This window comes from Balaenoptera physalus (genome assembly GCF_965194825.1).
Source record: "Balaenoptera physalus genome assembly, chromosome: 17".
Classification (NCBI taxonomy): domain Eukaryota; kingdom Metazoa; phylum Chordata; class Mammalia; order Artiodactyla; family Balaenopteridae; genus Balaenoptera; species Balaenoptera physalus.
The window spans coordinates 64,275,974-64,348,062 of record NC_138895.1 but is presented as its reverse complement, the minus strand read 5'-3'; the positions used below and the strand labels follow the sequence as shown (position 1 = coordinate 64,348,062).

Genomic DNA, 72,089 nt, shown 5'->3' with positions numbered 1-72,089 from the left:
TCAACTTCTGTTTATTTAGTGCCTGCTATGCACCTGATATAGTTGGTGCTGGGAACACAGTGATGAACAACAGAAAGGCTTTAAAACACCCTTATGGAGCTTTTATTTCAATTTCAATCAGATATCATGCAAGAAAGTAAATAATTATGATGGTGCCTAGAGCCATGAGCAAGAAGATGTGCTCAACAGTAACTACTTAGGGGTGGGAGGAGGGACACCACTTTACCTAGTGTGAGCTTAGCTGTGAAGAAGCAAATCATGGAAAAGAGTGAGGGGAAGAATATTCTAAGCTTAAAAAAAAAAAAAAAAAAAAAAAAAGCAGTAATTCCAAAGATGCCCTGAGGAGAAGTGTTGTCTACACTGAAGGAACTCAAAGGAAACCAGTGTGGCTAGAACATGGTGAGCATGGCAGAGAGTGGTGTAAGATGAGGTTATTGCAGCAGACACTAATTGTCTCCCAAAACTGGAGCCATTACATTTCCTGATTTCAAACTATATTATAAAGCTACAGTATTCAGAACAGTATGGTATTGGTATAAAAACAGCTATATAGACCAATGGAACAGAATAGAGAGCCCATAGACCCACACATACATGGGCAACTGATCTTTAATAAAGGTGCCAAGAACACACAATGGAGAAAGGATAGTTTCTTCAACAAATGGTGTTAGGAAAATAAGGCCCCTATCTTTCACCATACACAAAAATCAACTCAAAATGGATTAAAGACTTAAACATAAGACCTGAAAATGTGAAACTACTACAAGAAAACAGAGAAAAAGTTTCATGACATTGGTCTTGGCAATGATTTTATGGGTATGACATCAAAAACACAGATAACAAAAGTAAATGTGGTCAACTGGGACTACATCAAGCTACAGAGCTTCTGCACAGCAAAGGTAACAATCAGTAAAGTGAAAAGGCACCTGACGGAATGAGAAAATGTTTTCAAACCATATATCTCATAAGGAGTTAATTTCCAAAATATATAAAAAACTACAACTCAAAAAATAATGATCAAATGAAAAAAATGGGCAAAAGACTTGAATAGACATTTTTCAAAAGGAGACATACAAATGGCCTAGACATATACAGTGAAGTATATGAAAAAGTGCTCGACATCATTAACCATCAGAGAAGTGCAAATCAGAAACACAATGAGATATCACCTCTCACTGTTAGGATGGCAATTATCAAAATAACAAAAGATCAGTGTTGGCGAGGGTGTGGAAAAAAGGAAACCCTTATACACTGTTGGAAGGAATGTGAGTTGGTACAGTCACTTTTGAAAAAAGTATAGAGGTCCTCAAAAAATTAAAAATAGAACCACCAGTTGATCCAGCAATGCCACTCCTGGATATATATCCAAAAAAACTGAAATCAGGATCTTGAAGAGTTATCTGTACTCTCATGTTCATTGCAGCATTATTCACAATAGCCAAGACATGGAAACAACCTAAGTGTCTATCAACAAATGAATGGATAAAGAAAGTGTGATGTATACGTAATGGAAATATTTTTTAGCCTTAAAAAAGAAGGAAATCCTATCATTTGTGACAACACGGATGAACTGGAAGACATTATGTTAAGTGAAACAAGCCAACACAGAAAAATGCCTACTACATGATCCCATTTGTATCTAAAATAGAAACTCATAGAAGCAAAGAATAGAACGGGGGCAGGAGGAGTTTGGAAATGGGGAGTTGTTTACAGTTATACAAGATGGAAAATTGAAGAAATCTGCTGTTCTATAACATGGTGCCCATAGTTAACAATACAGTGTTGTGCACTTAAAAACTTGTTGAAGGTAAATCTTATGTTAAGTGCTATTGTCACACACACACACACACACACACACACACACACACACACAAAACCAGAAAAGTAAGAGGTCACAAGAAGTCTTTTGGTGGTGATAAATATGTTTATTACCTTGATTTTGGTAATGTTATCATGGGTGTATGCTTATGTCTGAACTCAGTAATATGTATACATTAAATATATGCAATTTTTTGTATATTTAAGTTTATGCCAATAAAGCTATAAAAAAAAGAAAAGAAAATTTTTAAAATTAAAAGTAAATGAAATAAACAATTACATTTAATAGCACATTTCAGGTTTTTAACAAAAGATTAATACTACAATTACATTAATAATATATGTATGTTTAATTCCAGTTTAGAAAAAAAAAAGTAAAATAAAAATCTTAGATTAGATTTTCACACTACTACAAATATTTTTTTTCTCCAAACTGTTCTGCATTCTCGTTTCCAAAGCAAACTCTGAGAAAATTACCCATAATGTACATTGGGTCAACACTAGTATATCATGCTACATTAGGTGCCAATGAGTAAACTGACACCATCTGGACCGAAACACGTTGTCTTTGCTTGCTGTCAAAAGAGCAAAGACAGCAGAAGTCATATTTAGTGTGCTGAAAACTTCTAAGTATCAATCCACAGAAGGCTTCTGAGGTTGAAAAAGCCAAATCCTAATAGTCACAAATAGCTGAGAGTCCTGGAACGGGCCAGGAAGCTTGATGGAAGAAATGGACGGAGAACACATCGTGCAGTCTTAGGAGACATCACTTTCCTACCCTATAGGAAAGAAGTGGAAAAGCTGCATTTGTCCTCAACCCCTGGCACAGACAGCCTCCAAGTGGGATTTGTGAGAGAAGGGGCAAAGTGGAGGCCTGAATGTCCATAGTTATGATAGGGGGGCGGGGCGTCTAGAGCTTGCTTTGGGATTACTGCCAAGCTGTAATGACTCCAGGCCCCAGTGGGCTTAATCCAGTGTGTAGCAGCTTCTGTTTCCCAATCTTGGTTTGAAATGGTTTTAAACATGTTTTATTGAATTTGTAATAAATAAATAACCTCTTTGGTGTTTATTTTATACGTGAAGAGCGTTCCACTATATCAGAAATCTCTGACTTCCAAGAAGGTAACTTCTGAGTCATCAAAATCATGTATCCCTCTGAGCAATTGGTCAAACACGCATTAACTTCCCCATGAGACTCTCATGGCCTGTGCTCTAGCATGAACATTTTTGAGAGTGTCTGAGTTTTGTACAGTGGGCAGGTACATACACCAAATCATAGACAATTTTTAGAATCACAGAATGGAGCACACATTAAACATTGCTTCTCCAAGTAGCCCATTTTAATTTTATTATTTTTTTAGCAATCAGTAAAAATTTACTAATTATATTACATATTTTTACACCATTAGGAACACATTGTATGTGCAATTTCATGTCATATTTTCAATTTCCTTAGTATTATAACATATATTTTCCTGTGTAATTTTTAAAATTGAAGTATAGTTAATTTACAATATTATGTTAGTTTCAGGAGTACAACATAGTATTCAATATTTTTATAGATTATACTTCATTCAAAGTTATTATAAAATATTGACTATGTTCCCTGTGTTGTACAATCTATTCTTATAGCTTATTTACTTACTTATTCATTTATTTATTTATAATTAATTAATTAATTAATTTTTGCTGTGTTGGGTCTTCGTTTCTGCGCGAGGGCTTTCTCTAGTTGCGGCAAGCGGGGGCCACTCTTCATTGTGGTGCACTGGCCTCTCATTATTGCGGCCTCTCTTGTTGCGGAGCACAGGCTCCAGATGCGCAGGCTCAGTAGTTGTGGCTCCCGGGCCCAGTTGCTCCGCAGCATGTGGGATCTTCCCAGACCAGGGCTCGAACCCGTGTCCCCTGCATTGGCAGGCAGATTCTCAACCACTGCGCCACCAGGGAAGCCCGCTTATTCATTTATTTTATTGAAATATAATTGATATACAATATTATATGTTAGAGGTGTACAATACAGTGATTCACATTTTTTAACGGTTATACTCCATTTATAGTTATTATAAAATGTTGGCTCTATGTCCTGTGCTGTACAATATATTCTTGTAGATTACTTTATTTTATTTATTTATTTATTTTTGGCTGCGTTGCGTCTTCGTTGCTGCGTGTGGGCTTTCTCTAGCTATGGCGAGTGGGGGCTACTCTTCGTTGCGGTGTGCGGGCTTCTCATTGTGGTGGCTTCTCTTTTGCAGAGCACGGGCTCTAGACGCATGGGCTTCAGTAGTTGCGACATGCAGGCTCAGTAGTTGTGGCACACAGGCTTGGTTGTTCTGCGGCATGTGGGATCTTCCTTGGTTGTTCTGCGGACCAGGGATTGAACCCGTGTCCCCTGCATTGGCAGGAGGACTCTTAACCACTGCACCACCAGGGAAGTCGCTGTAGCTTATTTTACACAGTACATGATAGTTTGTACCTCTTCAACCCCTACTCCTATATTGCCCCTCCCCCTTCTCTCTCCCCACTGGTAACCACTAGTTTGTTCTCTATATCTGTGTCTCTTTCTGTTTTGTTATCGTCATTTGTTTCATTTTTTTAGTTTCCACATATAAATGATAACAAAGTATTTGTCTCTGTCTGACTTACTTCACTAAGCATAATACCCTCCAGGTCCATCCATGTTGTTGCAAATGGCAAAATTTCATTCTTTTTTATGGCTGAGTAATATTCCATTGTATATATGTACCACATCTTCCTTTATCCATTCATCTGTTGATGGACAATTAGGTTGCTTCCATATCTTGGCTATTGTAAATAATGTCAATATGGACTTTGGGGGGCATGTATCTTTTTGAATTAGTGTTTTCATTTTCTTTGGGTTTACACCCAGGAATGGAATTGTTGGATCATATTCCAAGCAGCCCAATTTTGAAAGTGGTAGGAATTAAAAGTAATTTTAGTTATTGGTACCCACATTCCTCTCTCGTTTTACATTCAACATAGTAGAAAACTACAGGGTTTTGATGATCAGCTACCCCACTGACAATTATATTTTCTATCTTGTTTATAGCTCCTTCTCCAAATTTCTATACACTTGTATATATCAATATTGCCACAATAATGCTGTACAGAAAACTTAGTAACTCGAAACAAGCCTTACTATTTCTCACAAGTTTATGGATCATCTGGGAATTTCTCCCTGGGCTTGGCTGATGGTGGTTGGCCTCACCCTGAGTCTGCAGTTACCTGGTAGGTTGTCTGGGGACCTCTGATCTAGAATGGCCTCTCTAACGTGATCAGTGCTTCACTGAGATAACCAGGTTGGCTGTTCTGCTCCGTGTGTCTCATCCTCTAAAATAATAGCCTGGGGAAAGGAGGAAGAAAGAGAGCAGAAATCCACAAGACCTTTTAAGGCCTAAACTTGGAACTAGCATTTCTACATTTCTAGGACATTCTGTTGACTAAATCAAGTCACAGGGTCAGTCCAATTTCAAGGACTGGGGGAAGAGACTCCGCCTCTTCACAGAAGAGTTGGAACAGATTCATTGCAAAGGGCATGGTTATCATAAACCATTGATAGGTGCTACAGTTGGTAATGTTATCCTTTTGTATACTGGAAGTCTTTACAACCATCTTTTATTTAGAGATTGAAACATTTTAGTTTATTTTGACTTTCAGAGTGACTTTTCAGAATGGGACTTAACAAATCCCTAAGGCTCACACTTTATTAGATCCCAGAGTGGGGCATCCTGATTGTGCTAAGCAAGATTCAGATAAGCACAATAGATCAGACTGCCAGAGCCCTTAAGAGAGAGAACTTCCCAACCAAACCAACAGCTTCTAGCCTCCAAGTACTACTGTGCTTGAACAAGAGTGCTCATAACAGTACAACCTGACTTAAAAGTTATCTGTAAGCTTAAGTACAAATCAGCATGACGGTGGGACCCTTGTCCAGAGAAGGTTAGCAGGGAAGCCCCACAGGTTGATAAGGTAAAGCTGACCCTAACCTGAGTCTCACATCTGGTATTCAGCACTTGAGCCAGTCACTTTACCATCACACTCATGCCCAACTGAGCAGATTAAAACTTCAAACAAGCCATCCAAGATGGAGAATTCTCTGTGTGACTCTCTATCTTGAAATTCCATAAGAAACACCCTTACTAGTGACTCCTTTGCTTAGGAGCCTAAAGTGCTGTTTGGATCTACCCTGTCACCAAGAGGACAGTCCTCCATTTGAAAGCTACAAGTCGGGAGTTGACAGGAGGGGAGGGTAACAACCACATGTAAAGAAGGCCACCATGCCTCTTTCTCTGTTCTCTGCTGGCCCCAGTAGCCTTGGGGCAAAGTTGTCTAGTGCTAACAAATGATAATTTTAAAAATCAACCCCCATATAGGAGCCTATATATTGATATTTGTACAGAAGGATATATCATATGTGTGTTTATATACTTATGAAATTGCAGTATCCATAAGAAATTCACCAAGATCTTGCTTCCTGCTGACTGTTATTTGGTGGAGTTAAGCTTTTTGGAAATTTAAAAAGCAAAGTAATTTGCAAAATAGATAGCAAGGGCTTCCATGTTATTCTCAAGTATAACTTTCAATTTACAAGTCTTTCATCTGTCCTCACTTTTTATCTGCCCTTCTTCCTTTCAACGTTATTTGAACCACAGCATTTCCATCAGCATGAAGATTCTGAGGAATTGCCTGAAGGCTTCCCTAAGGAGTACAGAACCATCTATTCAGATATTTTAGGGTACTTTTAACTGTAGGACAATGGTCTCTGGACACCTGCCATATGTCGTATCAATCGGTGAAATCCAATCAGCTCAGGATTTACCTGAAATAATAATAATCATAGAACATAGTAATAGTAGTAGTAGTGGTGGTAGTAGTAGTAGTAATAATAGTAGTAAGGGTAATAGTAATAGTAATAGTAGTAATAACATTCACCACCATCTTGATCCCTTTATACACATTGTCTCACTAAATGCTTTTGACAAGCCGTAAGATAGCTCTTTTAAAAGCCGAAGAAACTGGCTCTGATTTTTCAAAACCATGCAGCGAACACATGGCAGAGGCAGGATCGAACCCAGGTTCATCTCACACTCTTAACTCCTTCTCTGTGTTGTTCCTAGAGAGACAAAAATCATGCTAATTTGCATTTGCACAAGTGCTAGGCTGACATACTGGACCAAGATTATTGGCGGCTTTACCTAAAGATGCTCAAGCTGTGGCTCATAGGGAACAGAAAGGACACAAGGGCAGGCCGAACACGGATAAAGGAGAACCACACACCTGGCAGGAAGCCCCATAATGGAGCAGAGATCACGCCTGGGCAGAAAGACACATTGGAGTGTGTGGAAACTTGAGACAGGCTGACTCTGAGCGGAAAGCATTTTCACAGCTACTAGGGCAAAGGAGCAGAACAAAGTGACAGGTGACATGCCACAGCAGCCATGGCTGCTTATCGGGAATGTGGCGTAGCTAGGTCAGGTGCCACACTCTTAGCCTTGGGCGCTATCAGCGCTCAGATAATTGTAAGTCACAACACCCCCAAAGTGTCAACTTCTAATTGAGATCATGCATATTAGACATGCATTCATAGCTGTGATTGTTGTTCACTAGGCCAGGTGGCTGTGTAGAACAAAGCATAATCAACCCTTTTATTATTTTTCATTAAATACTTTTTGCATACTTTATGTTAGATTCAATATATTTCCACCACTGGCTTCTGTCTTTGAAGACTATAGAATCTACTAGGGAGTTAGACACATAAACAACTACTGGGATCTATAAAGCATGTTAGATGTATTGTAGTTGAATTTTTTAGAACCACGTTCTTGAGTTATGGTTGACATACAAATAGCTGTACATATTTAATGGATACGACCTGATGAGTTGGGAGATAATTGTACACCCATGAAACTGTCACCACAATTTATGTAGTAAAGCTATCTGTAACCTCAAAAACTTTCTCCAAAGACTTGTAATAACAGGCCCATATTGATAAACTGGGAACCATATTTATTATTGCATAACACCAACCATAGCCAAATAGCATTTATTTATTCATTTATTCAGCCAATACATATTTCTCAAATCTCTATTAAATGTCAGATACTATGTTCGTCACTGGTGTGTACTTACAGTCAACATAGGGTGGCAGGAAACAGACATTTTAAAAGTCTATGTTTAATTATAGATGTGGTTAGTGCTACAAAGGAGAAGTTCAGGATGCTATGGGAATGTAGTGCAGGGGATCTATACCAGGCCTAATTGTGTGTCATTTAAATCAAGACTTGGATGAGAATTTAGCCCTTTTTTATAAGAAAGAAGGTAGGAATCTTCCAGGCAAAGGAATAGAATATGCAAAGTCCCTGAAGGAGAAAGTTGGGATGAGTAGAAATATGGCTGGAGAGAGGGAAAGAAAAGAGGTGCCAGTTGAGGCCGAAGATATGGGTCATGGAAGACATTGGCAACCATAGTTTATTCTATGATTGACATAGGACTTTATTCTAAGGACACTTTATTTATTTATTTAAATTTTATTTATTTATTTATTTATTTATTTATTTATGGCTGTGTTGGGTCTTAGTTCCTGTGAGAGGGCTTTCTCCAGTTGTGGCAAGCGGGGGCCACTCTTCATCGCGGTGCGCGGGCCTCTCCTATCGCGGCCTCTCTTGTTGTGGAGCACAGGCTCCAGACGTGCAGGCTCAGTAATTGTGGCTCACGGGCCCAGTTGCTCCGCGGCATGTGGGATCTTCCCAGACCAGGGCTCGAACCCGTGCCCCCTGCATTGGCAGGCAGATTCTCAACCACTGCGCCACCAGGGAAGCCCTAAAGACGCTTTATATACTCTACAGGTGGAAATCTGATCTTCCCTCTTTTATACCTGGGGAAGCTCAGCCTTAGAAAATTTCAGAGAGAACTTGGATTCACACCAAGGCAGTCTAGCTCTAGAGCCCAGCTGAATTGTTACCTGACACGGCCTCTAATGATTAGCTTTGTGTTTCAGAGGGGAGTGAATTGGTAAGTGTGGTCCATACATCAGTCATATCAGTGGGATACATGAGTGAACAGAGTGAACAGGAGTAGACTAAGATTTCAAGAAGAAATCACTGGTCATCCATCTGCCTTGGGTACATACAGCTGCAGGAGGCGTTTTGACAAATGCAGCCATCACTAGCACAAGTACTTTCCGCACCTATTAGACATTTTGCACTTAAGAGGCTCTGCAAAAATGGGAGGTAGAGTCCATATTTCAGCAACTTCCATTAAACTGTCATATACCTTCCCTGCATTCCCTGCCTTATAGCAGACCTTGGATTAATAAGATCTTTTTCACTCAGTAAGAGTTTTCCCCTCTCACCTGCGCAAACATCCTGCATTCTACTCCTATCACAGTCTAATAATTTTAATGTGAGATGCACAAGGTCAAACCCAGATCTTGGGCCCTTGGGTGATTGTGAATCATTTAGCAACTATACCCAATCTTTAATGAAGGCTAGAAAATATTGAGAGTATTGAGCTTTTCTTTTCCCCAAAATGAACTGTGCAATAGAGCAGTGATAATCACTCTCACAGGCAAATGTGCCTTTTCTGAAATTCTAGGTAAAACTCTGTCCCACCCAATCCCTGAGTATGAGAAACAAGGGGAATATAATAGTAGAAAAAGCTAATCATTTAATTTTGTTTTGTGTATTTTTGTATACGGAAAGTTGACAGACTATAGATGTAGAACTCTATGGATGTAAGTGTATTATAATTTAGCACTTCAAACTATTGAGAGTGACTGGTTTTCAAAGTTTATTTTTAAATAAGTAATATATTCACACAAACACAATTTCCCACCCATCTCACTGAAACATTATATGTATATATTTATATCCAAATACATATATGTATATACATATGTACATAAACAAAATTCTAGTTCCTCATTCTTTAAGTAGAAAAATTGAGGCATATTCAAGATCAGCTGGTTTCTTAGGACATTCAGTGTTCTCAGGACATTGCATGTGTGAGTTGCATTTATAATTCTATAGCTAATGAACCTTATAATCTTTTGAGTATTATTCGACAGCTGAGAAAATTTTCTCTGAAGCTATGTGGTCATCATCATCGCCATTATGATTAGTATAACTGCCATTCTCAAATGAGGCAAAATTCACTACTCCTCAGGGTAGTGGGTCCAAGAGACAGAATGCAAAAAAAAAAAAAAATAGCATCACTTGACTTTCTTCACTTCTAGTCTGCTCACTTCAGCCCCCATCTCGTCACCTCACCGAGAAATTTTGCTCCTTTGGTGACAAATGAGGGAATTGAAGGCCCCCTCTTGACCCTCAAGTCATTTTTCATGTTATTCATGTAGCCATAATGAGCTGGGGCGGGGGGAGGGTTATAAAGTAAAGTTTTAGAGCCTGTGTTTTGGAATGTCACAAACCTGGGTTTGCATCTTAGTTCTATTACATGTTAGGTTTGGGAAGGTCACTCATACAGTTTGGGCTGTTTCCCATCTGTAACGTGGAGGTTATCATACATACATCATGAAATTTGGTTGAGGGTCAAATAAGAAAATGTATTTAATTTCTCAGCCCAGTACCTGACACCTTGCCAGGCCCTATTAATGTCATTATCGATATTATATCAACAATATATCACTATTATGATTATCCTTTATAATGAGGAAAAGGTTGGACCCTGTTCTCTCCTTCCAGTTGTCAATTCAGTATCTTCTGTCCCCTGTCCAAGACTTTTGAAGGGATATGCCAAGTTTGGGCTGTTACTGCTATTTTGATTATTTAATATTCACTGAGCACGGAGATGGTGCAGCATTTGTGGGGCACACGGGGAGGTAGGGGCAGCCTCTCCTGCTCTGGGTTGAGCTGGGAGCATGAAGCTGGCTGGATGTGTGGTTGAGGGTAGCACAGCCAAAAAAGACCATCTGGACCAGTGCAGTCAGGGCTCTCAGGAAACCTGTAGGGGCTCCGACTAAGCCAAGTTATTTGGCTTCTAATCAACTTAACATTAACATTCCCCCAGCCCTCCTGTCTAAGATGCTAATTCCTCCTAAAGAGGTACGTGATATATAGAAGCGCACATCAATCAGGATGCTGATTTTTCTTCTGCCTCATCTCACTCCTGTCAGCTGGATTGATCCACTGGAAAACAGAGACTTTTCCTTTATAATAAAGCAAAACCCTAATTTGAATAAACACCACTGCCAAACTCTCACTTTAAGAGACGCGTTTGGCGGTTTATGGCTTTGTCACTCCAATAATACTTCTCCTGGAACAGATGCCAGATTCCTTTTCTTGTTAGGAAAGTGGTCAAGCTTTTTTGAACCAATCGTACCTTCTAGAACCACCTAGCCCTCAACTTCCAACACTTCTAAAAATTGTCTGAAGGCCAAGGGTGTCCTGAATTCCAACATAACTGTAGTACAGGGCTTCCCTGGTGGTGCAGTGGTTGAGAATCTGCCTGCCAATGCAGGGGACATGGGTTCGAGCCCTGGTCTGGGAAGATCCCACATGCCGCGGAGCAACTAGGCCCGTGAGCCACAACTACTGAGCCTGCGCGTCTGGAGCCTGTGCTCCGCAACAAGAGAGGCCGCGACAGTGAGAGACCCGCGCACCGCGATGAAGAGTGGCCCCCGCTCGCCTCAACTGGAGAAAGCCCTCGCACGGAAACGAAGACCCAACACAGCCATAAATAAATAAATAAATAAATAAATAAATAAATTTAAAAAAAATAAAAATAAAAAATAAAAGTGAGTCATGCATTTAAAAAAAACAAAAACAGTAGTACAGAAGCTGTCTCCTCTATCATGTTTATCATGTGATAAGATTCTATTCTAAGTCACAAAATGCATCCTGTAATTGCTTTCTTTACTTCATTACCTGCTTCAGCCAGGTAAACGGCATTCAGAGAAGTCTAATTGTGCCAACATGCTCACAAAAAGTTAAGCAGGACCTTCATATTAAAACCCTGTATTATAAAGTTGGCCTACAGTGCTGGGGCAGGGGCCGGGGGACTTGAGATCACTCTGCCTTATTTTCCATTGAATTACCTTGAGTTCCCAAGATACAGTGCCAGGCGTATAAAGCTGCTCGGTCAGTGTTTGCTGAAATGAGAACAACAGTTACTACCAGAAGAATTATTTCTCAGCCTCCATGGATTTGTATTTGCAGCCCCTCAGTCAAGTAGTCTTACAGGAAGATCTCAATAAGCGATTCTCCACAACTCAGACAAGCAAAAAGTGTGTATGTGAGTGTGTGTGTTTTTGGTAGTTGAAGGTTGGGGAGGGGAGGCAGCTATACTCTTGTGGACACAGGTAAATCTATTGTATAATTTCTACAATAGAGTGCCATGCAGTAACCACTGCAGTTAGTAATAATAATAATAATAATATCTGCTGATTATATGATGGTTTACAGTTCATAAAGTGCTTTCGCCTATGCTATCCCATTTGGTCTCTGTAACAACTGAAGGGAGATTCTTATTCCCATTTTACTTGTGGAGAGACAGAACTCCAGAGTTCGCTGTGAGTAATTTACAAGGACAGAACTGGCTCTGTTGACAGCTGTCCTGTTACACTTCCTATTACCTGTTCTCATCTGCTGTCTACACTCCACTTCCTTAAGGGCTTGATCAGAGATCATGAGCTGCTCCTATGTTTCAGAAGTTGACATATTCCATTATTATTCATTCGACAAGCTATCCCACGATTACTTAGATGCTAAGCACAATGACAGTTTCTAGGGGAGGATACAAAGCTAAATAAGATAAAGATCACTGCTTTTGAGGGGCTCAAAATCTAACTGGGAAAGTCAACATTTAAATATTTAAATATTTATGTAAATAAATATTTTTTGTGGAATGTGATAAGTTCCTACAAAGTGTTGAATAAACAAGGAAGATGGAGGAACTAACTTCTGAACTGAAGGAGGAAGGCAGAGAAACTTCAGAGTCAATCTTTGGCAAGACTTTGGAGGATGAATAGGAGAGTTTTTGTTGTGGCTTTCTTCCAGTTTTATTAAGGTGTAATTGACATACAATATTTTATAAGTTTAAGGTGTATAACATAATGATTTGATACATGTATAGGTTGCAAAATTATTACCACAATAAGTTTAGTTAACATCAATCACTCCACATAGTCACATTTTCTTGTAATGAGAACTTTTAAGATCTACTCTTTTAGCAGATTTCAAATATACAATACAGTATTGTTAACTATAGTCACCCTACTATACATTACATCCCCAGAACTTATTTGTCTTATAACTGGAAATTTGTAGACTATGAGATTTTTGGGGAGGAGGAAAAGGGAAGAGAGGGCAGCTCAGGAAGGGAAATGAGCCAAAGCATAGAGCCGTGACCTGTGAAGGCCTGCTTGTGAACAGTTGAGACTCTCAGTATAGGATACTTGTGGGCAGTGATCCTAGATGAAACTGGAAGGTGAAATCAGGCCAGATGACCTCAACTGCGCAGTCTAGCTTTTAACCCTGTGTATGATGTATATGTTCAGAATGTAATTGTTTAAAAGGCAACAAGGTTTGTAAATAATAAACTTTAAAATACCTTCTCTGGAGAAAGGCCAAGATTGTCCCAGATCAGGTATGGATAAGATATGGGCCTTGAAGTCAATGGTGGGGATTGTCTTGGTACCATGGCTTTTCCTTGGTGGCTGCATGAAGGAAAGGGACAGCTCCTACAGACCCAGAGGAGGAATTCATGCCTTAAAAGCCAAAACAAAACAAAACAAAGAGAAAAAGAAAACCAACTTTGGGTTTATTTTATCATAATCTTGTTTAAATGTTGGTGAAGGCAGATAGGAGAAAAGCTCCCATGGAGAGATGCGTCCCAGGAGCGTGGAGTTTTACTAATCATCTAGTCATCGCGTCTCCCCCCACCACCTGGTGATTCTCCTCACACTGATCATGGGGTGTGTTTCCCTGAGTGTAGTGTTTCCCTTTCTCTGTGTGTGTGTGTGTGTGTGTGTTTAAAAATGAAGCACTTCTTTACAAAGGATTTTTTGATACTTGGTAAATCTTTGATGAATTTGTCTAAAAATGTATTTTGCAAAAACACAAAACGCAGAGCTACAGAACTGTAGCAGACCAAGTTTCTGGTGTAGTTCCCCCTTCCATCCAGTGGAGATCTTTCCATTTACTAAAATTCCAGCTTTTTTCCTTGACAGCCCAGCCCAGCATGTCCCTCTTTCCCTGGCCTTGCTCATATGCTCAGGCATACTGACTTCTTTTCTTCAAACATGCCAAGTTCTTCCTGCCTCGGGCCTTTGCACGTGCTGCCCTCCCCTTTCCTCCACCACTTTGCATGGCTGGCTCCTTCCTAACATTCGGGCTCAACCCAGATGCCATCTACTCATAAAGGACCTACATGATCACCCTGTATAGATAACTGCCCCCCTCTATCCCACACCAGTCATTACCACATCATCTGCTTTCATTTTCTTCTTACTACTTACCCCTATCTGAAAAATGTCTTATCTAGGTCTTTGTTTATATCTTTATTGTCCATATCCCCTACTAGAATGTGAGTATCATCATCAGTCCTGGATCCCCATGTCTGTCACAGAGCCTGGCACGTATTAACCATTAAAATCTCATTTAATAAACTAGTGGATGAAAAAGCAAAGGCAGTTTTAGGTGACTTAAATTCTGCCCTACATTGGCATTAGTATTTAAAATACCCCAATTTCTATTTGACTTTGCTAAGAATGGAGGGAAACAGCCGTCTTTTATTACACTTGCATCACATTATTTTGATGTCCTCCATCCAGGATATGTGTAACTTATGAATCAGTTTTACTCGATTATCCTCAACCTCTTACCCTTCTCTCTACCATATCCCATTCTCCACCGCATAGCTCCACTTTCCCAGTTTATTCTATTTCTGTGCACAATGGGAAGGTAATTTACACTTATCTTATTATCTGGGCTGGTGCCCTAGCAAAACAGGCACTGTGCTAAGCATTTTAGATGCATTATCTCAATGCAATTTGCTTTAAATACCTTCCAAATATTGTCAGGTCCTATAAATTTGCATTATAACTCCTTTTGAGGTTATATCCAAAAAAGTTATTGCCCAAACCAATGTCAAGCTTTTTCCCTATGTTTTCTTCAAGTAGTTTTACAATTTCCGGTCTTACCTCTAAGTCTGTAATCCATTTTGAGTTGATTTTTGTACACACTTTGAGATAAAGGTACAGTTTTATTTTGCTGCATGTGAACCTGCAGTTTTCCCAATATCATTAAAGAGACTATCCTTTCCAAATTGTGTGTTCAACGAAGATCAGTTGACCATAAATGCATGGATTTATTTCGGGGGTCTCTATTCTATTGCATTGGTCAAATGTCTGTTTTTATGCCAGTACCATACTGTTGATTCCTGTTGCTTTGTGATATATTTTGAAATCAGGAAGTGTAATGCCTACAGCTTTGTTTTGCTCAAGATTAGTTCGGCTCTTTAGGCTCTTCTGTGGTTCCATATGAATTTTAGGATTGCTTTTTCTATTTCTGTGATAAATTGCAATGGAATTTTGATAGTAGTTACATTGAATCTGTAGATAACTTTGGGTAGTATAGAGATTTTAACAGTGTTAATTCTTCCAATATACGAACACATGATATCTTTCCATTTGTGTCTTCTTCAGTTTCTTTCATCAGTGTCTTATGGTTTTCAATGTACAGATTTTTTCACCTGCTTGGTTAAATTTGTTCCTAAGTGTTTCATTATTATTTATTCCAGCACTAACATTCCAAGCCTATCTAACCCTCAAGTCATTGCCCAATAATTGCTATTGTACAGTGAGAGACACTGATATCTCAGTAATTGGAGAAGGAAGTGAAGTGAAATACTTCACCAAGTTTTAGAACTGTCAGTAAATTTTTCATTAGGAAATATGACTTATTTCATGATTTGATTGCACCTGAGCAATATCTTTATAAAATACATTTTTTAAGGGAGAAGCAATGCAGGTGTGTTTACTTCTCAGAGTTGATGCCTAGCATATGAGTATTAGGATTTTTTCAGCACCGCCAGGGTTTAGTTATTCAGTCATTTCTTAATCTTTGATATAAATAAAAGTCTTCTAGACTAATATAAATGTATCTGACCAATATCGTACTCCCATACACTGTGCCTGACATGTATTTGATCAATAAATATTAGTAAAATCAGTTGAAAAAATGAATTACATGAATTAATGAAAAGTTTCAGGGTAGGGAATTAGAAGTTTTCTTTAAAAATCTATATACTGCAGTATATATTGTACAAATATTTATACCCAGGTAAAACATTCTCCATAGTTGGGGTATAAGTGGTAAAGTCTAGGGTGTTTAAAAGCTATCAAAATAATATTAATTATGAGAAGAAGAAGAAGGAGAAGGAAAATAATTGCATATTCTCATCAGCTATGTTTGATCATAGTGCCTCCTTCAGAATTTTGTCTTTAGTCAGCATTAAAGATGATCTCATCTAAGATCCTGAAAAACCTTCTCCATGGTTTTCTGTTTATAAAGGATTGGAGATTGAATAGAAAAAGAATCTGCTTCTTATTTACAAATTCAGGGCTTACTGAGCCAGGGAAATCTGAACTGTCCTTTCCTCATCCAGATTCATACAAGGTGCTGAACTCTATGAGAAAGTGGAAACCAGAAAAGGAGGCTTCATCTTTCTGGGCTATTAATTACTCATAGAAGGTATTGCTCTAATGAAACGTCAACAAAGAGTACTCATATTTTTCTGGTTGTGGCTTCTGCCATGTCAGAGACACATTTGGAGTGGAGAATGGGACAGTAAAAGAAATTCTTGTTGATAAATCCCATGTACAGGCCAAAGAAAATCCCCTATTCACCTCTGTAAAAAAAATAGGGGAGGGGATGGAAAAGAAACAGGGTATTAGTTTATGAAGTTCCTGCTGAATCCCATTTGAAGAATTCGGTTCAACTTCAAAGAAGACCCCAAGGTCACATCTGAAGCTGATTCCATTGTACAGGTTAACTCACCATGGTTTACAATATCTTCAGTGCAGCTGGCACCCTTTCTTCTTCTGTAGTACCCCAAAACACTCCTAGACTCTACAGGTCTAGGGAAATAGCATGTGACGGTGCCATTGGACTGTGTACATCAACCACGTGGTTTTAATGGCTGCAAATAGGACAATTATGTTTTCAGCAAATGGGTACCCCTTTGAAGAAAGGAAATATAGGGCAATTATATTGATACATTATCTCCTGGGGCTTGCTTGACATACCTGAAAAGGGTGCAATTCAGTTTGACATCTCTCATCACTTCCTGGCCTTTATGGTTGAAGAAGCACAAGTGTGTTTGATTTTTTACAACTGTCAAGGGCTACCATAGCCTCTGACCACCATCCTCTTCCCCCACTGGGGTTTCATAGCAATGACCAGGGTGATTTCAGAAGTGCCTCTGATTCTTAGGTCACCTTTGATCTCTCTTAGACCAATCTGCTCCTCAAATGGGTTCTTCCCTCCAATAAAAGACTGAGAATGGATGTGTGTATTCTCAATACAGTCCTGATTGGTGTCATGAGAAACATTTTCTGTCATGATTTTAGTGATCAAAAGACGATGACTTAACCCAAATTGTCTTTTTCCTCATTTTGTTTTAAACATATATTAACATTTTAAAATAGAATTTAAACAGATGCCCAGTAACAGAATGACAAACATGAAGTGTGAAATCTGAAAGTTAGGAAACTTAACCACATATGGTCACCGTTTTTTTCTTAACATCCGTCTGCGCTGGACTATTAGGTGGTTTCATCACTTTCAGGCCAAGCAGGACTTGTAAAACTGGGGAGGTGGGTATTCAAAGACAACATTTGCTTGGTGCCTTTAATGATTTCTGTAATTAGTCATTTAAGCAGATTGCCCTGTGATCCCAAACAGGGAGTACAGGGAGATGAGCTGAGAAAATCATTTCCTTAAGGTACTTGAAAGCTAATTGCAGAAAATGAGGTCTGTCTCTTTGCGGGGTTCTCTGGCTCCCATTTCATTGGGTGGGGATGGCGCAGGAGAGCAACGTTCTCCAAGAATCTATAAAATGTATATGCCCAGGAGCACTTTTTTTTTTTTTTTTTGACACCAGAGTGCTAAAGGCCTTTGTTGGCTTGCAAAATTTAACAGGTAAGTAAATGATCCGAATATGGCAATGACAATTTAGAGACCAGCAGAAGGAAATGCACCTGGTTAGAGCAAGTCTCAACTCCATGAGAGAAAGAGACACCAAGAAACCAAGGAAGTGATGTTTCATAGGAACAGGGTACAAGGTCTAGGGGGTCTATGACTCTGCCTTCATTGAACTGGACAGTTAGACTTTGCTAACAAACACACTTTGAGTGACTCATTCAGCTTTTACTTCAAAGATAAAAGTAGAAGTTTTCAAAGCATGTCAGAAAGGGACGTAACTATTTTAATGAATCCAGGACTCCCTTACTAGGTAACACTCTCTCAGACAAGCCTTCATCTCAGCAGGCCTCAGTCGCTCCCTGTGAGAGAAAGCCCTGTTTAATTCTCACCAGTAATTGGGCCATTCTCTTGTGGGAGTGTGTTGATGACTCAAAACCTTTTAAAAGTTGGTATGATATAGGAGATACGGGGATATATGTATATGTATAGCTGATTCACTTTGTTATAAAACAAACTAACACACCATTGTAAAGCAATTATACTCCAATAAAGATGTTAAAAGAAAAATCTCTGTGCACACATGCACACATACTCACTTTGTACATAACAATAAATAACTGTTAAGATTTACTGAGTGCTAACTACCTGCTATGCACAAATGCAACTTCCTTAAGTGTCCTCATTTACTAAATTCTCATGCCTCTGAATAGGGAAGTTTTGCTGATCAGGAAACAGAGACAGAGCATTTAAGTAACTAGCTTGAGGTCACAGAGCTAATAAAGGGAAGAACTAAGATTCAAACTCAGGCAGTTGACAGAACTGCTGTTCAAAGGACAAGCATTCTTTCCTTCATGTCCTTCAACATTCCCATTTTCCATCTCTAACCAAACATATGGAACCCATAAATTTCTTTTATGGGCCCTAACATCACCATGGAGTCCTAGATAAATCTTGACCGGCTACTGGATGCCAGTGAAGCATATTAAGGATGGAGGGGGGCGGCAGTACAATTGGCCTGATTTTAGTATTCTGCTGAATAAAGCATGTTGCTTTGAAAGTCATGAAATATCATTAATGTTTCAATAGCCAGAGAGAGTACAATGCCACGAAGTAAAGAATTCTTCTACACTATTCCAGTAACTTCAATGGCCTGGAGTTCTGACCACGCCAAGGAGGGGGAAAAGGGAGCAGCAGACCTTCAACAGTGATGCCTGGCACATGAAGTCCCTTGGTGGCAGCTGCTCTTTCATCTCAAATCCTTAAAATCCCCATTGCAGATTGTCTTGACTTTAACACAAAAACATCTACCATCCAGAGTTTTCAATCTAGTCAACTAAAGAAGTAGAATTTCAGGGGAATAGTAGAAATGGCTTGGAGCCATAGGCCATTCCTTTGGTTGACATACAAGTCCATCTCCCTTATGATTACCTGGCATTCAATGTGTTTCTGACATAAAATCGAAGATTAACACGAGTTCAAAAAAAAGCAGAGCAGACAGTGCCACTAGAACTTGTGTGTTTGCCAGGTCATCTGTCCTTTAGAACTCTGTCCTGTACAAAATATAGAAAAGCAAAACCATTCAGCGGCCCTTCAGACAGGAGACATGAGTTGGCGTGAACCATCCCTTCTGTTCCAAGAGCCAGCTGAGGCAGGAGCCACTAGGAACCTGAGTGCCCCTCATTCTGGTTGCCTAAGCGTGCTTCCTGAGGTGTGGGACAGGTCTGTTTGTCTCCACTGAGGAGCGCGAGCTGTCAGCAGAATGCTAAGTAGCTCTTTCAGCGGTGCTGATTGATTTGCAGAGATGGCACAGATGTGACCTCCTCAGTCAAAGTCAGTGTTTTCTTGGCCCTCACAATTTCAGAAAAATACAAATGTAAATGAAAAATAATGACAAGGCCCACATATAGCCCCAGAGTCATTGCCTCAGCAATTATTGATGCCTGCTAGGTTTCCAGCACCCTGCTAGATGCTGACAATGACATAAAAATCATCAAAGGCAGAACTCCTGTTCTCCTCAATATTAATAATGACAAAGTAGCAAAAATTACATCGTTTTAAACATCACAGAGTTAATCGTTTTCTTTGCCACATATATTCTGCTTTTCAAATTAAAAACCAGCAGAAAAACACAAGCATGACTTACTCATAGTCTTCCCTTTGTCTCAAATGCCCTTTTATTCATCTGCCTGGAGGACCTCCATATATAATTCAAAGTCTAGCATGGCTGTCAGTTCAATGGCATGAAGTCTCAATGGCCATGTCCACACTGCAATCTCCACCACTCTATGCTCCCTTCGTACCCCATCCACATGGCTGCAACTTAAGAAATTATTATAGGTATCTGGGTATGTGTCTGAATCCCCAACTTAGTGACCTCCTTTGGCTGAGGTTCTTCTAGACTCTGGCTGTTCTTTAGAATCATCTCCGGGTATGTTAAAAAATACAGAAGTTTAGGTTCCAAACCAGACCCACTGAGGCCTGCACATCTTTATTTTACTCTCCACAGGTGAGAGCCACACAGTAATAGCAGAATACAAATCAAAATAGTACATCCTTAATATCTGAGGCAAGATCCAATAACCCAGTGAAATGTTTCCACATTCAGAACACAGGGCTCCAGATGGAGGCTGAAGTGAGCCTTCCATTTCCTTCCTACTACTTAAATCTAAATCTTGAGACCAGCACATTCAATTCCCCCTGTGCAAAGACGGGGTGGGAAGGAAAGATGGATGGCCAGATGTGCACAAAAGGCCTTGGTGTAACTTACCCACTCAGCTCTCCGCTCAGGGGAGTTGGAAAAGAAAAGAAGAGAAGCATGCCTGGCCTGGACCAAGGAGACACACTGTGCCTGGGTTTATTTACCATGAGGCAAGGAGAGAAAAAATGAGATCATGTGTCCCTGGCTATAAGACACAGTAACCCTGTCTAGGAGAAAACCACAGCCCAAAGAACGTCCTAGTCTCAGACAAATCATGTTAAATACTCCTGTCCCCTTGTTGGAGGATCTGGAAAGTGAACAGAAGTGGACCTGGAATGTAAGGAGCAGCCTCAAATTACTTCCTCTTATCCCATTGGCTTCTTGTCAAGAGGCAGCCATCCTGAGTGCCAAGACCTCCATGCCCCACTCAACTGCTATATTTTCCCTTTTAGTCTATAAGTGTGTGTGTGTGTGTGTGTGTGTGTGTGTGTGTGTGTGTGTGTGTGTGTGTGTGTGTTGGAGAGTGCTAGTAGTAGCTAGTGGGTAGAGCCCAGGGATGCTGCTAAACATCCTATGATGCACAGGAACAACTTTTTGCTGTTGTGTTGGAACAATTTGTCCACAACAAAGAGTTGATCCAGCCCCAGATATCAATAATGCCAAGGTTGAGAAACCCTGGATTGGAAAGAATATCTATGGAGCACTCACTTTTTACCACACAAAGAACCTTGTTCTTTTTTTAATATTTATTTATTTATTTGGCTGGGCCGGGTCTTAGTTGCAGCACGTGGGATCTTTGTCGGCACATGTGGGATCTTTTAGTTGCGGCATGCGGGCTTCTTAGTTGCGGCACGCAGCATCTAGTTCCCTGACCAGGGATTGAACCCAGGCCCCCTGCATTGGGAGCTCGGAGTCTTAACCACTGGACCACCAGGGAAGTCCCAAGAACCTTGTTCTTTACATTATCCCCTGTAATTCTAACAGAAACCCATTGATGAAAATATAATCCCCATTTTCAGATGAAGAATCTAAAGCTCAGAGAAATGGAGTAGCCCCTGAAGGTCCCAGATCTGGAAGGCAGCAGAAAGGGACTCACACCAGGGTTTCTAATTCCCTCTCACGTTCATTCCTTCACCACAGAGTCCCCTGTTTCCAACATGTCACTCCTCTCTCCCTTTCATGTCCCCATTGTCACTGGTATAATTCAGGGTCTCTGGGGGCAAGGTCTTTTGGCAGGTCAGCCTACAACCACTTCCATTAGTTTAGGTTTCCTCTTTCTTTCGCCAGACTTTTGTATAGACAAGATACAAATTTAGTGCTGCCTAAGACAGGATACATTACAGAAGCACTGTCATGCCTTTACTTTTAAACTCAGCAATTTATTCATCCCATTCTTGGAGGAATGTAGGCTCGTCTTTAGCAGGCACTTCTGAAATAATGGTTGATCGTCAATGCAGATTACTTGGTCAAAAAGAAACAGCCAAAAAAAAAGTGTTCAAAGGGAAAGTGTAGATGGGATTTTGGCCAAATTAGATCTGGTTTCAGCTACTTTCTAACTTGGACTTGCTTATTCCTCCTGCTCTGGTCCTTCATATTCTTTAACTCATCCTTCACTTAGTACGCTCCAGCCACAGGGACCTTCCTCAATTCCTCAAATGCACCCAGTTCTTTCTTCAGGGTGTCCACTCATTCTCTGGCTTCTTCTAGAATGTGCTTCCCTCTACAATGCATTTGGCTATCACCTGTCTTTTCATTCAAGTCTCAACTTGGATGCCATTTCTTCAGAGGGGCCCTCCATTGACCTCCCCCAATCTCAATCAGCCTCTTCTTTCATATCACTTGCTGCTATTTGTAGTACATTCTTGGTGGTGTTTATTAGTATAATGCCCGGCTCCCCACATAGGGGAAAGAGTCCTATGAGGGCAAAGGCCATGTCAGCTTGGTTTAACCAATGCTCAGCCCATAGCCTGCATCGAAAAATATTTTTAAATGAATGAATAAATGACATTGGTTACTTTACTTAACGTTTACACCCATATCTATACAATGATGGTATTAATTTGAACTTTTTAAAGTTATCATTAGAATGAAATAAGAGGACATATCTAAAGAACCCAGTATAAGATAAGAGCCACTAGGACAATACTTGGTGCTCCATAAATACTGTTCAAGACCTGGGCGCTCTTATCTTAATTCTTTGACTAAATTATTTTCCATGTGACTTGGGGTAAATACTCTGCCTCTCTGTGCCTCCTCGTTTTCTTTTATTATTAGGCCACACCGTATGAAAACACTCAAAAAGCAGCAGTTTCATCATTTTTCATTTGTACAGGTGCCTTTTATACAGGGAAGTAAAATATAATTCAGCAGTTTCAGACATATCACAACATAGTGTGCAAGCAAGATAAAGAGAGGGAATTCTATCCCATTTAGTGAATAGTGATATTGATAAGGAGTAGAAAGGTAATGCCCCAAATTATATTACAGCTTAGGGGGAAAGTCGAGCTCTAATGCAGTATTAGACCTCCCAATTCTCTTTTACCCCTGACTTGGCTCCTCTCATTTTTGCTTTTCGTGTTTCGGAAAAAATTTGTGACTCTCTCCTTGCCACTGATTCCTGATAAGACTTTCGTGAGTTCAACTTTACCCACTCGGCCTCGGGATGCGTTATTGAAGGGAGGTGAACTTTTTAATCACCTGTGGTTACAAACAGCTGTTATTTCAGCCCCAGTCAGGAATAATCTATACACACATTCCTGGAATTGAACACAGCTACTGATGGGTTGATAATCCAATGGACTGATGAATCTAAACGCATTTTCATTCATGGTGGATGGAGCTAAATAAAGAAGGATAAAATGTGCATTGAACTGTATCATGAATTTCTCAAACTTCTTCCTTTGGTTTCTTAGAAACTGCGGAGCAGCACGTAGTGGCCTGTCAAACTTGGGGAGCTGGCAGTGCGACTGAGCTAGTCCCGGGGATCTTCACAGAAAAGGCAGTCGGGGTCTTGGTCGGCTAGAGGTTCCATCTGAATGGTGAGTGAGTGCACAGGAAAGCTACTGCTGAGGGCTTTCGCAATTTCTCTCCGAACCACCTGGCTGTCCCGGCTGGCTGCTGTTGATAAAGAACCACAGTGAGATTGGCACTGATTGTACACACAGGGGTGACGTCTCATCTGCAGCTTTTGTCTTTGACCTGGTGGGGTGGGGCACAGGCAGTGCACTCAGAAGGAGCCGTGATGGCTCTGACCATCAGCTACATTCACACAGACAAGACAGGGGACATCCTAGTGCTGCAAAGCACCCCGTCACTATGGGAACTCTTCTCGCCCACAGCCTCTCTGGAGTCTGGTGCTCCTAGGAGCTGAGTATGAAAGTGGAGACAAGCCATGAAAAAGCCAAGTCAAAACTATTATTTCTTATACAGCCCTGCTCACCAGTTGCTTGGGTTCTCTGGGTTGCCACCCTTATAGCTAATCAGAATTTATATCAAAGATAGTGACAAGAGCCAGGAAGCATTTAGAGCAGCAAACCGCACTGCCATCTTTTCTCTTGTCCCAAAAGGTATCAGGAGGCTGTAAAGTTCCCTCCGTAGTAACCTGATTGTTTACTAGATTCTTCCATTTGCAGTGAAATATTGGTGTAGTGTAGGCTGTAAATTCCCTCCAGCCAGATCCATGCCTCTCAGCAAAGATGAGGATGTCTGAGAAAGCACAGTCCTCAAATGACTCTTCCTGTTCCCTGCCTCTGAGTAACTTCATGAGTTATTTCTTAGCAGCCTAATGTGTCATCCTTAGCCTGAGCTGTCTCCCGAGGCAGTGCCCATTTTCTCAGCCCTAGGACGTATCACGAACAAAATCACCTTCTACTTGAAAAAGTAGTTTTTAGGATAAACCCCAAATCCTAAGAGTTATCTCACATGGTTACAGAATTTCTAACCATTCAGTAAAGGAACCACGATTAATTCTGACTAGAATATCTTTTAACTTTTTAGAACCTTAAGGATGGGACCATCTTTCTGTCTTTGGTGATAGGCGAAGCATCTTACACACCAAAGATACTCAATGAAGATTTCTTCTTAAATTCTTCCTCTTATTTAACCGATAGAACATCAAGTCCAACAGAGTTTAAGGCCTTGAAGTTTGGGTGGCATTTTAGCCTTTTGTTCTACTCTCTAACCCTCTGCAGTAGGCCTCCAGGGTTGTTATAAGTATCACTGTTGCCATGATGACACTGGCAAGGGGGATGATTTTCACAGGCCCTTGGTCACACAAAACACTTTACAGTTGTTTTGTCAGGGGCAACAGACACTAAGGGCTACTCTACCAAAAGGAGGGAAACTACGGACTTTACAGGACAAGGACTGAATTTCGTGCAGGGTGTTTACAAAACTCACTGACCTGCAGTAACGTGAGCTGAGAGGATCACCTGGTTCATTGTTAGCGACCAGACGTGCAAGCTGTGCACAGACACCACCCCATCCACCGCTAAAATGAGCTCTTTCACACCATTGTAACTCAGGTTCTTTGGCACACCTGCCAAGAGGACAGAGTGGGAGGCTGTTGTTATTTCACTAAATACAGCTCAGTGCAATGGCCAATCGAGGATGGAAAGTCCTTAGTAAAATATTAACTTGCCCTTTCCATTTATGGTTTCTTATTTCAGATGTTTACAAAGCAGATTCACCTGACTATTTCAGAGGTTTTACCATCAATCACAGGTTCACAAAGAATATTTGCAGATTTTACTAGGCAATCATCAACAACAGTCATCACCCTTCATTTTCAGAGTGTATGGTTTACCCAGTTATCTTGAAATTATCTGGAAAGGAAAAGGAAATCACATGGGATTTGGTATCAAATTATCCTGGGTTGGCATTCTGACTACAACTATTGTGAATTTACCCAGCTCTTGGAACTTGTCTAATCCTTAGAACATTTGTAGTAAAATAAGGATGATAAGAACAATATGTAGTTAACAGAGTCCTTTGGGGACTCTGAAAATATCTCAGAAAATATCTGTCCTTTGTAAACTCTACTGCTATACAAATGTTAGTTATCCAGCAGGTCACTTAGTGAACGGTGTTAATAGGGCATCCTAATGTTTTAATACCATCTCATTATTCAGTCTGTAGAATTTCTATTATTTTAGGTATCTTAGGGTTTACTATTTGGGCCACAGAATGCAGTAGTTTGACTTTCGTCCTTGTTTCTAAAGGAACAGTGTGGGACACACAGGAAGGTGGGAAGTCTGGCAGCCAATCAGCTATTCTTTGGGGCTGAAGGAACTGGGGTGTCTCTAGCCTCGAGATGAGAAGGCTAAGGGCAGTAGGATCACTGTTTTCAAACATTGCCAGGATTGTCACATAGAAGATGACAGGATATGAAAGTGTAAGGGCCTGAGTCAATGGTTGGTTAAAATCATAGAAGACATCAGTTTGATATAAGAATTAAAAAAAAAATCAACTCAACTAGTACAACCGTGGTAAAGCCATTTGATGCAATAGGTAAATCCTTGTCAACTAAGGGTGATCCAAAGAGGATGCTGTAGAAGAGATTTCTAAGGATAAACACTTTTTAGCTTCCACTTCAATTGTATACATACATCACAAACACCTGGTGTGTTTGTTAAAAATAAATATGCCTTGGCTCCATTAAAATGCTCCTGAAAAAAATTTCTATGGATGAGGCTCTGAAATCTATATGCTTTCATAGTGGTTCTTGACCTTGGATGCACATTAGTGTCACCGGGGATTTTAGAAATCCTGATGATTTCTAAAATGATCAGGAAATTTAGAAATTTCTAAAATGAATTGTTGGGTTACACCCAAGACCAATTAAGTCAGATTCTCTGGGGATAAGACCCAGCATCAGTATTTTCTTAGCTCATTTGGTGATTCTAACTGAGTCAAGGTAGAGGACCATTACACTAATATTTACCAGCTACTGGGCAGCTCTACCCTGCAGTGGTTCTCAAGCTTGGCTGCATGTTGAAAAACATCAAAGCCAGCCCCTATTAAATCAAAATCTCTGGGTCTAGGGCCTGGGTATAAGTATTTTTTAAAAGCTTCCCAGATGACTGTAATGAGCAGCTAGTAGAGAACCACTTACTTAAAAGGAATAGGGAATCCTTAACTCTCCTTTTTCAGGATTTAAGAACCTTGCTCATGGGGATTTCCTCCTTGAGGCTAACTTAAAATTCACTACAGTTTGAGTTGAGTTTAGTCCCGCTTCATATTTCATAGAACTGGTCAACATGGCTTTTTACTCTATGAGCTGCACAAAGCTCAGGGTACTAGAAACAAAGAAGTTCTTGTCTCAGATTAGCCATAGAATGTGCATGGAGTCATGGGTGAAAACGTTACATCATAATAATAATAACACCTTTATTGAGAAGCTACATGTCAAGGTTTGTATTGAGCACTTTATTTATAGTGATTATTTTATTTAATAGTTATAAGAACTTTAAGAGCTAGTTAGTGAGTGTTACAACTCCTGTTTGACTGGAGAAGAAAGTGGGAGTCAGAGAGGTTAAGAAGAATTGCTAAGGCCACATAGGTAAGTGGGATGTCAGATTCTAAGGTATGTGCTCTGGGTGTGGAGTGTCATGCAAATGCTAGACTCCATGTACTGTAACCCAAAGTTGACTATTATGCCCAATGTGTCATCTCTGGAGAGTTTCATTTGACCCTTTGAAGACCTGCTGTCATTCATCTAGGACCCTTGAGATGAAGCCATGATCCCACTACCTCTTTTTCTCTTGCCTCCTTTATCACTTGACTTTTATGGAGAATGCAAGTCCACTGTTACTTATTTTACTCTATGAAATAATATTGACAAGCAAAAGGATATGTTCCCATTGGCCTCAATGTTTCATCACACCTTAGAAAACTTTTTCTTTCTGGGGGAGAGCCTGCAAAAATATTAATGCATCCAGGAAAATACCCAGATTCGTTTTCAAAAAAATAATTACCCAGGCTAATAAGTATATGAAAAACCACTCAGTATTCTTCATAATTCAAGACTTGTGTATGGAATCAATAAGATAATATTCACCTATCAGATTAGAAGAGAATCAGCAGTTTGACAATACCCAGTGATGGTGAGGATGTGAGGAAATAAGCACTCTCATATGCTGTCAGTAAAAAAGAAATTGATATGGTATCTTTGGTAGAAAGGGCAATATCTATCAAATTTTAAAATGCACATAACTTCTGAAACAGCAGTATACTTCTAGGAATTATTCCACAGATATACAAGTGCTAAAAATGTAATTGCAGCATTATTTGTAATGTCTGTCAATAAGCAGGTATTGCGATACATGCTTACAGTAGAATAGAATACTTTGTATCCATGAAAAAGAATGAGGTGTATCTATGTATGTACTAATATGGAAAGATCTCCAGTTGAAAAAAGCAAGGTACAGAACAAAATATGTATGTAATCCCAGTTTGTATAAAAAAGACATACACACATGCACTATATATATACACACATATACACACATGTATATATGTATATTACATGTACATATATGTGTAAATGCATAGATATTTTTGGAAAGATATATGTCAACTTATTAGTAGGTGTTACTCCTGAATAATGTGACTGAGAATTCAAAGGTGGAAAAATGGAGAGACTTTTTCTTATCATTTTATACCTTTCCATCTTTTTTTTAAAATTTTACCAAGTACAAGTATTATTTTATGCTAACCTAATTTGAAAACCTAATTTAAAAATTAAGCATCTTCCAGATAGGAGTTACCTGCCAATTTCAATAATTAGCTACATTTTTGCTTAAATAAAAAAAAGATAATCATGAGAGAAGGGCTGTACTGAGAGATAAAGTGGAATATGGTCATCTCACATTGTACACACATTTGTCTTTTCTCCACCTTCAAGTCAGTAAGTTCCGTAACAGCAGTGACAGCTGCAGCGCAGCACTTGGCCCTCAGAAAAGGAAATGGATGCATCTGTGACTTGACAAACCAAATATTGTCCCCTTCTGAGCGAGGACATTCACTTGTTACTCTGTGATGTTTGACTCCGTTTTCTGTTTCACTGTGGTCAATCAACATTATCACCTACCAACGATTATCATGCCCTCTGAGAACAAAACCTTTAAACGTGTACTGGGCAGTGAATGCTAAGCTAGGGAAGGGTGACCTGTCGTGAAGGCAGCTGTACTCTTGAGACTGTGTCTACCTTCGGTCAAAATGTGCTGGACAGGAAAGAGAAGCTCAGCCGACGTATGGCTATTTTTGATCATCTGAATGTTTGATAAGATGCAAACCTCTGGTTGTGATTGAATTTTCTAAGTGCCGCTCCCAGTGCCCTCATGGAAGAACCCTTTCAGGGGTATGAAGAGACTAGTCCAGTGGTTCTTAAAGTATGGGCCCCCGCCCAGCAGTAGCAACGTCTTGTTAAAATTCAGATTCTCAGGTCTCACCCCAGGCCTGCTGTCTCAGGAACTGTTGGGTGGGCCCAGCAGTCTGTGTTTTAACAGACCCTCCAAGTGGTTCTGATGCCACTCTCTGAGAACTGCTGGCCTAGTCTAATGAGCATTTTAGGCAAGTCTTTCATAGTAGCTATAATGCTGCCTGAGGGATAGATTTATTCAATATTTCTTAGGTATTTGCCACGTATTTAGGGATAAATTTATATTTTTGCTGTATCTCCCTCACTGAATCACTCATTCTAGTGTTTGTAAGTATTGTTTTTATACTATGCCATATCATTTAACAGTTGCTGAAGAAAACAGAAGCCAATCCTTTTTATTTATGTATTCCCATTTGAATAAAAATCATAATTTTTTTCACAAAAATTTCTTGTAAGTTTACATTTTCCCTATAATGCAAACTTACAGTGAGCATGCCTTGAGGCCATTCCCTTTTGTGATTATAAGGAAGAGAAAACACAGATGCTGGGAATAATAGGAAAATCATTCCTACCTTCCATGAGTAAGATGGAGAAGTCCTTTAAGATAGTGATGGTGCTGGCCAGAACCAGGATGGAAAAGACAAATGTGCAGATCGGGTCAGCCATTTTATAGTCTGGCTAGAAAATATGGGGATTTCAGTTAATTGAATCCAGGCCTCCCATGCGGAAAGTCTGATTGATAAAATAAGTAAACCTTCACGCTTCCTTCCCTCCCTGTCACCCATTCACCCTCCTGACACCGAACATCCAACTCAGAGGCAAGACTTCCTGAAGACTCAGTCCTTCTTCTAAGCTTTCAACTCTCAGTGACTCAAGAAAGGGAGACCATAGGACATGCTCTCCCCACAATTTAAGAAGTAAAAAGAGAGATATCCTTGAGTGCTCTCTCAAAAGGCCTGATTTAACTTCTCTCAAATTAATAGAAGTACAGAGAATGTGATGAAAATATGCACACATTTGTACAACGTTCAATGACTTTTCAGCCTTAATTATGATGAAAAGAAAGGATATCATTTGTTCAGAGATTGCATGTAACCAAGGTATAGCCAGAGCTTGGTCTTGGCAGACTGGGTTAGTTTACTTCTTTCCCTCTTAAATATGACACATACTCAAGGCAGGCATCTTTGATACAGTCCAAAGAATATGTACTGAGGCCTCATTCTCATGCTTTCTCACCACTGGAGCCCTTGGCCTCAGGGTGAAACACCTGCTCTTCTGCCCTTGATGAAGTTTTGTGCCACAGAAAAATTTGTGCCTCATTACTTCTAAGAAACCCGGGAAGAGTAACCTTGGTAAGAGTACTCTCAAACTTCACTCACCCTACAATTTTGAAGGATTTTGTCTTAAACTTAAAGCTTTTAGTGAGGATTTGCTCAATTGAATTCAGAAATGTCTTTGTAATTTTTATTTACATGTTTTCATTTTCCAGTAAAAATAATAGAGTCCTTGCTAACTGGGCAGTCGTGATGTGAACAGACAGAGCTATACGGTCCTCTCCTCCATTACCCCCCTACCTCCACGCTCACCCAACTCTGTTGGTTCTTGGTATTACCAAATAGAGATCTGTAGTGAATATTTGTTTGGGGTCAGAGGCCCACTCAGGATCTACTCCAAGTTTCAACTGACACCCTGACTTTTTGGAAATGAGTTACCTGTCTCCCATGGTGGGAGAGTCAATCAGGTGCTCTACCGTCCCCAGCCAAACAGCAGATACAAGACCCAACCTATGTCAATTGAGCTCCATTTCCCAGAAATATGAATCTTCAGCAGAGTGACAAGAACAGGAAAAAAATTAGTTGAGTCACATTCATTTCAGCATGGTGCCTAGGAGAGAAGTTGGATAGTTTCTGAAATCTAGATACCAAAAGTTGCTCTTTATTCTACCTTGATTTCTTTTTTTTTTTTTTTTTTAATATTTTATTTATTTATTTATGGCTGTGTTGGGTCTTCGTTTCTGTGTGAGGGCTTTCTCCAGTTGCGGAAAGTGGGGGCCACTCTTCATCGCGGTGCGCAGGCCTCTCACTATCGCGGCCTCTCCTGTTGCGGAGCACAGGCTCCAGACGCGCAGGCTCAGCGATTGTGGCTCACAGGCCCAGCTGCTCCGCGGCATGTGGGATCCTCCCAGACCAGGGCGCGAACCCGTGTCCCCTGCATTGGCAGGCAGATTCTCAACCACTGCGCCACCAGGGAAGCCCTACCTTGATTTCTGTAGAGGAGTACATCCAATAAATTTCAGCCAATGAGTCTACTTTTTGCTTAAGTGAGCTACAGATCTTTTCTGTTGCTTACAACCCAAGAACCCTAAGTTATTCATGGTTCCATTGCAATCCATCTTAACCGCAGAACAGAAGGAACTACTTTCTTGAAAGACTGGCAGCCCTACAGTTAAAGACATAGCTCTTAGGAATTTGGAAAGTCTAAGGTTTCAAGCTTTGAAAGTTTCTTTGTTTAAACCTTGTAAAGTAGTTTGTGTAGGCAAACCGGCTCTCCACCCTCATTTAAGTTAATAATGGAGGGTCAGCTTCTGTACCACCTAATCTACAAAATCACTGAGACAGTGAGTAAACTCAAACATACTCACCTTAAAGTAGATAATAAGTGCACTGATTAACACACTGATGCTCTGAAATAGATCTCCAAGGGCATGTACAGAAGCAGCTCTGACACTGGCATTAGCTTGCACTTCTTTGTGATTGTGGCCAGGGTGTCTCTGGTGCAAAATCACACTTAGTCTGGAAGAAAAAACAATGTCCTTGGCCCACGAGATTAACCCTTAAAAATCTATGCAGCATAATGGGGGAGTTGACAACAGCATGTATTACCCAAAATGGCAAAGAGTTGAAACATTAATGCTTTATAGTGGACTATTTTGAACTAATTTTGAACACAAGGGTATCATGGAATTTAAAAAATTTCACACAAAGATAGACAATGAAGATTCACCTCAGTTTTCTTTTCCATCTAATTAATGTTACTCTGTTTCATTTTAAAACTGGAAACCATCACCTCTTAGGTAAATGCCAAGTATTTGACAATGAGGAGGGGAAATATCATTTATTGAGGGTCTACTGAATGTCAGGCACTGAGCTAGGCTTAAAGCTGAGCTTTGGTGGGAGCTTAATTAAATGTGCTGGTTTCAAATGCAAAAAAAGCAGCAGAAAACAATAAAACAAAATAAGTGGTGAATTTCATCAAAGTCGGATTTTTTAATCTTTTATTTTACTTAATTTTGTTCATTTCCATGAGAATTGGAAATCTGAATAATTCCCTAATGGCCAATGATGAGAGTACTGTGCTTATGTATATGTAGCTATTTATCAAGAGACTGAAATATATTAATGTATTATAATGTATATAAATGTTATATGTATATATAACATATTGCAAAATTTAACAGCTCCAATCCAAGTCAAAGAGACTAATAGTGGGCCCTATAAATTATGTACCTGATTCTATTTACCCACAACTTTAGGAGTAATATCTCTTATGTTTTGCCTAGAAACGCTGTCTGTACATTTTGGAACAAAGGTTTAAAAAAATAATTTTTTAGTACCATGTATCCCAGTCTATTTGCAGGTAAAGTGTCTGTTAAATCTCAGGCCATCATCACAAAGCGGAGAGACTCCTATCCACCAAGATGTGAACATTACATAATTTACAGTTTTTAGATTGTCAGTGTTTGGGCAAAAATTCACCCTCAATTAAGAGTTACCATTTGAAGTTCTTCAGACAACCTAACATGCCTGGCAGTTAATAGACTTTCTTTCTAGGTCTGCCATGTATGCTCATCACATTGTTATTCATTCTTTTCCTCATTTTATATTAAAGAAAAAACTTACTTAGGGATTCTTATATGCCAGGCACTATTAAATGCTTGGGGCATAAAGGTGAAAATAAACGTAGTCCCTCCCCCATTGTAGCTTTAAGTATGATGGAGATGGCAGAGATTTTAGAAAGACACACATAAATGGAAAATTCTAATTCTACTAAGTCTATTAAGAACTGGTGCTACAGATAGTACAACAGGGGGCTCTGATTTAGTTAGACAGACAAGGCAATTGAGTTGGATTTGAAAGGATATACTAGAGTTAAATAGACTAGTTAAATAGGCTAGGAAATGTTGCAGGCAGAGAAAAACTTAGCCTTAAGGCGCTGTCAATAATCTTCATCCGAGAATCCCTTAGCAACTTCTGTTAGAACTTTCTGCCTTGATTTTGGGCTCCCAAGGAATAGATTTATTCCCGAATTATGGTTCTGATATCTCTGTGGTCAGACAATACAGCATCTAGCAGCACTTGAAACCTGTAATCCCAGTTCTGGGAGTAAACATTGTAGTCACTCAGTATCTTATCCATAAATAACTGCCTGCTTGCACAGGGAAGTCAATGCTTTTCAATTCCCTGGTCTTTGTAAGTATGAAAAGCACATGCAATATTAGGGTCGAAGTTCGAAAGCAGTTGCAGTAAAAAGAAAATTTGGATGGTGTATCTATTTAGAAAGTCACACTCGATCATCAAGGTGCCAGATTTATGTGGTAGTTAGCTGGGTGCATTCTTCATCTTTATGCAGCGTACACACAACCTATGTGACATATGACTCGGGAAATTATTAACATTTTTATTGTTCCTGCTGCCCTGGGGACATATTGTTCTTCTTATGCAAAGATGATGATATTGACTCCCAGTCAGCAGGACATGTGGTCTGGCTTATTTGTCTCCTAGTAGTGATAGATTTGCATTGATCTTCCCATACTTTTTCTCCCAGTGCCAATATGAAACACATTTTCAAGTTAACTGGGTAGAAATAGTGATCTAGTCAGTGACAGCAGATCAGATACCACTCTTCTAATTGTTTAGCTTAGAGATTTTGAGCAATGGGTCCCAAACTAAGGGATGAGGAACTGAGGCAGGTACAAGCTAAGGACATGAAAGTGCCTGGAGGAACTTATTCAAAGTACACACGCTCAGACTACCCTCTAATTCCAGGGATTCCTTTGTGCCCACTCTCAAAAAACAAAAACAAAAAAACGCTGTTTAAAATGCCATTCTTCGTCACTATCTTCTTCACTTTCATTCGTGAACCTACCTCATTGAATGTATCATGTTACATTGCAACATAGACAGACAGGTGATACATAGATGGTTTTCTATTGCTGCTGTAACAAATTACCACAAAGCCTTTGTGGCTTAGAACAACATAAGTTTATTATCTTATAGTTCTGGAAGTCAGAAGTCTAAAATGAGTGTGCAGGACTGCATTCCTTCTGGAGGCTCTAGGGGAGAATTCATATTCTTACCTTTTCCAGCTTCTAGAGGTCACTTACATTCCCTAGCTCCAGGCCCGTTCCTCCATCTTCAAAGCTGGCAATGCAGCATCTTCTCTCCCCTCTGACCTCATGCTTCCCTCTTACAAGGACTTTTGTGGTTACATTGGGCCTATCTGGATAATTCAGGATAGTCTCCCCTTCACAAGATCCATCCTTAACCACATTTGCAAAGTTCCTCTTACCATGTAAGTTGACATATTCAGAGGTTCCAAGGATTAGAATGTGGAAATCTTTGAGGGGCCATTATTGTGTCTACCACAGATGATAGGTAGGTAGGTAGATGGATGGATGGATGGATGGATGGATGGATGGATGGATGGGTGGGTGGGTGGATGGATGGATGGATGGATAGATAGAGTTTTAAGTAACGTTGCCCAAAATCAGACTATCAAATAGGAAAGATCAAATCAACCAAAAAGGATCAAAGCCCTGGCTTCAACTCCGCATTGTCATGAGCAATCAAATAGTTCATTTGGGAAGACCAGACCAGTATGGCAATGATCACATGTCCAGCAGGGCATGATCACATTTCCTCTAAGAATGATTTAAGACTGCTTGGATGAGAGAATGGACCAAGAGATGGAAACTAAAGAGAGAGTTTAGCTAGCACAGCTTAAGAGTTTTCATGCAGTCATAATGATGCAAAGATAAAATAGACTGCTTTTGAGAGAAATAAATTCCCTATTATTCTGTTAAAATATATGAAACTAATGACCACTTTATGGGGATATTACAAAAGAGAATTCAAAAGTAGAAAGGGGACTGAAGTAAATAAAATTTATGATCTCTTCCAACCCAGGTCTCTGGGAACTCATAATGTGTTCATGTAACAAAAGAATAGGAGTAAGTCACATCCCACATGGAACCATCAATTTGTGTGAGAGAGTAGAACGGCTAGAAGCTCAATTCTGGGTTTGGTGGGTCTATTTTCAAATCCTGCTCTGCACTGTCTCATTGGCAGTTTATTTAACCTCACTGAGCTTCAGTTTCCTAATCTGTATGGTATGAGTGTTGTGAACATTGAGCTTGATAATGTAAATAGATCAAAAGATCTCAGCGCAGTCTCTGACACATAGGAAGCATTCAAAATGGTAGCTATTAGAAGCCAATATTAAAACACACTGTAACTTAAACTAGCACAACCAGCCCTATTTTCAGTCTTAGAGCCATTTGAACACTCTGTCAGGTCTCTACCATCCTCACAAGTGGAGGAATTAAAAACAAACAATAACAACAACAACAAACCCACAAATCTATGTCCAGACAAGCTTCATGGGCAGTGTGTGGGGTGACTTACATAATGTTCACTGCCACCGCACAGCTCGAAACAATGATCATCACGGTCGCCTGGATCTGGTAATTGGAGTACAGCAGGCGTTCACACGCTAGGTACACCAACACACCAGTCACCGCCCAGACACATAGGATGGACAGCAGGGCACCAAGGATCTCTAGGGATTCAAGCACACAGACACGCATAAACAAAGAATTTGTGAATCACCTTAACCTCCCCAAGAGTCATAAGATATTAATGCTCCATTCCCCCCCCCCAAAAAAAGAGAGGCTTCACACTAGCTCACTCGGTGATTCACAAAGCAAAAGTGTGGATGGATTTTAGCACTAAGATGAGACACTTTAATGTTGTATTCATAAAACACCAGTGTCTGAGTTCATTATGCTCCATATTACTAAGTAATTTTCAGCAAATTTTTAAAGCATATTAATGGCTGCCTGCCCTTGCTGTTTTCCTGAGGGATTTTAATTTAAACAGGTGCTAAAATGATTGAAACTTATTAGGAGATGAAATAACGGGACACAAAGAGTAAAATGTGTTTAGAAACTCTTAATTTTGCCATAAAACATTTACAACTTGCCAGCACTGTAAAATAGTAAAAAGGGAAGCCTTCAGAGACTTAATGAAAATGAGTTTCATATGCCAACCCAACATATTATAAACACAGAGGCAAACTCCAAGGTATATCAACGCTCTAACTGCATTTTACAAGCAAGAGTAAGGAAAAGAAGTGTCAGAATGGAGACATTTACATGAACATTTAAAGATAAGATAGCGTTCAAGCTTCCCACTAAGTGAACTATGTTTGCTCACTTAGAAGTTCCTTACACCTCACCTTGATCTTTCACTCAACCTTGTAAATAGGTTCTAAAAGCCTACAAGGCTCTAGAAACATTCTGTGAGTCAGTAGTCAGGCACATTTCATAATTCTGACCTTCCCCCTTTTAAAGCAGAGCAATGTAACATATTATTTCCCAGACTTCAGTCATTTACATATACTTTCATGATTTTTTATCATATTCACATGCCCCCTGTCTCACTGGCCACTTAACACTCTTTTTTTTTTTTTTATTGAGGTATGGTTGATGTACAATGTTATGTAAATTTCAGGTGTATGAGATAGTGATTCAAAATTTTTAAAGGCTATATTCCATTTATAGTTATTATAAAATATTGGCTAGATTCCCAGTGTTGTACAATATATCCTTGTAGCTTATTTATTTTATATATAATAGCTTGTAGCTCTTAATCCCCTACCCCTATCATGCCCCTCCCCGCTTCCCTCTCCCCACTGGTAACCACTAGTTTGTTCTCTAAATCTGTGAGTCTGCTTCTGTTTTGTTATATTTACTAGTTTGTTGTATTTTTTATATTCCACATATCAGTGATATCACATAGTATTTGTCTTTCTCTGTCTGACTTATTTCACTTAGCATAATGCCTTCCAAGTCCATCCATGTTGTTGCAAATGGCAAAATTTCATTCTTGTTATGGCCAAGTAGGATTCCACTGTATGTGTATGTATACGTATGTATATATGTGTATATATATACTACATCTTTATCCCCTCATCTGTTGGTGGGCAGTTAGGTTACTTCCATATCTTGGAAATTGTAAATAATGTTGCTGTGAGCATTGGGGTGCATGTATTAGCATTATCTTTACATAAACTCACTTTTTGTACTTAGCTTCTTCCTAAACAATGTTAACCATGAATTTACATGTTTGATGTGCTAGTTGATTTTCACCTATATGTCTATGGAGGTGCTGCCTAATATGGTAGCCATCAATCACATGTGGCTATTTAAATTTAAAATAAGTATAATTAAAAATCCAGTTCTTCAGTAGAACTAGCCACATCTAAAGTGCTCCATGACCACATTGTATTATCTATTATACAACATTTCCCTTGAAGCAGAAAGCCCTATTGAACAGGCCTGGTCTTCTACAGTGTCAATGCTCATGGACTTCCATCACCAGGATGAGAAAGTTCAAGCAGCAATCTAAATTCTGAGTCTTCCGTGTGTTTACAAAGCAGCTTTGACCAATGGTATGAGAAAGGGTAAAATACGTGTAAAAATTTATGCAGATAAATGATGGGTGCTCAGCCAAAGGTACATGTTTTCCAAGTGTAGCCCTATTCAGGGACTGAAAAGCATCTTAAATCACATTGTCACCAAGTCTTTTTATTGATGTTTATTGCCTCACCCCTCTCTTTCTCTCTCTCTCTCTCTCTCAGTGTTAAAGGAAAGGCAATCCAAAACACCTGTGTTGATAAGTTGTTTGACATGAAATTAGAACTTCCTATCATTCTAAACTTGAAAAACCACAATCCACAATTGTCAGCCTACAAGCTGTGGTCTCTGTCTATTGGCACCTTACGGTGAAGGCTGGCCGTGTTAGCATGTTGCCCAAAGCTCTGCCCTCAGATCTCCTCCACATTGATTTTCTCAACTGGTGTGAAAATACAGAATTGTAACTCTTTGTACACATGATTTGTACATTCAGCCAGTAGCTCCTCCAGCTGATATAAGGAATAATACAGAGGAGGAGAAGTGGAGTGACAGTATGTGTTGGAGAGAGGGGTGGATTGTAAAAATGAGCCAAAGTAAAAGCTTCCCAGGTAGTAAACCCTCATCATACCTGGGCCCATTCCTAGACAAGAGCAAGCCATCACTCGTCAAAGAACCAGATCTAAGAAAGAGGAAAAATAAACTTTCATTTCCTCTTCCTCCTCTTCCTTCTCCTTTTCTTGTTGTTGTTGATGGCTGATTGAACAAGATATCCAGCTGAGCCATTCACTGAATGGCTAAATGCTGTGTGAGCAGGAAAGTCCATATTCTATTCCCAACCCCCCTATAAGAAGTTCTTCAATCTCTCCAACTCTCTTGGGCTCTCTGTGCTTTACTTTGCAAAATGGTAGAAGCTTCACCCCACCCTCTCTCCCAGATGCCGGGTCATTTAATGAATAATATCATGGCTGTTAGCACACACTGAGATTCTTGGACTGGGGTGGTTGCTAAAGTGAGGTATGTGTTCCTGCTGTCGCATTGGAGTAGAGGTAGCGCCATTAATCTGGCTCTTAGCGGAATTAGCGTTGAGAACACACATTACCACGTACACATCTATTTCACTCTGTGAACCAGAGATGTACCTCCAAGGGATTTTCAAACAAGGCTTTTCACTGTCCCTTCCATTTTTATCCTCAGTTTGACTCTGCAGCGTTACTCTGTGTCAGTGCTCAGTTGATGAACTGTACCTGCTCGGTGCCATCCAAATGTTAGCCGCTTGGAGGGGGGTTTCGATGACAACCACAAGGAGAAGAGACTGAGCAGGAAACTGGTCAGGTCAATTAAGAGATGGGCAGCGTCTGTGATGACAGCAAGACTCCCAGCAATGTGTCCACCTCGGGGATGCAGAATAGGATATGGGGTTAGGGCCCCAGAGTGCAACTAGATCATATACATACTAACCGCAGCTGGTGAAAATGCCACAGACTCACAGAACTGAAGACGAGGAAGGGTCTTAACTTTGATTTAATCCACCTCTTTTTCCCAATTTGACAAGTAGAGAAACCACGATCCAGAGAGTGGGTAGGATTTGAACATGTAGAATTGAATTGCACAAGAGAGGCCATTCCTGGGAGAGCTAAGGTACAGAGATAAGAGAATGTGGGGAACATTTGAAGAACATCCCGATTAGACTGGGGCATGAGGATGCAAAAGAAATATAAAAAGAGGAGGCTGGAGAGGTGCAGGCCAGATTGAAAGGGTCTCCAGACTGAGGACCTGGACTTTGGTCTGTAAACCAAATGACACAATCTGGCCCACCGATGTGCTGTTATTTGACTTGTAATTTTACCATAGTCTTTACCGCTTCCTTCTGTTCCGCTAATTTATGTTATCCACCTGGTTTTGAGATCGCTGTTATGAATAGTGGGGAGGAGTAAGAAGAAAGGGCAGGTACCTTCCAATGAGATTCTTTTTTTTTAATTTCTATTTTATATTGGAGTAGAGTTGATTTACAATGTTGTGTTAGCTTCAGGTGTACAGCTACGTGATTTAGTTGTACATATACATATATCTGTTCTTTTTCAGATTCCTTTTCCATATAGGTTATTGCAGAACACTGAGTAGCATTCCCTGTGTTATACAGTAGGCCCTGGTTAATTATCTATTTTATATATAGTAGTGTGTATATGTTATATATAGTAGGTTGTATATGTTATATATAGTAGTGTGTATATGTTAACCCCATACTCCTAATTTATCCCACCCCCTTTCCCTTTGGTAACTATAAATTTATTTTCTATGTCTGTGAGTCTGTTTCTGTTTAGTAAATACGTTCATTTGTATCATTTTTTTAGATTCCACAGATAAGCGATATCATATGATATTTGTCTTTCTCTGTCTGACTTACTTCACTTAGTATGATAATCTTGAATGCATCAACAGTCCAATAAAGGACAGAAAGAGAACCCAAGCCATGGGACACCTGCCTTGTTTTTCTCTCCATTTGGTGTGTTCCCTGTACTTCTGTCTAGTTCTTCTTTGTGAAAAGACCTCCAACCTCTAAAATAGAAGTCAAAAGGACAACCTTGTCTTTTCCTTCTCGAACAGGGCTTGTTGTTTGAGTGCAATAACCTTTATTGTTCTTACTACAATCTCCCAGCAAAGAGCTTCCGCTGACTGATTAGTCCTCCCAGAAGCTGTTTATTGCCTTGTGTGCAACAAAGCTACAGAGACTGTCAGCCATCAGCCCCTCCATCATCAGACTCACCTTGTCTCAACTAATGATTTAAAAAAATTGCATATAAGGTTCATAATTGCAATAAGCCCCACAGATCACTGGCTCTAGCTATAGTTAATATCTGGTTTGTCAAAGTTTAATGGTCTGAAGCAAAGTAGTCTTCAAGCTTGTTACTGAGCTGTCAGGGCAAAAATCAGAATGATTCATTAGCCAAAAAGCAACATTTTGCTAACAAATCAGCTGTCCTTCCAATTATCCTCTAATGTTGCTCTGTCTGCCAAACTTGGGCCTGAGAATAAAGCTGTGTTAATAATGCATTATTTCTTGCCCAGGGAATGACTACATGCAGATAAGCAGCATGCCGCAATCTTAGCAATGAATGATGGTGATGAATGATGGTATGCTGGGCTAAAATTGTAGCTTAAGTCAAGGAAATGAAATCTTACAGGGGTTCTTCAACAGGCTCAGCTGAGTCAGGAGGTAACTGGGAAAGAAAAAGAGCTTGCTTTGGAAGAAGCATGTTTATATGGAGACCCGGGAACTGAGAATCATTCTGCAACCATCCAAGCTGCTTATAAGAACAATCCAAAAAACTGTGGGCAATCATGCTGAATCCTATGGAGTAAACTGTTTGTAAGAGGTAGTCTGTGACTGAGTTTGCATTTGCTTCTGAAAGCATGGGGTGTTATCGACAATTAATTCAATCATCCAGCCAGGATGTATTGAGACCTTACTGTGCACATCACAGGGATAGGGTACACAAAAATAAACAAAGTTAAACAAAGCACAGTTCCTCTCTTCAGTGATCCCATTGTCTAACACTCACTGTATAGAAAACAGGCATCATGGGCTAGGGGATCAGAAAGCCACTCTCACTGGGAGCCCTGAAGAACTTACCACAGGAGGGAAGGGTAAGAATTAACTAGAAAGGAAGAGTTTTTCAGAAAGAGATAAGAGCAAGAACAAAAACAGAGAGAAGTGACAGAACAGGGCACCTTTGTGGAAAAGTAGGAGGTGTGGTGTGTTGGAGAAATAACGGGAAATGAGACTGGAAAGGTGGCTTGGGGACCCTTGTGTATGGTGTCACACGTAATGCTAAAGGATTTGAATGTTATCCTGTGGGACAAAGGGATCATTTTGTGATTTTGAGGCAAGGTTGTGACATGTTCAGATCTGTATTTAAGCGGGAGATCTTTGCCAGCAATAGGGAGGATGACTTGGGCTGGGGGCGGGGGAGGGAGAAGCTGAAGGTTAAGACACAGCAGAAATAGCCAAAGGAAACTGAGATAAAGGCATGAAGTAAGGCAGTAACAGACATGTTCCTGGATTACATGGCAAAATGCAGAGAGTCATGCAGTTAGAACAAGATAGGAGAGGCACTAAGGACTGGAAACAGACTCTTCTAGGGTCTGTGGGATGAAGATGACAGTAGGAAAGCAGGGGAGCCACTGGCCCTGGGTCTCATATTCACCCCAGCTTTGGAGAGTTGCTGTTAAGTACATGTGACGTTTTCTGTGGAGAACAGACATGCTAACAGGATTGGGAGAAATAAATATTCATCTGACAATTGTAGTCTTGTGTCCCATTTCTAGACAACCCCAGTGTATGCTATTAATTCATATTTTTAAAATTCTTTGTTTTATGAATAGCATTATTACACTACATATGATGTTATGTCAAAAACTCATGAAGTCATTATTTAACATGTATTTAAAACACACCACAGTTTGCATTGGCACGTTTTGACATTTCTTAAATTTTTAATACCAACAACCTCAAAAAAATAAGTAGCCTAAGCCACTGAGATGCCCTGGCTCTAGTACAAAATAAGCACCCTTAGCAATAAAGCTTGTGGTTATCACATCACTCAGCTTTAGCTTTCTCTTACTAGGAGAGAGGTTTTTTTTTTTTACTCTGAGATACTTACCATCTTCCCCAGCCTGCTCCCAGATCTATACGCCTTTCCAGCAAACCAATGCTTCCTCCATTCTTGCTTAACTCTAAATAGTCCTGCTTCAGGATGTCTTTTCCTGACTACTCTCATTTTCTTCCAGAAATGGCCATACTTGAGCTTGTTTTTGTGAGTTCTCGGTTTCTGTACGTCTGTCTTCTTAAAAAGGGATGCATGTTTACATATGTAGTGTAACTCCTCTTTATGGCCTTGCTACAATAGGAATTTTTACATTCAATCAGAAAGTATCCCAATTCAGTAGGTTCAAAGCCTTAGCCTTCTTTAATTCCCTCTTCCTATCTGCTCTGCACCCTGTGGCCAGTTCTTTCTCTAAACACAGCTCTGTGACCTGGTTCTCCCCTGTTCTAAACGCCAGTTACTCCCCAAAGCCTACAGAATAAATCCAGCTTCCCCAGCTGGGCCTCACAACCTCCTAGAACCCTCAGCCACCATTCTAGTTTCATTCCTCACTAACCATGTTTTACCCCACACCACTGCCTTAGGTTCTTTCAGTTGTAAGTCATAAATGCACAACTCAAACTAGCTTAAACAACAACAAAATGATCGTTTATTGGCTCAAATAACTGAGAACAAATCTGGGTGGGGTTGGATCGGGTACAGCCTAATCATAAGGTTCAAAAAATTTTTGTTGGGGCTCTACTCTGTCTCCAACTATTGCTATTTCTTGTTCTGCTGAAGACAGACTTCCTCCCCCTCAGCAAAAAAAAAAAGGTGGGCCTCTGGGTTTATATCATTTCAGCATAGTATTTTAAAGGAAAGAGAGAGAGCTTTTTTCCCAGTCTCCCTATGTAAAGACCCAGAGACTCCGATTAATCCAGCTTGCTGTCTCACAGCCAGCCGTGCCTGTGAGCATGAGGGACTTGGGCCAGGAGGACCAGAGCTGCAGCCAGGACAGTAAGTATGAGAAAGCTTGCTGGGCAGGCAATGCCAGTCCACTGCAAACGGTGCCACCCAAATGTGGCTAACACATCAGAATCACTTGAATTTCCTTCTAAGAATACAGATTTCTTGTCCTATTGCTGACCTAAGAACTCAAAATCTTTCCAGGTAAGGCTGATACTTACTAACTCCTGGACCTCATTCAAGCCCCTCCATCTGAAAGGCCCTTCTCATCTCCCTCTTAGTCACCTCTCCATTCCTACTCATCCTTCAAGGCTTTGCTCAGATCCCATATCCTGCAGGAGGACCTCCCAGATTCCTAAAAGTCATCTGAGAATACTACTTGCTTTCTCTGACATGGTCAAAAATGGTTTTAGGAAGGAGGTGAGTTGTGGGTTGGGGTCTTGAATGATGGTCAGGGTTTTGATGGCTATGGAGAATGAGAGGGTTTTCCATGTAAATCAAAAGGCATAAGCAAAAGTTACAGAGACCTTAAGGTGCAATGATTATTTTGCATAGAATGAATAAATAGCTGAAACAGAAGAAGAGTCATATAGGGAAGTAGTAAAAGAAAAAGATTGATAGTCAGTTTGGCAGGCAAATGGTGGAATAACTTGAAAGCCAGAGTAAGAATTTTTCATTTTGTGCAGGATGCCAGCATTTTCCAGTATATTGATCTCTCTTCACTTGGTGCAGCTGAGTAGGGCCTACCACAGAGAGGGCCCCTGAACCAGCCTCTTTCTGCTACGAGAATACTTGTCAGTTTGCCCCTGTGCTCAGTAAAATTTCCTGTGCTTGACATGATGGGAAAAAGGTTGTGAAGGACTGAAATGGCAAAGGTGAGCCACTGAAGAATTTTGAAAACAGAATTAACACGATGAGAGCAATGTTTCAGGAAAATTAGCTCAACATCAATACAGCTCAAATTCCAAATGATTTTCTGTCAGTATCCGCTTAATTCCTTTACTGACAACATCACTTTCTTCTGACCCTAAAGCCAGATTTGAACTCATAGACTAATTATTAGGAATGAGAAGGAAAGGAGGAGATTGATTTGCTCACTCCAAGTGAATAGCTTCCCATTTCCCCTCTAAAAATTTTAGAAACAAATTGACAGGGCATACGGAAAGGTACAAGGAGAAAACTGAGTTTTGTGAATGGGAGGCCATCTCATTTCAGAATATTAATTCGATATCAGCTGGGGAGAATATGCGTCTATTCTCAGCATCCACATGTTTTCCGGGAAAAGCAAGAGAAGAAAGTTGTGCAGAAAACAAGCCAGTTTATACATCCTGCTGAGCTGTGTTTGCATGGGGTTGCGCAAGTACTTTATTTGGAAGGCTATGAATGTCCAGAACATCAGCTTTTCAAATCATGTTTCAAATGGATTATGTTTTTTAGATTTTCCGTTTTGTTGATCTCTTATGTGAGCAATTGAAAATTGTCCATAGTCTCGTGACTTTCAATAATAAAAAAGAATGCCCCTCTAGTATAGATATCAATGGATTTCCAGAGGGAGTTTTCCAGATTGGAGCTGCTAAAAGTAAATTCTTTGCAGCTCTATCAAGCTATTAAGTCATTCATTCAAAAGACTCACCCTGGCTCTAGAAATTGTGTGGTATCAATTTTTTAAAAAAATTTTAACTGGAAGGTTATTTACCAACTCTGGATTCATCTTGGACCGGATTGGGTCTAAGCTCTCTTCCAGTTTCCAAAAGCTATAAAAGTATACGTGTATAGGTCAGAAGACTCCATAACTTGAAGAAACTAATTCTAATTGCTTGCTATTATAGTGCTAAAAAAGAAAAAAAGCTTAACAGATTCTCCTCCACTATCAGATTATCATTAATTTAGCACTCTTTTGGGGTAATAAAGAGAAAATGAAGCCAAAATATTGGTAACAGAGTGTAACAAGTTATAGTGGTAAGAGTGGTAGTAGCCTATCGTACTTATATAGGTAGCTTATAGTGTTCTTGTTAATTTTTTGGTAAAAAAATTATAAATAAGATACCACAGCATACCAAAACCTTTAGATTAAGTTTAAAGCTGTACATAGCTTTATTATTAATAAAAAGAAAGGATACAAATATATTAAATAAAGATATAACTTAAGATATTAAAATATGCAATAAGACTACAACTCTGAGAAAAGAAAGAGGAAATAAAAATATTTTTAAAGCCAAAATTATGAATTAGAAAACAGAAGGAAAATTAAAATAATAATATATTCAATAAAAAATACATATATCAATAAAGTAAAGGAAAGTTTTATCAAGGAAAAGAAGTAAAAATATACAAACAATATTAAAATGAGAAAGGAGCTGGAATAAATAAGAGAATACCAATGTAAGACTATCATGTTCCATTGTATGATAATAAATTTGACAATTTCAGTGAGATGAATGACTTGGGAGATTTATAAATAACCAAAATTTACTCAAGAAGTAGAAATTTTGAGTATGTCCATGAATGAGGAAGAAGCTAAAATATATGAAAAATTATCTCCAAGAATGTCTCTGAAGTCAGACAATTTATCAGGGAGTTCTTAAAAAGGAAGAATAATTACAATGTCATATAAATTGTTTTAGTTTTTTTATAGAGTTGGCCAAAAAGTTTGTTCTGGATTCTCCTTAACGTCTTATGGAAAAACCCGAATGAACTTTTTGACCAGCCCAGTATATAAAAAGGAAATTATTAAAACTAAACTTTTCATTTTAATATGCATAACTCAGATTCAAAAACCAAGAAAAATAGCTCCAAAACAGAAAACTATAGTTAAATTTCAATGATCAAAAAAGTTACAATGATTTTTCAGTGTAAAAATTCTAACAAAATTATTAGTGACTCAGATTGAGCAATGCCTTGGAAGAATGGTCCACCGAGGTCTAGTCACCATAGTGAGAGCTTAAGAACATGAGCTCTGGAATTCAGATCACCTGCTCACTGATAGGTATGTTGTTAAAGTTGAGTACTTTACTCTTTGTGCTTCAGGTTTATGGTCTATAAAGTGCAATTCATAATAGGACCTACCTCTCAGGAATTTCATCGGGATTAAGTAAGGTGATACATAGAAAGCACTCATCACAGTTCCCAGCACATAGTAAGCATTAAACAAATTTTAGCTGTTGTCATCATAATACCAGAAATGCATCATGATCTCTTAATATAATACACATCAACAATGGGTAAAAAACTTTTAAAACAGAATCAATTTAAAAGATAAGGTTTTTGGGCTTCCCTGGTGGCGCAGTGGTTGAGAATCTGCCTGCCAATGCAGGGGACACGGGTTCGAGCCCTGGTCTGGGAAGATCCCACATGCTGCGGAGCAACTGGGCCCGTGAGCCACAATTACTGAGCCTGCGCCTCTGGAGCCTGTGCTCCGCAGCAAGAAAGGCCGCGATAATGAGAGGCCCGCGCACCGCGATGAAGAGCAGCCCCCACTTGCCGCAACTAGAGAAAGCCCTCGCACAGAAACGAAGACCCAACACAGCCATAAATAAATAAATAAATAAATAAAAATTAAAAAAATAAAAAAAAAAAGATAAAGTTTTTGATAAAAGTCAACACTCATCCTTGATTATCCGTTAACCATTAAAAAACTAGGACAAGGAGAATACTTCATTAACATAATAAAAATACTTAACCCCTCAGGAAACATTTCACTTAACAGCTAAATAGTTGAACATATGATTTGATTTAGCATATTATTTAACATGATAAAAATATGAAACATACAGAAGAGACATAACTATTGAAAGCAAGGAGAAATATAATTTTTTTGAACAAGAGAGGATTATCTCCTAGGAGGAGAGATGAGAGAGGAACAAGGAAAATTAACTGAGATACATTTAGAATGACAATAGTTCAAATACACTGTTGAGTACAAAATGAATATACAAAATGAGAACTTTCCAAAATCCAAAAAGTAACCATTTAGAAAGCAGGACATGAGAAAAGGAAGACCCTACTCACTTCTGGAAAGAATAAACCAAACACACAAAATAACTATAAATAACTCTAACAAGAAGTAGGTTGTCCTTGTGTTAAAACAAGCAAACTAAAAACATAAAACCTTAACTTGATGAGAGATGTAGAATATCTGGATAAATGGAGAAACATACTGTATTCCTGGAGGGAAAAACTGAGTATTTTAAGAAGATTTGTGTTCCCAAATTAATTTATATACCAATAAAATCAAAATTAGATTTTGGAGGAAACTGAACAAAATTATTCTCATGTTTAATTAGAGTAATAAACAGGAATGAACAGCCTTTACCTTTTTTCTGTTAAACAAAGGATAATGAGGAAAGAACAACAGATATTATAACATGTAAATCTACATTAAATATGTTACTACTGACAGAGATCAGCAGCACAGATAAAACACCTTAGAACCTAACTCTATTATTTATAGAAATTTGATAAATGATAAAAGTAATATGGAGAAAAATCAATGAAGGAAATAATGAATTATTCCATAAATGATGTGTAAATCTTTGTTAGCTCTTTAGAAAGAGAATTTTCAATGCTAAGAGCATAGATAATTTCACATTGATTTAAAATTAAATGCAAAAAATTGAACAACAACAAAATGATATTTATCTTCTCAGTAGATAGGAAAGGCTTACTAAGCACTAAAATAGTGAAAGAGTAGTAAAAGAAATCAGCTCAAAATGAAATGTTTGATACAATTACCTCTATAAAATTTGAAACTTCTCTAAGTCAAACCAAAAATTAAACAAAAACTAAAAAGTAAACAACAAACTAGAATAGTACTTATAACAGATATAACAAAAGTTTAATAACTATATAAAGAGCTCCCAGAGATCAATATAAAGAATTACAAATTATCTGAAAAAACAAGTGAGCCACAGATATTAAGAGGCAAATAGGAAATGCATTAACAGAGGGAAATACAGATCGTTAATAAACATGCAAATAATATTAATAGTAACAAAGGAATGCATATTAAAATAAAGCATATTCATCTATACATTAGCAAAGATTTTTGAAAGACTAAAATAAGTTCTGGGAAAGATTTGGAGAGAGAATCATTCTCATGTAGAGCTGGCAGATATAGGAATTGTTTCAAGCTTTCTGGATAGCAGTTTGGCAATGTGCATAAAGTAGTAATAAAAATATTCATGTCCTTCAACTAGTTATTTCCACTTTTAGGAATCTCTTTGAAGGAATTATCCAGAAAAGCAAGCAGAGTTTTATTCCAGATTTTTCATTGCAGCATTGTCCATAAGCAGGAAAAAACTCCCAGAATTTCTAACAATAGAGAGATGGTTATGTAAATCACAGTAGAGCATATTATAGAATATTGTTCAGGCATAGAAATGTTTTTGAAGAGTATTTGATGGCATGGCCAAAAGCACTGTGTGCTCTCAGTTATGTTAAAAAAAATTGTGAGCTATGAATAGAAAATATACTGTGTTGGGCTTCCCTGGTGGCGCAGTGGTTGAGAATCTGCCTGCCAGTGCAGGGGACACGGGTTCGAGCCCTGGTCTGGGAAGACCCCACATGCCATGGAGCAACTGGGCCCCTGAGCCACAACTACTGAGCCTGCGCGTCTGGAGCCTGTGCTCCGCAACGAGAGGCCGTGATAGTGAGAGGCCCGCGCACCGCAATGAAGAGTGGCCCCCGCTCGCTGCAACTAGAGAAAGCCCTAGCACAGAAATGAAGACCCAACACAGCAAAACATAAATAAATAAATTTAAAAAAAAAAAAGAAAGAAAATATACTGTAGAAAAATACTCCATAATGTTATTGAAGATTATCACTCAAAAGGGGATTGTGATGAATTTTATTTTGTTTCCTTCTGCTTTCCAACTTATCTACAATGAGCATATTGTTACTTTATATTTACAGAAAATATTCAGTCTTTTTTTAAAAGAACTTAGGCAACTCTCCTGTAATGATGCAGGGTTTTGTTTGTTTGCTTGTTTAATCAGAGAAGTCTTGAGAAATACTCACCAATGACCTCTGCAATCATGAAAACTAAGCATGTTCCTGAAGCAGCACAGAGTTTCCACTTGGCATAGACTTGCTCCTTTGCCCTGTTCTCTGTGGCCTTGGAGTTGCTGTGGCAGTGATACATGGCTCCTGACTCTGGCTCCTCTGGCTTCTCTCCAGGACGTTGATCTTTATTCAAGGGTTTCTGCTGGAGTTCCATGCTGAGGATGAGTTTGACAGAAGCAAGAAGTGAACATGGTTGCCAACAAACCTCTCACTGACAGCCCTACCCATTATCAGAACTGCTATGAGGACATTTGCTGACTAGCTAGGAACTTATAATTCATGGCTCCTTCTACAAGAAATATCAAATGTAAGGAACAAGTGAGAAATTTCCTTCTGAATTCTCAACTACAAACAGAGTTTTGCTTTTATTTAGGCAAGCTCTTATTCAGTCTATACTACCAGTGATTAAAAGAAAGTAAAGGAAAAGGAGAAAGGAAGCAGATACATTTTGGTGCATTTCCTTCACAGTCACTTCACATTGAAAACATTTTGGACACTGCTATAAATTTTAAAAGGAGCAGTAATGAGGTTATTATTATTAACGAGTAATGTGTGTATGAGTCAGCCTGGTGATTCAGACACTCACTATTGCATGGCAACACTCTCCCTTTCTTCTGCACAACAACATTGTTAATAGATCATAGCACTTTTTCCTGCTGATTCCATATGAACCCTCAGAAACCTTCTTAACACAGCTTTGCAGAAATCTCTACCAATCTATCAAAGTTGTAATGAGAGTTAAACCTACTTATACTTCCAAAAGCAGGCAATGCCTATCAGTTCTATTCAAATATAAAGCATTTATAGAAATATAGAGCCATTTATAGAAATACAGAATTTCACAAATGCAAAGATTGTAGATAACATTTAGTCCAACCCACAGTTTCTTACCTGAAGTAATTAAGATTCAGAGAGGTTAAGTAATTGCCTGAGGTCAAATAGCCAGGAAATGGGAGAGCTGGGACTCCAAGCCTAGTGTTTTTTCCACTATGCCCCCACTGCCCCTCTACCTGAACGTCGGTACACCTAAAACCAATTTTTACTGATGCCATGATCTTGAACTAATTAGATTTGTATTTTTTATTAAACTTATTAGAAGACATTAATAAGGTTCTTAGAGTAAGAACTTTACATTCATGACTTTGAAAGGTATAAAAATGGAAATAAATTATTTTCCTCCACTTGAAGAGTTACTTTGTCTTATCACCATCCACAAAAAGATCTGATGGTTTTGGCTTAAATGATGATTATTATTACAATTCTAATTATCCTTATATTTGGGGGGTTTTCCTGAATAAAATAACATACATATTCATTATAGAAAACCTGGAATTACAGAAAGGCACAAAGCAGAGGGAAAAAAAATCACTAATAAATTACCAGCAAGAGACAACTATTATTGATAGTTTTTTGTTTAGCTTTGTAATAAATAATTACTGTTTTTACTTAGAGTCCATATTAATTAGGATGTTTTTGATAGCAAGTACAGAAAACAAAGCTCATGCTAGGTAAATTAACAAATGGGAATTATTGGTTCTGCAACTGAAAACATCTAGAAGTATCAGGCTTCAGCCTGATTTATCAAAGCTCCAGATCCATTGCTCTGCAGTTCTCAACTACTCTTCAACCTCAGGCTGGTTTTCCTCATGTAGTGGAATAGTTGCCCAAGATAATCAGGACTGTGTACTTGTTTTTTATTATACAGCGAGAAGGAGTGTTCATTCTCCCAACTGCAAAACAGGGGTCCTGAGTTGCATGCTGATTTGGCCAGCCTCTGTAGCCAGAGGACTATGGATGTGCTAATTGGCTTAGACCTTGTTACAGCCAGAAGATTGGCTAAACCCAACAACGCTGACTCCTGGAGCTGAGAGTGGGGTAAATGCTACCCAAATCACATGACTGCAACTCAGTGGGGATGGGCTGGAATAGATTGTGGATGAAATGACAGTGTCACAATAGGATTCCACCAAAGATAGAGCTTTGGAACCTAATTTTTAGCTGTATATATTGTTAACATTTTCTCAATTTATTAAATATTCTATATCATTAGTTTAACATTCAGAGAGCATTATATTTAGTATAGCTATGTCACAACATAAGTAACTATTTTCTATTATTGAACAATTGACTCTTTTCCAATTATTTGGCACCACTGTGATTCATATCCTTATAGTTATCCTTTGGTAAATATATTATTATCTCCTTAAAATGCAATCCTGAAAGGGGAATTACTTGGCTAAAGAATATCTACATTTTGGGCTTCCCTGGTGGTGCAGTGGTTAAGAATCCGCCTGCCAATGTAGAGGACATGGGCTCGAGCCCTGGTCCGGGAAGATCCCACATGCCGCGGAGCAACTAAGCCCGTGAGCCACAACTACTGAGCCCGCGTGCCGCAACTACTGAAGCCCGAGCACCTAGAGCCTGTGCTCTGCAACAAGAGAAGCCACTGCAGTGAGAAGCCCACGCACAGCAACAAAGAGTAGCCCCCGCTCGCCGCGACTAGAGAAAGGCCGCGTGCAGCAACGAAGACCCAACGCAGCCAAAAATAAATAAGTAATTTTATTTTTAAAAAAAGAGTATCTGCATTTTTAAGGATTTTGATGTATATTGCCAAATTGGCTTCAGAATGTTTTTGCCGATGATGTTAATAGCACTCAGGATTTTGAGCAATTCCAAGTAATCTTCATATTGGAATAAGAACTATTTGGCAAGAGGCACATAGAGTACTCATACCTATAAATTTTCACCTTTGTAATGTGATACAATACCCTGATAATAAACAACATATATAAGGTAGTAGTGTTAGTCACCAATGGTCATCGACTCAGAGGAGCCAGAGAACTAATAAGCCAGAGAACTAATAAATAATAAGAACTAATAAGAGGAGCCAGAGAACTAATAAGAACTAATAACTAATAATAAGAGAACTAATAAGAACTAATAATAAACAACATATATAAGGTAGTAGTGTTAGTCACCAATGGTCATCGACTCAGAGGAGCCAGAGAACTAATAAGAAAACGTGGTGGAGGTTTCCTTTTTCCTTGTGCTGAGAAGGCAGTGTGAGCAGGACAGGGTCACCAAATATTCTGGCCTTGTTCATACGACCACTCTGGCCACATGAAGCTTTACTTTATTTTCTATTTTTCGTGAATCTTGTGGGCAAAGAAAACCAGGTGGTGAGTGACTGAGAGAGAACTTATCCTGGAACAGTTTAGGAGGCAGACCAAGGCAGGAATTCCACCAGGGGAACAGCCTGTGAGCAATGCCACAAGAGGAAAAGTGCAAGAAACCTGGCCAATTTTTACTTTTAAATGCTGCTACCTTGTCCTAGACCTAAGATTAACCAAGTTGGATACATTTTGAGCTGAGATTGTTCCTTGAAGCACTAAGCCAGAAATCCAGAACAAGACTGAAACTGGATACAGTGTGTTCACATGTGTGTATGTATGTGTTTTATGAGGGGAGGTGGGAGTCCACCATCTTCGCTGGGCTCCCCAAAGGGTCTGTGATTCCAAAAGAAGTTAAAAAACTGAAGTTAAAATATATTCCTCATCATCTCATAAGAGCAAAGTGGTCTAAGTGTCTCTAGATGCAGTACAGGCTCTTGATCTGAAAAGTGATGCAAATTATAAGAAGAATTTTAAAACGAAGGTTCTAAAAAGCAAATGCTAGAATGCATCAAAATATGAAATGTGAATTTACTTTCAAAGAATAAATCACCAGAGGTCACCACACATTCAAATATGGCTGCCACTTTGAAGAGTAGGAACAATAGGCCAGAGCAGAGAAACTTACTGTAGCATCAAAAAGAAAAAACGGGGAGAAACAGAGAAGAAAAATAGGGAAATATTACAAAAGTTGATGTCAATAGCCTAGAACTTAAAGTTCATCTCTTAAAATAAGAATTAGAAAATGGAGCTTTATTTTGTGATCTTGGAGAAACATTTTCTTTTTTAATTTTTGATCTTGGAGAAGCATTTTTGTCTGTTGGTAGAAGTCAAACCCCTTTGGTTCTATATCTCTTAAGTGGAGCTGGTAATATTTTTCACACTCTTACTTCACATGTTGACTATATAAAATCACTTTGTTTTTATACTTTCACATTACCTTTCCCAAGAGCCTTAAATCACTCCTCCTGTTGAGAGAGGAGATAAAATCTTAGGTCCCGCCATGCGTTTCCAACACTTCATGTATTCATTCATTCAACAAATGTATTGCATGCCTGCACCATCAGAGGTGCTAATGATACCATGCCTTTGAGAAAAGCAAAGTTCTTGACCTAAGAAGCTTATATCCTAGCAGAGGGGAACACAGCAAACCAGCTGATAGTAACAGAGGCTGTGTAGTATCATGGGCAGTGACTGGGAGAGGAAAGGTGAGGCTACCTGCAATAGAGTGGTAGGGGAAGGCACCTCTGTAGATGATATCTCAGCAGTAACTTAAAAGATAACCAGGAGCAGACCCACATGAAGGAGGAACATCACAAGCAGTGGGCGTTGCTGGTGCAAAAGCCCAAAGGCAGGAAAGAGCTTGTCTTGTTCAGAAGCTTGTCTTGAATAGAAAGGAAACTACACAGTGGCCACTGTAGCATGAAGAGAGAGTGAAATTGGATGAAGTCAAAGAAGTAGGCAGAAGTCAGATCATGCAGAACTCTGTGGGCCATTGTAAAGGGTTTCATTTTCTTCAAAATGTAAATGGAGGAAGTTGGAAAGTTTTGACTAGGGAAGTAACATTATGTGGTTCATATTTCTAAAATGATCATTTTGGGTGTTGCTTGGAAGGCTAGAGTATAGTGAGCAAAATATGGAGACCATTTATTTGATTAAATGTTATGAGGGAGTGGGGAATAGAAATGTTCACCTAACAGGTGTAATTTCTTGTCCCAGACCAGCTATCCAATGTTCCACCCCTTTTTTAAACAGCTTTATTAAAATATAATTCATATACCACAAACCCATTTAATGTATATAATTAATGGGTTTTAGCATATTTACAAAGTCATACAACCATCACCACAATCTAACTTAGAACATTTTCATCACCCCAAAAAGAAATTCCATCCCCAGTAAATCCCCAGTCTCCTTACACACAATCCTACCTCAGGAAATCGCTAATCTTATTTCTGTCTTTATAAATTTGCCTGTTGTGGACATTTTCTATAAATGGAATCATACATTATGTAGATTTTGTGACTGGTTACTTTCACTTAGTATAGTGTTTTCAAGGTTCATCCATGTTATAGCAAATAGCAGCACGTCAGTACTTTATTGCTTTTTATTTCCAGATAGTACTCAGTTGTATGGATATACATCTGATGGACGTTTAGGTTGTTTACATTTTTTCAGCTATTATGAATAATGCTGCTTTGAAAATTTGTATACAAGGTTTTGTGGAAGTGTGTTTTCATTTCTATTGTATGTTTTCATTTCTATTTTTCTATCTGTGGAATATTGAACTCATACAATAAGTTGGAAAATGTTCACTCTTATTTTTTGGAAGAATTGATATTCTATTTTACATCTTTGGTAGAAGTCATCAGTGAGACATCTGGGCTTTCTTTGTGTGAAGCTAATATAATCTCTTTACTTGTTATTGGTCTACTCAGATTTCTATTTCCTCTCGACTTTGGTAGCTGATATCTTTCTATGAATTTTTCCATTTCATCAAAGATTATATGCATTTTATTTTATGTGATTTATCTTTAAATCAATTAAGGGAAAAAAAGAGAGTAAATATACTGTCTTTTATAATTATCTACATAATTACCTTTACTGACGCTGTTTGATTTTTTGTGTGTTGACTCCAGTTAATGGCTGGTGTCATTTGTTTTAAGCCTGAAGAATTTCCTTTACTATTCCTTGTAAAATGAATCTGCTAGCAAAAAGTTCTCTCAATTTTTATTCATTTGGGAATTTCTTTATTTCACCTTCATTTTAGAAAGATGGTTCTGTTGGATAAAAGTTGATTGATTGGCAGGGTTTGTTTTTTTCTTCCAGTACTTTAAATATGCTGTCCCACTGCCTTCCAGCCTCCTTTGTTTCTGATAGAAGTCAGCTGTTAATCTTACTGAGAAACTCTTGCTCACGAGTCTTTTTTCCTCTTACTGCTTTCAAGATTTTTCTGTGTGTTTTGCTTTCAATATTTTAACTATGATGTGTGTGTCAGAGTATAGATCTGTTTGCCTTGATTCTTCTTAGAGTTTGTTGACTATCATGGATGTATAAATTAGTATTTTCACCAAATTTTGAAATTTGTTCCTTTGAATGTTTTTCTGCTCCTTTTCTGCCTCCTCTCTTTCTGGTATTCCCATTATGTATATGGTAGGACCTTTAACTATGTACCACATTTCTCTGAGGCTCTGTTAATTTTTATTCATTCCTTTTTCTCTCTGTACTTTATGTTGCATAACTATTGACCTGTTTTCACAGTCACTGATTCTTTCTTCTGCCAGCTCATATCTACTGCTGAGTCCCTTTGTTCCATTTATTGTACTTTTCAACTTCAGAATTTGGTTCTTTTTTATAATTTCTATCTATTATTACTGATATTCTCTATGTGGTGAGACATTGTCATCCTGCCTTTCTTTAATTCTTTAAACATGATTTTCTTTAATTCTTTGAACATATTTATAATAGCTGCTTTATCTCTTTGAATGCTAAGTTCAACATGGGGGCCCTTTCAAAGGCAGTTTCTATTACCTGCTCTTTTTACTGTTTATAGGTTATCCTTTCCTGTTCCTTTGCATAGGTTGTCATATTTTTCTGGAAACTGGATGTTTTAGGTAATATATTGTAGCAATTCTGAATACTGATCCCCAGGGGGCTTGTTATTGTTGCTGCTTACTTGTTTGCTTTTTTATTTGGTTAGTGAATTGGCTTGTCTAGTTCAGTGGAGTATTTTCTTTGACCTTCCCTGCTGTGTAGCCTCTATTGCCATTCCTCAGAGAGTGCAGCCTTGGACATGTGCACAGTTATCCTTACCTCCCCCTACCCCCTTTCCCAGGGATGGTGATCATTTTCATCATGTTTGCTTTGACTGTCTTTTTCCATGCTATCACTGTTAAGCTTCTGGCTGCTCTGCCTGTGTTGGTATCACACTCAGCTCTTGTCCTCCTTAATCACTTGCTGATTGCTCTAATGTTTTCAACGGTATCCTGAGGCATAAATTACAATATTATCCAATTAAAGTTGGGCCATGTATTAGTCTACTCTAGCTTCTATAGTAAAATACTACAGACTTGGTAGCTTGAACAACAGAAATTTATTTTTTCATAGTTCTAGAGGCTAGAAATCCATTATTAAGGTGCTGGAAAATTTGGTTTCTGGTTTTGGTGGTCCTGGCTTGTAGATGGCTGTCTTCTTGCTATGTTCTCACATGGTAGAAAGAGAGAGATCTCTGGTATCCCTTCCTCTTTTATAAAGATAGCAGTTCTGTCTATCAGGACTTCACCCTAATTACCTCATTTAACCTTAATCATCTTAAAGGTCCTGTTTCCAATATAGTCACATGGGAGCTAGGGTTTTAGTATATGAATTGTGGAATGACAAAAACGTTCAGTCCATAAGAGCCTCCTTACAGGGATAGTATTTGAGGCTAATCTTTGTGGCTTGTGCCAACTCCAGGAGGGCTCATTTTACCTGTCTTTCCCTAGCTGTTTCTGTTAAACTTCTAACTGGTCTACCATTTAGCTTGTTGCTCTGATGAAGCAACCAGCCTGCTCTTGATTGCTCAACAGCAAAATCCTCATTGTTTTTGACAGTGCCCTTATGCTTGAAATATCCCATGTTCTGTTCCAAATAAACTTTTAGCTGATGTATCATCAGTCCTCTAAGGGAAAGATGCATAGCTCTCTGTTCTTATAGCCTGATTCTCCCATGGGCAGAACCTCTGCATCACTGCCCCAGAACTGAGAGAAGGAAGAGTGACCCACTTATCCTGGAGTGCCACCTCTGCTCCATAAGTGGGTGGTGAAGAACCTCACCCTGTGTGTGAGCCAGGGCAGGGTGTTCAGGAGCTTGCTGCTCCTGGACCGTGAGCAGGGATTGGGTGAAGGAAGAGGGCCCCAGTCCTCTTGGCCATGTCTGCATTGAATACAGGTTCTATAATATGGAGCTGGGGCCATTAGAGATTCCAGCAGCCCTTTGCTCTAGGGGTGAACTGTAGCCCCAGTTGGAAGCTGGGAGCAAAAATAAATTTCTGTTGTTTAAGCTACCCAGTCTGTAATATTTTACTATAGAAGCTGGGAGAGAGAGATCCCTGTCTTTTGGCCACATCCAACCAGAGTAGAACCTCCATCACAACAAGCTTGGAGGGGAAAGAGGTTAGTGGGGCAGATCATGGCTCAAATGCCACAGACTCTTTTTTTTTTTACTGAGATTTAGTAGATTTTCTTGAATAAATCTCAGTTTGCTGTATGCCCTTAAGACAATTTCCAGAGACTAAACTGTTGGAGTTTTTTTAATATTATTTTTACCAGTAAAATGGTAAAAATGTTTCACTGGGGAAGGAGGTCCATTGAGCTACTTACACCACCATTCCAGAAGTCCTGCCATCCCAAACACACACATACACACACACACACACACACACACACACACACACTTTAAGGCTTCACATTGAAAAGATTCCAGTACTTTGTCCCTACCATCTGGCCCTGCCCTCACATTCCCTGCACTTCTTTAATATACAACTTGGGAAAAAGAAAAGCTTGTTTCCAGTACCAAGAAAACCATATTGAGTATGTAGGTCAACTTTATACAACTATCTCTTTGCTACCATGAGCCCAAGCATAGGGAATCACATCACTGGAAAGAGAATTGGAGGGATTGGTGGGGGAGAGATTACACAATAATACCTACAGGGCCTAATATTACTACTTCCTGTGGTAAAATGTCTCTAAAATTATGTCCAACAATTCCTGTCATCTTATATGCACATGCCAGCAAGAGATGGAATCCACTGTGCCACCCCTTGAATCTCAGACTTGGGACTTGCTTTAACCCATCAAATGTGGTAAAAATGGTGCTGTGCCAGTTCTGGTCTTAGGCTGTCTGACACCTGTCACCTTCCACTGCTGCTCTCTTGCTCCCCTGAACTGCCATATAAAAAAGTCTAAGCTAATCTGATAAAATGAGACACCACACAGAGAGAGAAGCCATGGGAAGGAGAAAGAAGACCAGTCAAAGCTAACACAAAGACCCCAGACAAGTAAGTGAAGCCATCCTTGACCTTCTAGCACATCCCAGACACCAGCAGAATGCAGCCTCACAAGCAAACCTCGATAACTCCACATGGAGCGAGAACTGTGATTAATAAAATGATTGTTGTTGAAGCCACTACATTTTGGGGGTAGTTTCTTGCACAACAATAGATAACTGAAGCACTCTTGTTGTGTAATTAGAGAATACATATTCCTTCTATATAAGTTTCTTAACAGATGATAACAACTTAAATAGAAAGCTGATGATAAGTAGAAAAAAAGAGAAGGAAGGAGAAAAGAGAAGGACCTTCAGGGGACAAAGTTACCTCTGAAATAGAGATAGAACAAAATATATGAGAAAGGAGATTGGGAGAGGTGAGGAAAAGTGAATTAGTGAGGGGATCAAGGTTCATATGAGCTCAGGAGGAAAGAGATTAAGGACCCAGGAGGACACATGGTGAAAGTGTGTGTGCAGGAGAGGGGGAGGGGAGCAAAATTCACAAACAGGAGGCATGGTCCACATCTCAACTCTGCCATAATTAGACATCCAACCTTAAAAATGGCATTTATTCTCTCTGGAATTCACTTTCCTAACTGGTGAAATGAGGGATCAGGATAAATAATCTCATCTAGGTTCAATTGTTTTTTTTTGGAAAGAAAATAAAAATGAGTTTGACAGTTTTTATCATCACCGTATCCTGAAAAGCATACCAGTTCATGAGGTGAATGAGACCCTATAACCATAAACAGTTGGCTTTATTTGCATAACAGAGTGCTAATGGTCTAGTTTCATGAGAAGGGAACTACTGCTATTTTAATAATGTAGAGATGCTCTATTAATAGTGTCCACAGTGTTAACAATTTGTTGTTCAAAATTTCTGCCTGACCTAACGTGAGGCTATGGCGTTTATGTCAATAAATCACATCTAATATTATTTTCTTAGAAAAATAGTTCTTACAGTGTGAGGTAATAGATGTGCTAGACTCTTTGTCATATGTATTTTTAAAGCAAAGTTATAAATATCCTAAGAAAAACTTCTTTTGCAGTTGCTTAAACATTCGATGCTGTCAAACACAATGCCGCTACTCTTTGGAATATTAATTTGTTTTCATGAAACACACAAAAACATTACACATTTTATTAATGGGTAAGTATTCTCTTAAATTCTGCTTCTAACATGAATTTATTTCAGATTCTCATTCATTTATCTATGTATTCTGAGTGTGTTTCTCTTTGCTCCCCACTTGGATTGAATTCCCCAGATGCACCAAAGTCTCATTCTTATTTGTCTCTGTCTTTACCAGGAAATTATCTCCGTCAGGAAAACTTTCCTAATGCTACTTCCTATGTAGGGTTTCCCTAACCCTATTCTAACTCCTTTTTATTTTTTCAGTTCTCAGCCTATCACTTCTGAAAAGCTTTCTCTGACTCCCAAAGTCCAGCAAAGACCTAGGTTCCCTTGAGGTATTCTTACTGTATACCCCCAGAATAACACACATGCTATTTTGTAATTGCCTGTTTCTTATATGCATTCCACATTAGACTCAGGCTTTCAAGAGGACAGAGATATAGGATTAGGAATATTTTAGTCTCCAGTATATATACACATGTTCAATCAATTACTGTTAAATAAGGGGGAAATGAATGAATATATTGCACATGGCACTGTAGGAGATAGTAAAAAGAACTAGAGCTATGTAGAACATTAAGCTCAGCTATATTTATTGTAGGTGTGTATATGTGATAATGATATTATATACTTAAGAAAATAGCAATTAACTTAAGATCAGTGTGACCACAATTTGCACATAGTTGAAAAGCCTTAATTCTTTCTAAATATAATTTAATAAAATTTACTATCTATCTTAAAAGTGTGAATAATTGAGGAAAAGAAAGGGAAACACATCAGACTGTGTATGTCTGTTTTTTAGAAGAAAATCTACAGATGAAAAATATACTAATAAAATATGTCCTTCGTACACTCAGGATATTTAAGGAAGCAAATCAACTATACAGAGTATTGCCTTTTTCAGGATAAGAATTATATAAGTTGGCCAACAGTTTATAAAATTTTACAAAACGCCCCCAAGTTGCAACAGCAAAAGTTTCCAATTCTGAAGCAGTAGGCTCTAGGGACTTAGTGAATACTCAAGACACAGAGAATTGTGAAGCAGCATCAGATGTCTGTTACCTGTCTAGTGTGAAGGCGTACATCTTGGTGGCTTTGTCATTCACAAGATAAGTTCTTTCAAGAAACTCCATGGTGGCCAGGATAGAAGATTTTGGTGTTGGTGGTGGTGATGGTGGTGCTGTTACTGTGACGACGGCTGCTGCTCTTTAACTCACTGTCCAGTTTTGGAAGCAAAACAGCATTACGATTATTCACACACTTTCCAAAGAAAAAATGAAAAGGCTTCTGGGATTACATTAACAAGCCTCCCACGTCAATGTTCTTGATAGATCTGCTAAAACTACGGTCTGTTTGGAATGTTACCTGGCTTCATTCTCTCACCCACAGGAACTACCTTCCTGCAGGTAGGATCACATGACATGTGTGTGTACGCGCGCGCGCGCTTCCCACGCCATCTGATTCCACTGTGCTGTCTAGGAGGCGGAGGAGCTCAAGGGTTACCCGCTAATTGCTGATGTAGGGGTTTGGTCTTCAGACCACACCTGGGCGAGCTCAAACAGCTGCCTTTCTGTACACTAATATTTTTTCCCTCCCTTATTTTTTTTTTTTTTTTGGCAGTGGGTGGGGAGGTCTCTGAACCTAAAAGCATTTCTCCTAGGATTTAGTTCTAAAATGCCCTCTAAGCAGCTGTCAAGATTTACTTCTCTTCTCCTGGACCATTCGGGGGTTTCACTACTGAAGAGAGGACATGGATCATTAGTTACTGAAGTCTCTAATCTGAAACAGTTTCTGGTGCAGCAGCTTTGAAACCCTTTTGACAGACAGGAGAAGGGCAGTCTCGGCTTCTAAATAAATAAGAGCCCTCAAGCACAAAAGAACCAGAATGAGCTGTGTTCTCCCTGGCCAGGGTACCCTCTGCTGAGGACAAAAGACCAGCCCAAGGAACCCCTACCAGGCAAACCCATCACAACTCTTAGAAATGGGCTCTTCTGAGTTGATCCCAAGAGACCTTCAACCCCCAGACTCCTATGAATTTTATTTCATTACAAAGAACTTTCCTTTCCAAATAAGAGAAAGGACTGTAGTCCAAGGACAACAGCCTCGACACACAGCAGGCATTTACATGTGGGCCAAAGAGCATCCAAGACCTATAGAGATGCATGCAGGGGCAGGCGAGTGCAGAGAGGAGAAGAGGGCGTAGACCCTCCACCTCTGAGTCCTCATTTCCTTCTTCATCTGTTGACACTAACTCCCTAGGGAGAGCACTCAGAGTGGTGTAGTCCTGGAGTAGCCCAGTGGCCCAGCATCTTGGAAATCTGCCCGTACTGCTGAGCAGAGATCACCCACAATGACCTAGTAGAATAAATATTGTCTCCTGGAAGGAAAGTGGGGTTCAATGGCAATGGCTGTAGGCAGTGAGGGGAGAAGTCACCTTTGGCTGAGCGTGAGAACACCAGGTCTTCTATCACATCCATCGTGAAGCTGTACCTCTTATCGATTTTAACATTTCAAACTCTCTCCTCTGGAACATAAATTCTTAGGTCTTTTCATATGGGCCTATTGCCTACCTGGTCATTAACTTTGCTCTGACAGATGGAAACTGGAGAAATGGCTCTGGGAGGCCATTTTTCTTTGCAGGAGAAATTCTGGGTCTAGTAAAGTATTTCCTTCTCTTATATTCTTACTCTTAACTTTGCAAAATAATAGGCTGTTCTGTGGAGGCAAAAGTAAGAAACCAGAAAAGAATTACTAATCTATCGTGTGACGTGTTGCTATACTTTACAGCTTGAATCAATTGTGAGTAGTTTCTAGCACATAATAAGAGAAAAAGAATTCGAGTGAATGAGTGTCAAAAAGTGAAGAAACTACGTAAAATCAGGCTGAAATCCATTAAAGATTAGTGCAAAGCAGAGGAGATAAGTATTATTTAAATGCAGGAAAGAGAATATTTGGCTATAGATTTCAACAGGGGAAAAGCAATCTGGAAGTTTGAGGTTCCACACCACAAGTTTGGTCGCTAGCCCATATATAGCTGCACATATGTTTATGATTCTATAACTATGAAGATATATACTATTGATAGTTTGTTAATGTGAATTGTTAGTGAGACGAGGATAGAGTGAGGATATATGAGAAGGGCAGGGTAGGGCTGATATAGACAGGGTAAGGTGGAGATGGGAAAAGAGGAAATGGGAACCCAAGCAAAAAAGGACAAGAAAAAAAATGTATTCTATGATCTCTCCTGTTTATAAGTTGAAGTATATATATGTATAAAATTGCCATTTTTGTAGACCCAATATAGTCTAAAATCAGCAATTTCATATGATTCTACTTAAATATATATACACACATGTATACATACTTATAAAATGTATATGTGTACATGTGTGATACATTTAAAAATAAAAAATTAAGTGTGCATGCTTTAAAACTATAGGGAAATTAGGTACTATTTTCCTCAAAGCTTTGTGAATTTCCAAGTGCTACCTTTGGAGATAACTACTTTACTATAAATCAAAGCTTCTGGTGTAAGAGCAGGGAACAGTGGATTACAACAAATAAAACTTTTATGTTAAAGAAAAGTAAGTTTTGCTACTACAAATTTAAATGTAAAGTTACGATAAGAATTGTAAGCATGTTATGTTATGTAAGATACTCATCTGTTGATTAGCTTATCTTATAAACCCCTTTTTATCTGCACCATCATGTCCTTTCCCCCCAGTATTTTGTCAGCACAATGTTTATGAAAAATTACCCATCCTCCCTGACTAACCTTTGGCCCACTTTGGCATACACAGCCCACCAAGGGCTACTGGCCCAAATCAGACTCCACATGAGTCACAAAATATGTATTCAGAAAGCAATGCAGATCAAAAAAGAAAATCCCCTATCTTGTTGACAAGTCAGTTTTGGTGGGCATTTGCTGCTCATCCCAGTTTCCTAGGCAACCAGCTTCCAAACCGTCCTGAATTACAGGTTGTCCTCTCTGCCCACTCTCCATCACAAGCTTGTAGCAACTGAAGGGGCAACACAATTTATAATAGTTAACTCTGGGAATAAATATTCTGTCAGCCACAAGAACATAACTGACACAACCAAAGATCTCGTTCTGCTCCCCAGTGCTGACTATTGTCGACAACAATTTCTTAATAGGATTTTACAAGTGGTAGCTAATACGTGTGCAAAAATAATTTACACACATGTCTTACACATAGTTTGCTATTTCACTTGAAGAAAGGATGTGTGTATTTATGCAGAACCATTGTAATCATCCCTACACACTAAAGTACTGAGTTCTCAGTATTTGCATTCCCAAAATTTAAACTCATATTTCAGGAATACTTCATCTTGTCATTGTTTGCATATGACTATTCCTTCAAAAGACATTTGAAAATGTGCTTGTTTTAAGTAATAAGTGTGGATTCTCATCCTGTTTGTATCTTTCTTGTTTATGTGTAGAGGCCATGGAGTGAAGTGGTTTAATGTATGGACTTTCAAATGTACAGACAGACTTAGTTTCAGTTTCTGGTTTGGCCATTTTCTTACATATATGACCTTGAACAAGTTGCCTGACCTCTGTTGTTTTCAATTTCTCATCTGTAAAATGGGGACATTAATAGAATCCATCTTACAGACTTCTTGTGAAGAGTAGAAGAGATATTGTGTATAAAAGTTCTCAGCGTAGTATCTGCCATGTAACCAATTTTATCTAGATGTGAGTTGCTATGTACTTGGCCATGTCTAAGTATAATACCTTGGCTGTCCCTGAGAAATTGACCCCAGCCTTAGTAGAGGCTAAGAATTACTCAAGGAATGGAAGTAGAGGTTTCTGAAAACAAGACCTGGGAACTTGAACCCGCCGTCAGCTGTATGACTTTGAGTAGCTGCCTCAAATTCTCAGGGCTCAACTTTCTCAAACAATAGATTTGTGCCTGCCTTATGCTCCCCACTTGGTAGTAGAGTGCCATTCAGAATGTGTCCTCAATAAAGAGGACACAACAGGAGAGAAAATGCAGATTCAATCAGTATAATCACCTACTAAAGATTTTGGACTTACGTATTCCCACACAGACTATAAAGACATTATTTCTAAGTTGGGTAACATTTTCTTAGCAAGGTGGCTTTATGGTTATTACTACAGTATGAGCTTTTCAAAAGTTCCACCTAGGAACTTGTAAACAAAGACACTGGAAATTTAATTGGATTGTATTTTAAAGAACATTATGAAAATTTTATTTTAATCTAAAGTGAACATGTATAAAACAAACCATCTCCTGATATTTCATACTTTACTTGAAAATGGACTGCAAGCCATCTGAGTTTTATTTTCTTCTTGATAAATGGGCACTAACTCTTTTTTTTGCGGGGGGGGGGGGCATTTTTATTTTTAAAGAGATTGAGCTATAGAAATGTTCCAGTGCAAATACAGCTTGTATTTGTTGAGAAAAGAAAGACTTGATAAAATATCGATACTAAAACAATAAAAGAAATATTTTATTAAGGCTGATAGATGCAAATAAATAATATAAAAATAAACAGTGTTTTGGTGGGGAGAAATATTGGGGCTAGGTGGTTAAAATGTTTACGAAGTGTATATTTTATTGATTAGTCTCCATGCCTCATGCTTCCTTTTCCAAATATTCTGCAACTTAAGCTAATTAACCCTTAAATGCACCTTCTGAGCTAGATATAGTTGACTGTGTCTTGCAAACTCCAAAGCAGTTTTCTGCTGACTTCATATTCTCACCACAGTACGTGTCTCTCTTCTTTATTTTATTTACATTGGCAAGCAAGAAAAGGTTCCAAGGACCTAAGCCATGATTTTAAGGCATTGGAATAAGAAAGGCAGACAAAAACACGCTTCCTAATATTCCAGCTCCTTGATCTATAAATGCACAGAGCATCACTGAAAACCAAAGCACTGAATTCCTGAATTTAAAAGAGAGAGGGCTTCCCTGGTGGCGCAGTGGTTGAGAATCTGCCTGCCAATGCAGGGGACACGGGTTCGAGCCCCGGTCTGGGAGGATCCCACATGCTGCGGAGCGGCTGGGCCCGTGAGCCACAACTACTGAGCCTGCGCGTCTGGAGCCTGTGCCCCGCAACAAGAGGGGCCGCGATAGTGAGAGGCCCGCGCACCGCGATGAAGAGTGGCCCCCGCTCGCCGCAACTGGAGAAAGCCCTCGCACAGAAACGAAGACCCAACACAGCCAAAAATAAATATAAAGATAAATAAATAAATGATTACTAAAAAATAAAAATAAAAAAATAAAAATAAAAGAGAGAGAGAGAGCACCCTCTTGTCATTATCTGGAATGCCACCATTTAATTTTCATGAGTACAGTTTCCTGTCCTTTAGTGAAAGTCTTGAGGGGCTGATGATTCATCTTAGGCAAAGGATTTTCACAGCAAGTCCCCAGATGACTGCCAAGAGAGCAAAGGCATAGCTCATCTTCTCCTCCGAATCTCAAAGCCTGGATTTATTTGACTCGAAGCTGACAAGCCTGCCTCTCAGGAGATAGCCCAGGAGATGAGACAAAAGCTGCCTCGAAGCTTTCCTCTGAAAGGCTGGGCCATCACTTTTTATGTCAAAGCCAAAGGGCATCAGAGGACGGCAGCAGGGCTTTCTGCTTGGAAGCACAACCACAAGACATCACAACTAACTCACCTCTTCTTTCGGTATCAGTGAATTTGCACCCAGTGAGTCCACATTTTTAAATGCTGCTAATCCAACTGTAGCAAATTTCACCACCACCGCCAGGGGATGAGTTCTTTGAATTTGCATCCAGTAAGACGAGTGAGGCATCATATTACCTTTTGCACCCCAAGACTCTCAGTCACCCAGATATTGGTCAGTGAGAAAAAGATGGGAATTTCCATTTCCTTCACAGTCAGCTAACTCTGAAAGAGAAGAAAAATGTTTAATTATAACAAGCTAACACATAACACATCATTGAAAATATTATATTTGGCAACAGATTTTTTATGTGCCTAATATTCCCCTTTACCCTTCAGAATCTGAAACTAAGATTTTTCTGAGTCTTCACCAGAATTGTGATACTTCATCATTCACTGAATAAGCATTTCATTTTAAACATTATAAACATTCAGATTAAACTGCTACAAAAATGATACCCAAGACACAGACAATGGCAATCAGTGTCCTCCTATATTTTAAATATTATTTATGCAACAAGAATCAACATGACAAAACAGTATGAACAGTTTTTGATACAAGTTCGCTAGAATGGGATTTGTCATAACCTGCATTTCCTAGTCACAAGTTAGTTTCCGAGAAAGCTGGTAAATAATAAACTCAGATGCCCCTTGGCCATTTTCAGTTGAAAGAAGCAGAAGGAGAAATCCATTCTATGATTAATGTAATGTCCCAATGAGTACTAATTCTCCATCACTTCTTAGAATCATTGTTATTATGGATGTTGCTGTCAGCAGATGGGGGATAGTTCTTTTTTTAATTTATTTTTCATTGACGTAACATTGGTTTAAACATTATATAGTTTTATGTGTACAATATTATATTTTTATTTCTGTATACCCTACAGCATGCTTACCACCAAAAATTTAGTTTCCATTCAGCACCATATAGTTGATTCCCGTTTATCCATTCCGTCCTCCCCTTGCCCCCTTTTCCTTCTGGTAATCAATACTCTGTTCTCTGTATTTACATGTTTGCTTTTGTTTGGTTTGTTCATTTGTTTGTTTGCTTGTTTTTTATATGCCATATAAAGTGAAATCATATAATATTTTTCTTTCTCCATCTGACTTATTTCCCTTATTTCCATCCATGTTGTCACAAATGGCAAGATTTCATCTTTTTATGGCTGAGTAGTATTCCATTGTGTACATGTACCACATCCTTTTTATCCATTCATCCACTGATGAGCACTTAGGTTATTTCCATATCCTAGCTATTGTAAACAATGCTACAGTAAGACCTGAAACCATAAAACTCCTAGAAGAAAGCACAGACAGTACGCTCTTTGACATGTCTTAGCAATATCTTTCTAGCTATGTCTCCTCAGGCAAGGGAAACAAAAGCAAAAATAAACAAATGGGACTATATCAAACTAAAAAACTTTTGCACAGCCTAGGGAACCATCAACAAAACAAAGAGACAACCTACCACATGGAAGAAGATATTTACAAATGATATATCCAATAAAGGGTTACTATCCAAAATATATCAGGAATAGTTCTTTTTAATCTGCTTTATAATACATAGTCATTTCTCCTTTTTAATAAAGACCAGGCCCCCAACTAGATTGAGGTATACTGGTTAGACCTAATATCTGAACACACTGGATTCATTGTCTGTTCAAATATACCCTTTCCACTATTGGCTGGCCAGATTACAGGCCTCAGGCATTCCACTCTAATCCACATGGTCATTTGCTACTAATTCAAACTCTTTGCTCGGAAGATGCAATTATTTAATTTCTACCTAATGGCTTAGACAGCATGGTATACTTCCCCTGTGTTGAACTCTTCTCTGAGGATATTGCTCCTCAGGGCTGGCTTATTTGACACCTGGATCCAGCCTAGCCACCCATTTTTAACTGACGCTGCTGCTGCACTGACCACGCTGTCATGCTGAATGCGCCCAGTTTGTGATTTGGCTGCTGCGAGTTCTAATTCTGTCCTTTTTACAGATTTTCAGTGCGTCAGTGAATACGTTTGCTTCTTTCTGCCCCAATTTCCTAACCAGAAAATGCTGAATGACAGTACTCAGCTACTTCAGAAGACTCTTCTGAGTAAAAATAATCCCCTTCCTCTTTCAGAGATAAAAAAAGCACTTCCGAAGTATTTAATATTGTTGAATACTCACATTAAATATTGAGAAGTCGTTTACGTAAAAAAAATCAAAGAAACATACCTTAAGGTAAATATCACCTACATAAAAATTTTAGCCTATTTTTAATTTAAAAAGTAACATATATCCACAGCAAAATAGCTTTAAAATTTAAGAAGGTAGACATGGACAGTAAGTCCTCCTACCTAAGATCCTAGGCTTAAGATACAGGGACTAAACCATTTTTAAGAATATCCTGAATATCTTCATGGAATTCTTTGTGCATTTATGGGCAGACATACACGAACTTTTTTTTACAGTCCAACTTAATGTGTATTTTAGGAATGACTTATAAGCCTGTCAGCAGTTAATTATTTACGTGTCATTTCTTAATTATTAATAGACTTTCTTTTTTACATCAGTTTTAGGTTCACAGAGAAATTGAGTGGAAGGTACAGATTTCCCATATACCCCCTGCTCCCACATACCTGTAGCCTCCCCCATTATCAACATCCCCACCGGAGTGATACATCTGTAGTACACCCAAAGTCCATAGTTTCCATTAGGGCTCGCTCTTGGTGTTGTATGTTCTCTGGGTTTGGACAGATGTATAATGACATGTGTCCACTCTTATAGTAACATACACAGTAGTTTCACTGACCTAAACACTCTTTCACACACACCTTTATCCACCAAATTTGCCCTATTTTTATGAGGTTGCTGTCTGGTGAATCCTAAGGTAGCATCAAAATAAAGGTCTTTTCTTTCCTTCTGCTCTTGCCGGGAGACTCCCAGGCCTGTCCACCACCTTCTGGACCAAGATGATTTGATGGTTGTGGCTCCTGTCCCACGACCTCCACAAGTCAGCAAGTCCAGGTCCAGGTCCCACCTCATGTCTTGTTTACCAGCAAATTGAACAGGCTAAAATTCCCAGCAGTTGCTTTTCGTTGGGAGGAAAGTTAAAGAAGAAAGCAAGAAGCCCTCGGAGATACCTCAGCTTTTTGTTCAACCCAACATTTGCCATCCATCTCATCCTCCCCTTCCTCCCAAGCCTTGATGAAATTCCTGCTGCTAATAGCTAAGCTCCAAGCTTATCCTAAGCTCTAGTGAATTATACAGACAAATTACTGCTCTCTGAGAATGTATAATCGAGGGTAGAACTGCCTTTGCAAAGCAATCCATTCGGTACAGTACTGGCTGACATACTATAGGTCATCACAAACCAGCAAACATGTCCCAGGACTGCCAACATATTTATACTTGAAGAATATATATAGCATTTGTTCACAGAACCTGAACAGAGTGAATATTAAAGTGAATATCACCAGCCCCAGTCACTTTCCTAGCCAACATTAAAAATTAGAACTCCTATCTTAGCCCCTTGGATTATCAGATCTGGCTCTGTCAGTCAAAAACAGTATCACACATCATGCGTTATCTTACAGTTGCTCAGGGCTTTCAAAGAAAATCTCACTCTCTAGAGCCTGAAATTACAGACACTGACACTTATAACATTGTTCTGAAGAGTTAGACAACTTAAAATGAAACGTTTACTTTGTCATATGAGTCCAGATATTTTCCTGTCTTTCAGGGAAATGTCACAAGAAGGTGAATCTCGTCTGGCTTAGTCTTATTGCGGAAGTAATGGCAGTGCACAAGATATAATATCTCTTCCAACACCCTAAGGGCCAAATTATCCTTGTCACTCTACATTGCACATCTCTTTTATGGAGAATTTCAGTTACTACTCTTCAGCATAGTGTTTACAAACACTCAGCAAATTATTATTCAGTAGATGAGAGGAAATGGGAAGGATACCAAAAAACAGTAATTTAAATAAGACATTAAGTAATGTGAAAAGACTAATTAGAAGTGTGACTTGCCCATCATTTTCCCCAAGAACTTCCACATGAGACTCCTTTCTCCTAAGTTTCAAAAATAAATGTGGTACATACAATAAATAGACTTGAGAGTTATCTAAAATGAACACCTGAAGATGTAATACTGGCCTTAATGTAATCAACAGAAACCAGAGGAGTAGTCCAGTGACCTCTCTTCTAGAAAGCAGCATGGTGTGGTATTGATTGTGGATCATTTCCACTGAACTAGGTACCTGGTTTTTTAAATAGGCACTTAAAAGAGAAGCTTCCATTACCTGGAATTGGCCCTGTTAGACACCTCCCCGATACTGCATCCTCTTCTTGGGACACTCCTCCTTCTGGCCATGAATGTGGATGCCACCTTCTCATCTTGAGGGTCTCAGCTCAGATATCCCCTCCTCAGAGGGTCCTTCTCAGATCTTTTTGTGAAAAAACAGTGGGGTCTCAGCCATATCCAGTTTCTCTCCTCCACAGTGCACTCTTCATTCCCTTCAGAGCCCTTATCACTATCTGTGTTACCTTCTTTGTTTTTTGTTTCTGGCCTCATCTATTCCTATAAGAATGTAAGCTTTTGGGGGAAGGGGCCTTGCTGTTTCACACTGTTGTATCCCCAGTTCTTGGTACACAGCATCTGGTATATCATGGCTGAATAATACAATTTTTAGAAATCAATAAATGAAGGAATGATTGATTGAATGGATGATTGGATGGATGGGTGGATAGAAGATACTAGTAAGAACTACATTCAGAGTAATGTACTTACTAGTGATTCAGAGTAAACCTTTTGCACTCATGTAGACTTGTGTATCTCCTCAGTAGCTGGGTTATCATAACATTTCTTAACCTGTTTTGTTATCTGTAAAATGGGGATAATTAGATTTTTCTCATAGAACTGTTATAAAGATTAAATGCAATAATTTATATAAAATGAATTTCACATATAAAGCTAATAGTAACTGCTTAGTAAATAAAGGATATCCATATTAATACTTCATATATAAAACCAGCCTGTAGTCACACAGGAAATTTTTGTCTTATCAAATATGAAAAAAAATCACAAAGTACTTTCAGATCTAGTTGTCAAGTTTCAACTAAGTCGGAGACTTATAATAGATTGGACTTCTCTACCTTAAAATAAAAAATTGGAGCTGGCAGGGGTATTAAGCTTGAAATTGCACTGCTAACTGGTTAAGTCTTAGATATATCTATGCTTCCTTTGGATGCGGGTGGAGACAGCAAGAGGGAAGAGAAGATCATGCAAGAACATATTATGGAAGCAAAAAAACACAACCCTGACATTTACTAAATTATTATACACCTAGATCCTATTATAATTATTTTTCTTAAAATTCAGAAACTTTATTGCTGATTTCTTTTAATAAAACTTGCAGAATATATTTTATCCCAGTGCTATTTAAATTTCTAAGTACATTTGGACAGTATATGTGCATTTTAAAAATGTATGTGGAAAGAGCCAATTTTATTATAAGACGTGAAGAGTTATGCGTTATTTCTCATTGGTGCAAAACTAATTGGCTTTTCCCATTCATTGCACAAATATTTGTTTTTCCATTTTATCATCCTTATAATTGCAGTTGAAATTAAAAGAGGGCACAACCACCTGGCAAAATCTGGAGCAGGAAGCTTTGCACGTCCCAGCATCCTAGCCACATTGGCTTCCCAGGCCTCAAGA

The 72,089-nt window shown here is 39.0% G+C and overlaps 1 protein-coding gene across 1 annotated transcript; it reads right to left on the bottom strand.

The window, feature by feature from the left end:
* Positions 1–22,830: 22,830 nt before the first annotated feature.
* Positions 22,831–68,275, bottom strand: SLC30A8 (solute carrier family 30 member 8). The gene is made up of 8 exons (XM_082433294.1): positions 60,770–68,275; positions 49,331–49,530; positions 39,011–39,157; positions 35,755–35,908; positions 31,713–31,863; positions 29,644–29,749; positions 25,094–25,228; positions 22,831–23,808 (listed from the first exon to the last, which is right to left on the bottom strand). Exons 1-8 carry the CDS (start codon positions 60,838–60,840, stop codon positions 23,663–23,665), a joined length of 1,110 nt encoding a protein of 369 aa, XP_082289420.1. The 5' UTR covers positions 60,841–68,275; the 3' UTR covers positions 22,831–23,662.
* Positions 68,276–72,089: the final 3,814 nt, after the last annotated feature.

What these genes read in the sequence shown, in the direction of transcription:
- SLC30A8 (XM_082433294.1), bottom strand. Translation starts at nt 60,840, where the DNA reads ATGGAGTTTCTTGAAAGAACTTATCTTGTGAATGACAAAGCCACCAAG. An exon ending in TACGCCTTCACACTAGACAG is followed by an intron (nt 49,531 to 60,769) that starts GTAACAGACATC and finishes ACTCATCCTCAG; the next exon opens with CATGGAACTCCAGCAGAAAC. An exon ending in CACTTATTATCTACTTTAAG is followed by an intron (nt 29,750 to 31,712) that starts GTGAGTATGTTT and finishes CATATTTTCTAG; the next exon opens with CCAGACTATAAAATGGCTGA.